This window comes from Quercus robur, chromosome 4, assembly GCF_932294415.1.
Source record: "Quercus robur chromosome 4, dhQueRobu3.1, whole genome shotgun sequence".
In the NCBI taxonomy this organism is placed as follows: Eukaryota; Viridiplantae; Streptophyta; class Magnoliopsida; order Fagales; family Fagaceae; genus Quercus; species Quercus robur.
In genome coordinates, this window is record NC_065537.1 from 64,368,747 (window position 1) to 64,439,927 (window position 71,181).

Sequence of the window (71,181 nt, forward strand, 5' to 3'; positions counted from 1 at the left end):
AATAATAAATCTATTTAAGTTCATGATTTTACCGCTTATAAATCTCTACTACTTAACAAAATTGTGATAAAATTTGTGACACCAATCCTACTCAAATCGAAAATGGAATAATTTTGGCAACCTCACAGTTTGTACGCACTATACAGTGGACCCCACCAATCCCAACGGTGCACTGCACACCGCCTGCACTATATCTATTCTCTCCCCCTGTTCAAAACTTTTGACTCTTGTTCTAAAACTTTTAAAACCATCCAGAAACCGTTCGGCAAATTCAAAAAAATATCTCTCTTTTCTATTTTTAATTTTTTTTTTATTCCTTTTAAACCCTCTGTTAGCGTTAGCTTCTATTCCAAGTCAAAATATTATCATATATTTTTCTTTTGTTGCTTGCTGCTTCTTGCTTTTGCTTCTTCTTCTTCTTCTTCTTGTCTTTCTTAGTTTGAACTAGTACGAGTCTAGGGTTTCGATATTTTCGGAGAGACTGTGAGAAATTTACGAGCTTTTTGTGTTCTCTAGTTTGGATTTTTGTTTTTCTTGCTGTGAAAAAAGAAAAAAAAGAGTTGAAAGGATATGGCGACGATGGAGAGTTTGATCGGATTGGTGAACCGGATTCAGAGAGCGTGTACTGTGCTTGGTGACTATGGCGGTGGAGACAACGCTTTCTCTTCTCTCTGGGAAGCTCTTCCCACCGTCGCCGTCGTCGGTGGCCAGGTCCCCCCCCCCCTCCTCTTTTCTCACCTTTTCTTTAACTTTTTAGAGAGAGAAAGATAGAGAGAGTTTTGACGCAGAGAAAGTTTAGGAGTCAGGAGTGATTTTCTAGAGAGAGAAGATGAGTTCATAAGAAAAAAAAAGTGAAAATTTTCATTTCCGAGAGAGGGAGAGAGAGAGAGATTTCAAGTTCATTAGTAAGGAAAAGTTGAAATTTTGAGCTGAGTTTTTGGTCTGATTGGTTTTTGTTTTTGTTTGAAATGAGTGCAGAGTTCTGGAAAATCATCGGTGTTGGAGAGTATTGTAGGGCGTGACTTTCTTCCTAGAGGATCAGGTTAGTGCCTTGTGCTTCGAAAAAAAGCAAAAAGCTTTATTCGTTGATTTTCTTTGTTGTTATTATGCTAATGGTGATGAATTTGTGGTATTTGGACTTGCTTTGATCGTTGCAGGGATCGTGACGAGGCGGCCTTTGGTGTTGCAGCTTCACAAGACGGATGATGGAACGCAGGAATATGCCGAGTTCCTTCACATCCCGAGGAGGAAGTTCTCTGATTTTGGTGTGTGATATTTTATTCCTCTTTTAGTGAATTGCTTGTTTTGTTATGTGTGTGTATTTTAAGCTTTGTGAAATAAGCCGTAGTTGCTCGAAATAAGCTACAAATGGTTCTGTTTTGACTCTTAATGAAATAACAATCGGTTTCAGTTTTCATGGGCCATAACTATGTTAAATATTATGTGTGAGATAATGTAAGAATTTGGATGAGACATAGTAGGTAGTCAGTATTACTGTATTAGTGCCTATATGAAAAATAAGCATTCGGTCTTCATTAGTAAATTTGGAAATTTTGATGATAGCTAGCTGTTATCAATGAAGTTTTATGAGATTCAACTAATTATTTTTGCCTATAATAACTAATACATCTCTAGCTGCTATTTGAAGCTTTTAAAGCATAATTGTCATGTCCTGTTTATGGGTATGCAGGGTTACCCTGCCTGCTATCAAAAGCCTCTATCTAAAGCTCTACCATTTATTAGAGAATTAGATAGAATGAGCACTTTTTTTTTTCAATGGGTTTACACTGACCTGTTTGTTGTGAAAGGAATTGTAGTCTGGGCTAGGCTTTCCTGCTCTAGAAATTATGGTCTAGCTGTTATGTTTGCCTTTGTTAATATGCGGGCACTTAATGCTGAAGCTCTCAAGTGACTCCAAATCAAGGAAAGTTATTTTCTTTAAAAATAGAGAGAGAGAAAATAGTGGTCCAACACAGGTTTCCAAGGGTATTTTTATAGAGGAAATCTATCTTTTGGGTAAGGTTTTGTGGGATTCAGCTCCAATTTTTAGGGTAATATGTTTAATGAAACTGGTTTGGTATTTTACTTAGGAGAATGTTAACCAGCACTGCTTGGTGCTGGTTAAGTGCAGAAAAGACAAAAAAAATTTGTCAGAAAAAGTAAAAAAAATCTGAAATAGTACATACAAAACTGAAAAAAATGACATAAATTGAAAAAAAAAACAAAAACTGTGTCAGAAAAAAGTGTGCTTAACAGGCACCGCACGGTGCCCGTTAACACAACCTTTTTACTTATAGATAATCAATGGTTATGTGGTAGACTAGGTACTCTGTTTTAAGATTTTAGAAAGATGCTCAGTCCCAATTTGGTTACCTTTCATAAGCCATGTTTGGAGGCAAAGGGTAATCTAGTCTATTCTAGCAGTTATAATTTATATCTGGTTGTGTCTTTTAATCCTTGAGATTGAAAAGACCTTAGAAAATGGGATGGATAAGTAATTCATCAAAAAAGGAAGAAAAGAAAAGAAAAGGATGGAGAAGTTATCACAATGTTGGGCTTCCATCATAGCTTCCTTAACGACCTTATCCCCTTTTTTTTGGATATATTTGGTCCCATAATTTGTGACCAGACTAGATAACCTTTTCTGTTTGTAGTTTTTCAGGCTTTGTTTAATGCTTAGTTTAATATTTTAAAACATGCCAATATGCTCTAGCTTAAATGGCATTTCCTTCACCCATAAAAATGGGTGGAGGATGAGGTCATGGGTTTAAAACCCATTAGGTGCTTGTAAATTACCAATAAAAAAACTTCAATAGTTTAAAAAAGCACATTATTTTGTAAGGATTTCTGGAATTATTTTCAACTTGATTGCCTATTCAAATTTACTTTTGCCTTCTGTGGGGAGTGGCACGAGTTTAGAATTCTCCTCCTTGACTTGTATCAACATTCTTCAATGTATAAAGATTTCTTTTACATTGTTTATTGCCTTCTGTATCTAAGAGAAAAATGATGTTGGAGCTGATATTTTGCCTTCTGAGTTTTTTGTACAGCCCTGGTTCGCAAGGAGATACAGGATGAGACTGATAGAATGACTGGGAAGACAAAAATGATTTCTCCTGTTCCTATCCATCTCAGTATCTACTCTCCAAATGGTGCGTAAGCTTTATTACTTTTGTGTCAAATCTCTTTAGACACTTGTTATTTTGGGATTTTTTTTTAAAGTCCTTGGAGTTTTTGTTGCAGTTATTGCTCCATTCAGAATGCATATATGATTTTCATTTGTCATTTGTGGCAAGTTATGCTATGTTGTATTAATCTCCAGTGGACATACTTTCCACAGAATATGTTTGGCTTCATCTGGAAAAGCCATACTTTTTGCAATATAATCTTAATTTGTTTTGAATGCATGACATTTTATGATGCTTGTGTAATACCATTTCTTTGCAATTTTAAGCACAGAATTTTTTTTCTTCAATATTAGTTAATTGCGTTGACATAATTCTAAACTGAAAAGAAGTGATAGTTTGACTGAAAAAATTAAATGTTAACTTCTCCCTCTAATAATCCAAAAAGCTGATGCAAAATGCACTAATGCGTATAAATTTGATCTTTTGCATGAAAAACAACTAGTCTCTGCAATAGTTGCTTGAGAAGAAAACATTGAATGCATGTTTTTGTCACTTGAGTATGGCTGTTTAGCAGTAGTTTGAATTGTGAAATCTCACTATTTAGCTTCTCTTTGCAGATTAGATATCCTTTTAAAAAAATCATTTAATGGTTTCTTTCTTATTGGATCCCATGTGCATGGTGCATTTATTAAAGGAAAGGAAGAAAAAAATAATAATATAAGAAGGGAAAGAAAGATAGACAACAAATTGGTTTCATTTGCTCTTGATGTCTCATACTGGGTAACGTTGCATGGCATGAAGTTTGAATAAATAGTTGATATTATTCTATTCCCCATTTTGTAATATATATTTTTTTACACTAATTCTTGTTTTCCTTCATTTGGCAGTTGTCAACTTAACCCTGATTGATCTACCGGGTTTAACAAAAGTTGCTGTTGGTATGTTCTGTATCTGATAAAACTTCTGGATTATATGTTGATTATTTTCCATTCATTAACTAAGATATTTGTTCCTTTTTTTCCTCTTTCCAGAGGGACAACCTGAAAGTATTGTTGAAGATATTGAAAATATGGTCCGAACTTATGTTGAGAAGGTAATGGGACTTTTTCTCCTCAAAAGGGGTACATCAATGTGTAATGTGTGGTAGACCCTTTCATTTTGGTGATCTATGGTTTTCCACTGCAACAGTTTACTCTTTTAATTCTTTTAAGAAGCCTAGCTGCTTAGGTGGTAACATTTCCCCCATTTTCGCTCCAATTTAGCAAAGTCAATTTTATTAGATATGGTGCTTCATATATCGTGGTCTAATTTTTCCATAACATCATGAACAATGGAACTTTATGGGAATCAGTGATAGTAATTATTGAGATATTAATGAATTCCATAGGACACTTGGCATATTTTGCTGATTTCTTAGGCACATCTTAAGGGACACTTAGAGTGCCATATGGATAGGCTCATTTGAAAACATGATTGTTATAGGCAAAATACAGATTACGCACTTTAAATTTGACTTGTTTTGAATTCAATCCTCTATGTTTCATTGTTTTTCTCCATTCCTACCCTTTAACTTTAATCTGTTTTCAGTCAATCAGCTGTAGCTCAACTAGCACCTCCTCCCCTTTATAAGTGCTAGTCCTTTTGTCCAGTTCCAATCACTTGTTGGTTTTAGTATTTTTTTCCAAAATGATGTTGTTTTGGTAGACTTAATGGTGAAGATTCGCAAGAAGTTGATGGAAGGACTATGTTGGAAACAAATGGAAGTTAAAGGACTGAAAAAAAAAAAAATCTTGAAGGACTATATTGAAACTAGGTCAATGGGTGTAATTCATAATCTAGCCTTAATAATATTTATGATTATCACATGTTCTGGATTGTTGTTACGTAGGATTTGATTTATCAGAATGAGCAGTTCTTGATCTGTCAACATTATTTATATATCACGAAGCTATCACACCCCAGATTTGTGATCTTATACTACAAGCTGTTTACATTTTTATGCTTAAAAGAACTGTATAGATACGGGTGAGGGGATAATAATGAATAAAAAATTCTTGGATTGTCTTGCCTATAATTGTTGCATGATGTACAATAAAACTAATTATTTCTTCTTTGGATCCTTGTTCTGCAATTTGTTTTGTTTTGTTTTGATTTTGCTTTGCTTGGTGGACTGGTATTGCGCTTAAAAAAAATCAACTAAAGATTTTATGGGTCACTTAATAATCTTTAGATTTTTTAATAATTTCCCTCTTCTCTTTCTCTCTCCCCCACTAGGCAAGCCTTTCTGTCCTCAATTAGAGTCCAATGCCATCTATTTTTGTCTCCAATTAATTTTCGGTCCTCTGCTTTTTGCAGCCTAATTGTGTCATACTCGCAATATCTCCAGCCAATCAAGATATTGCGACATCAGATGCTATCAAACTTGCTAGGGAAGTGGATCCCTCTGGTATGTTTATGCACTTTTTGCAGAACTCTTGACTTGTCGCTTTGTTTAGCCTTCCCTTATGAATCGTGTTTGTAAATTGCACAGGTGAAAGGACATTTGGTGTGTTGACGAAGTTGGATTTGATGGACAAAGGAACTAATGCATTGGATGTAAGATCTCTCTCTCTCTCTCACACAGTCTCTCTGTGTCTCTGTTAGTGTGAATAACCCCACCTTTATAAATGGATTTTGTTGATCATGTTAGCTTAGCTTTTAATTATTAGCTAATTTATCTGCATTTAAGTCTCCAAGTGATTGGGATTAACATTTCATTGGGTTGAATTGTATTCAGAGTAGAACAGTGTTTTCGTGTACACTTTTTTTCCCCTTTTATTGAAATGTTCCTTAAAACTTTGCTATAATGGTTTATTTTTGCTGGATGTCCTGTGCATTTTCTTGATTCAAAATTTCTTTGAAAAATATAAATGTCTTAAAATGTTTATTTTCTTTTTGTCTTACATACTTTATATGCTCTCAGGTTATTGAAGGAAGATCGTATCGCTTGCAACAGCCCTGGGTTGGAATTGTTAACCGTTCCCAGGCTGACATCAATAAAAATGTTGACATGATAGTTGCAAGGCGCAAGGAGCGGGAGTACTTTGCAACCAGTCCTGAATATGGGCACTTAGCCAGTAAAATGGGTTCAGAGTATCTTGCAAAACTTCTCTCCAAGGTTTTTTCTTGTGCATCTCTTTTGCAAATTAAGATGATGTTTGTATAGGATATCAAACTGATGTTGTGATCTTGATTATAGCACTTGGAGTCTGTAATTAGGGCTCGGATTCCAAGTATAACATCTTTGATTAACAAAAGCATCGAGGAACTTGAGTCGGAGATGGATCATCTTGGTAGACCTATTGCCACTGATGCTGGGGTGAGTGGCTTGAAGCTGTTGTAATTTTTTTGTAAAGAAGATGCTATTTGTGCTTCCCTTAACTGAGGTATGATGTTGTAGGCTCAATTGTACACTATCTTGGAACTTTGCCGTGCATTTGACCGGATTTTCAAGGAGCATTTGGAGGGAGGGTAAAACATCTTTCAACTTCTCTTCCAATTTCCAGCTTCAGCTAGATCTGCCACTGTTTTAATTGTGATTGCAATGCTTATAATAATACTGCGTGTCTTTGGAACTTTTTTTCCCTTTTTAAAATTAGGCGGCCTGGAGGTGATCGAATTTATGGAGTCTTTGACAACCAGCTTCCCGCTGCTTTAAGGAAGCTTCCATTTGATAGGCATCTTTCTCTGCAGAATGTAAAGAAAGTGGTTTCAGAAGCAGATGGTTATCAGCCACACTTGATTGCCCCTGAGCAAGGTTACCGGCGCCTAATTGAGGGATCACTTAACTATTTTAGAGGTCCCGCTGAAGCTTCTGTGGATGCTGTAAGTTGTCATGTTTTTCGTACATTCTGTTTGTCAAATTTCTTCTGGAATGCATTTCCAAGATTGCAGTAAGTTGTCAGAATCTAATTGGTAAAGGTTTCACCTTTGACTGATCTAGCTCTTGTATTGTAGGTTCACTTTGTTTTGAAAGAACTGGTGAGGAAATCAATCGCAGAAACTCAGGTGAATTTTTAGTGAAAATTAGTGATTTGTATTTCCTTTAATTCAGTACTGATGTTCTTTCAATGAGAAATAGGATTTATTTTGATGTTTGTGACCATATAGGAGTTGAAGCGCTTTCCAACTCTGCAAGCTGAAATAGCTGCTGCTGGTGGTGAGGCCCTTGAAAGGTTCCGTGTAGAAAGTAAGAAGACAGTTGTTCGATTGGTGGACATGGAATCTTCATATTTGACTGTGGATTTCTTTAGAAGACTTCCCCAAGAGGTGGAGAAAGCAGGAAACCCTCCTGGGCCAGCCGGCACACCTATAGACCGGTACTCAGAGGGGCACTTTAGGAGGATAGGCTCAAATGTGTCCTCTTATGTGGGCATGGTTTCCGAGACACTTAAGAACACAATTCCTAAAGCTGTGGTTTATTGTCAAGTTAGGGAGGCCAAGCAATCATTGCTAAATCACTTCTACATACAAATTGGGAAGAGAGAGGTACCTTCTCTTTCTATTCCTTTATATTAACGCCCTGTTAGACGTATTGATTAAACTTGATGATACAAATAACATGCCTTTATTTCAGGCTAAGCAGCTTGCACAATTGTTGGATGAAGACCCTGCATTGATGGAGAGGAGGCAACAGTGTGCAAAAAGGCTTGAATTATACAAATCAGCCAGGGACGAGATCGATTCTGTATCGTGGGCCCGTTGAGGTTGATTGATGCTTGGAGTTGCATTGTATTATATGGTAATTGATATAGAGATCAGATTCTTGCTGAATTGTCCTAGATTTTTGGATAGCTCAAATTATTTCTCTCAATCTTTATTCTTTTAATTTGATCTGCAATTTTTTTATAGTACTGAGTACTGTTGTATTGCAAACTCGATCCTCCTTTGGTTTTAGCACTAATATGTTTATGTTTTGTAAATATCAGACTGAAATAGTTCAGCTTCTCTTCCATTTCCTCTTTTCTTTTTCTTTTTTTTTTTCCCTCAATTTCCTTTTCATCGTTTAATTTTAGCCGAATGGATGGACGAACCAACCTTTGCTTTCTATGCCATTATGATTAGTCTTGTAGATTTATTGGTATTTCCTACATACCAATCACAAAGCAAAACAAATCATATTTCTTCTATAGCTTTCTTCATTATTCTAATTTGTTTTTCATATTCGGAAATGAATTCTAATCCGAGTATGAGGATTATTTCTCTCCCTCTTGCCAATTAGACCCAGCTGAATCAACCTTAAACATTGCCAGCATTGCTCTGGTTATTCAATAAACATGGCTACTAATACCTCAACATGGTTTTAAAAATTGGTACGGACACAACTGATAAAGAGCTTGATTATTGATTTTTTAGTCCAACTCGGGTCGGATCGGTGCTTGAACTAATGATGTTATAATTAATATAATTAAAATATTTAAATAATTTTTTATGTGAATTTGGCTTTTTCATAACTTATATTATGAAAATATATAAAATATAATAATTTTTTTAGCATATTCCTTTTTTTTTTTTTTTTTTCCTCTAGTTAGTAATTATTTGACAAATTATAATTTGCTAAGTTTGTAAATAATAGTTTAATAGTTTAACTTTAACTATTTATTTATTTATTAAAAAAAAAAACCCTAAAACCCAAATGTTATGATGACAAGACAAGTCATTGACTTACCAACACAACTTTTCTATTTCCCAGCCAAATAGGTTTATATTGGTTTACTTCTTTTTTACCCCTAAAATCTAGCACCACACATTATCATTACTATTATTATATCAGTAAGTACTTTTAAGTTTTAAGTCTTATCATATTCAAAGTTTCAACTTTCCAAAGTTCAAACTCTTTTCATTGTTCATTTTTCAGTTTTCTGCACAGGACATGGTGATTCTCTCACAGACTCACTATCTCAAGTCTCCAATCTTTCTCAAGACAAGTTCTTTTTCATCATTTTAAATTTGCACTAAAATGATATTGAGGAAAATCTTATTTTTGTTGGTGAAAAAAAAATGAAAGAGATACTTATGTTGGATGAAATATATGAGAAATCGATGCTTTGAGCCGTTGACTAGAATTAGATGTTGAAGAAGAACTTGTCTTGAGAAAGATTGGAGACTTGAGAGAGAGAGAGAGAGAGAGAGAGTCATTGTGTCCTATGCCATGAGGAGGAAAGAAAACTGAAAAATGAAAAGAGTTTGAACTTTGAAAGGTTGAAACTTTGAATATGATAAGACTTAAAACTTAAAAGTATTGGGTGATATAATAGTAGTAAAACCCAAATTTTATGATGACAAGACAAGTCATTGACTTACCAACACAACTTTTCTATTTCCCAGCCAAACACGTTTACATCAGTTTACTTCTTCTTTTTTACCCCTAAAATCTAGCACCACACGTTATCATTTACTACCATCATATCAGTAAGTACTTTTTAGTTTTAAGTCTTATCATATTCAAAGTTTCAACCTTTCAAAGTTTAAACTCTTTTCATTGTTCAATTTTCAATTTTCTGCACAGGACATGGTGATTCTCTCACAGACTCACTATCTCAAGTCTCCAATCTTTCTCAAGACAAGTTTTTTTTCATCATTTTAAATTTGCACTAAAATGATATTAAGGAAAATCTTATTTTTGTTGGTGAAAATAAAATGAAAGAGATACTTATGTTGGATGAAATGTATGAGAAATCTATGCTTTGAGCTGTTGACTAGAATTAGATGTTGAAGAAGAACTTGTCTTGAGAAAGATTGGAGACTTGAGAGAGAGAGAGAGAGAGAGAGTCATCGTGTCCTATGCCATGAGGAGGAAAGAAAACTGAAAAATGAAAATAGTTTGAACTTTGAAATGTTGAAACTTTGAATATGATAAGACTTAAAACTTAAAAGTACTGGGTGATATAATGGTAATAAGTGGTAATGTGTGGTGCTAGATTTTGGGGGTAAAAAAATAAAGAAGTAAACCAATGTAAACATGTGTGGTTGGGAAGTGGGGAAGTTAGGTTGGTAAGTCAATGACTTGTCTTGTCATCATGACATTTGGGTTTAAGGTTTTTTTTTTTTTAATTATTTTTTTAATAGTTAAAGTTAAACTATTAAACTATTATTTATAAAAATAAAATTACAAACTTAGCAAAGTATATTTTGTCAAAGATTTACAAACTAGAAAAAAAAAAAGAAATGAATATGCTAAAAAAATATATTTATATTTTATATATTTTCATAATACAAGTTATGAAAAATCAAAATTCACATAAAAATTATTTAGATATTTAAATTAAATTAATTATAACATCATTGGTTCGATTATCGATTTGACCCGATTGGACCAAAAAACCGGTAACTTGCCATCGCGCCAAGTTTAGATAGAGAGAACTTACCATCACACCATGGAAGAACCTCTTTGTACAAAGGATAATAAAAATTACAATGGATTAATTTCATTGGGATGTCTAAAATGCCTCAATGAATGAATATAAACTGAACTTACTCCAAATCTGCCAACAATGGCACTTGTTTCAAAATATACAAGTTTTTCTCCCGGATTACTTAGATGCATGCATTTTCAAGTTGTTACTGTTGTTAGTTCTTCTTTGTTCTCCAACTTTTCCAATGCTGCCCACAACTTTGGATCATTGAAATTGTTAATAACAAAGGAGGCTCCAGCATCTGTCAATGATTTTTCGGGGTTCCTTAAACCCATGCCCACTACAGGCATCCCAGCTGCTACCCCGGCTTTCACTCCAGAAACAGAGTCCTTCCAAAACAAAAACAAAACCCAAAACACAAAAAAATAAGTCTCATCTATCAAGGTCTACATAGGTAATGCAGGAGTTCATGCAAAGCACACAATTCCGGGAGCCAAACCTCAAACACGAAAGTGTGCTTAGGAGACACTTCAAGCACTTGGAGAGCCCGCAAGTAGGGGTCAGGAAATGGTTTTTGCCGTTCACAGTCATTTGCAAGGACAACAACTTCAAAGAAATCCGAGAGCCCCAAGGCTGAGATTAAGAGCTCTGCATTTGATCTTGGTGCATTTGTCACTGCAGCGCGTTTAAGCTCGCGTTCTTCTATCCATTTACACAACTTGTTCAGGCCCTTAACAGGTTCTAGCTGCTCAGATGCCAACCTATATGTTTTCTCTAAATTAATCATGTTCAAGATGGTTTCACCGTTTCATTATATAATCTGAGATTGGCAGAGATGGTCCTTATAAAAAAAACATTTTTTACACATTGTAAAAATGTTACTGTATAATTCTATTTGAGTAACAAATGGAAAGTAGAAATGCCAAACTAGATCAATAAACAAAAGATTTTATAAACACAACCCATCAAAGAACTCATGCACTTTTCAATTATCATCTAAACTTTGGACCATGTCCTACTGATTAAGAAAGGAGGTAAATGATAAGGTTTTGGACAAGTACACTTCTTCATTTTATAATGATGAGCAAGATATAGAATTTACAAGACGCAAAACCAAATACAGGTTACAACCCGGCTCAAGGGCTGTAATCACACAGCACAGGCGAACAAACACAAAGATCTGAACTTAGTATAGCACACAACACTACTTCAGAACACAAAAGGAAATCAAATCAGGCTTAACAATTTCTAGACATCTTACTAACAACAGATACAGGAATGCCCCAATTGTAAAATAACACTCTATTCAATACTGGACCCCTTCCTCTCATGACAGTTGTACAACTCAAATAATCATTCCAACAAACCATTATAGCTGTCAACTTGGGAGGATGTGCAAAAGAATTTTCAGGAATTGAATTCTATCCAGCTTTTTTTGGCTATCTATTTTACTCTTTTCTATGTGCAAAGATCCCCCTCCAACCTATAAGGAGTATTGAGACTCATCTAGTGTATGGTTGTATTAAGTTACCTCCGAAAAAAGGCTTCCTTATCGTCCATAAATTTTCTTGCTCTTTGGAGATCCCAATTAGGAAAGAGGACACCACAGAGCTCTTCATTATGCTTGCCACTGATGTTCTTAATAAAGAATTCCTCAGTAATGGGGACTCCTCCATTGAAACCTATCTGTGGAACACTTGCTATGTCAGTTGATGTAACAAGACAAAGATACAACATACATGAAAATTTTAAACAGTACCTCTTGAAGCATTTCACGGAAGGCATTATAATGGGTAGGGTCTGAATCACACAGTGTACCATCGATATCAAATAGAATTGCTTGCAGAGGAGTGAGAAAAGCAAGAGAACTTTCGCTTCTATCACATGATGTAGCAAAACAATTAACACTACTAATACACTAACAAAGGAAAGAATAGAAAGTAAATCTGGATTCGTTTTGCCTAGATTGACATGCAAATAAATTGTCCAGATAAAGAAGTACATGAACATAAGAAAGGCACTTTAAGCTACAATATTTATTTCATAAATATTGAAAATATATGAAAGCAAGGGAATTTTGGTTACATACATGAGAATGAGTCAAGCTAACAACAAATTAAGAGTCAGTGAATTTGCTAGTATGCTACAAAACTTACTCAATTTGAACAACAACCTCCATTGAGGTACAAGCACAGCAGAGAGTGTATGACATATTGACATGTGTAACATTGTCAAAGTACAAGAAATAATTTACAATGTACTACTTAGGAAAGAAAATTGCATTACATGAAAACAAATGTCTAATAACATTTGTAATAAACAATGGTAGTTCTACTCTTTTTCTTTTTGTCATTGGATAGTTACAAGAAATAGTTTTTACTTCTTGGAAACGACTTAACATATAACTTAAACATTATATACTTCTCAGTAAGATACAAAATGATCCATATAGCATTGTTATGCATATTACTCAAATTATGAAATTTGAAACTAGAATATGTAATGGTCACCAAACCAATCAATGAAATAAACAAATAATAGCTTGGAGGAAGCAAAGAATAAAACAAAAAGAGCTTCAAATGGATGAAAAGAAAAGAAAAATCATGAGAATATACCTGCTCGTTGGGTAAGAATTGGATGAGGTGGTACTGGATATTCGAGGCAGCTGAGAGATAGTAGGCAAGTCACAGCGGTTGGGTATGTAAAAAGTTGTAGTTTTGTGCAGATGGGTGTGGCTTAAATGGTCAGAGAAGAGGAGATGGTGATGATGAGGAAGGTGAAGTGAAGAGAGAGATAGCATAAGCATAGTGTTGAATCTGGCAGTGGGAGTTGGAAAGGTTCAAAGAGAATATGCCAATCTTTGCTCTTTCTTTCTGTCACACACACACACACACGCACAACACTCACACGCACAACTTGCAAATACGAAGAACTACTAAAACTGAAGGGAGTGGTTCTTACTGCTTAACATAACATAACATGCCTATGTTTTGTGGGGTTGTCTTTGCACAACTAACTTAACTTCTTACTTGTCGTGTCTTGTAGGCTTTAGTTGGTTTCACTTTGTGTATTTTGGTAAATATATAAAAGTTTGGATATGTATGGATTTTACACCCTATATTTTTAGAATTTAGAGTGTAATTTAAACATCCCAAACTTTAGAAAATAAATTCAAATTCTAAAATTTCAAAGTGTAAAATCTAAATATTTCAAAATTTTAGAGGTGTAATTTACAATTTAGTCTAAAATTTATCATATATAAATATTTTATGCTTTTTTTTTTTTGGGAGGGGGAAGGGAATTTCTCTACTTACATTTTTTTTGGGTAAAATGCAAAATTTACCTTCAAAGTTTTTTCAGATTTCATTTCAGTCCTCTAACTTTACTTTTGTTTATTTCGGGTTTTTTCATCAACTTTTGTTATATGTTGTGGTTAATTTTTCAATTTTATAAATTTTTCTTCAAAATTTTTAAATTAAAAAAATCAATTAATGATTAAAAAATATTTTTCATATATTTTTTAAAAATTTTAACAAAAATTAACTGAAAAACCTTAATTAAATAAATCTGAAACTTAGAGGACTGAAATATATGAAAACAAAATTAGAGAATTGAAATGAAACCGGAAGAAAATTAGGGTACGAGTTTAGTTTAGTTTAGTTTTTTTTTAATATATTTTTTTTCTACTAAGCGCGCACACCCCCAAAAAAAAAAAAAAAAAAAAACAATCAATCAATCAATCTTCCCATTAAACGATCTCTCCCCTCTCTCTTTTAAAAATTAACGCTTGCAACCGTCATTGTTAAACCTCAACCTCACATACTTTGTACTAAAACCCCAGACTCTCAGTCAGTCAGTATAGCTAAAACCCAGAAACGATTTGCATCTTCTTTCTCTGCAAAATCAATAAGATTTTTATTAAAGAAGAAATAGAAGATGAGTAAGGCCTACACTCTCTTCCAGCTATGCCATTCTCCTTCCACCAATTTTCTTTTCGGCTCCTCCAAATCCCATAGAGGTTCTCTCTCTCTCTCTCGCTCTCTGAAATCACTGTTTTTTTTTTTTTTTTAAATGCTTTAAAAACATTCCTGATTATTTGATGTGGGTTTATCTTAAAAACCCATTTTTTTATTATATTTCAAAGTCTTTGATTTTTTTTTAATTTTACATTGAAATACTAATGCAGGTTTGTATATGATACCTGGTTGGAAAGTTTATCCAACTCTCCACTTTTGTAAAAACGTGCAAACTACTACCTATGAAGTTGTCAATGCAAGTTATGTGCCCACTGCACAAACTAAAGAAGAAAAGGAAATAAAGGTATGGATAAGATACAAGGATAGATAAAACCAATTATTGTTTATCTTTTTTTTTTCTTTTCTTTTTTTTACATACAAATGAACTTGCTAGTTTTATCTCACTTGGCATTTGTTACTGTGTTTTAATAACATGCTTCAAGTGTTACTTCTTTGTATGCAAATGTGCAAATAAGTGTCAAAGAAGGGGTTTTTCTTCTTGGTTAAAAAGTGTCTTGGAATGCAAATTATTAAGGACAAAACTTAAGTATAATACTTTAGGTGCAATACGTTTAATTTTCCAATCAAATTCAAACATATAACTGTGTTGATTTTAATTATCCTTGGAAAGGTAACACTGTTTGTGCTTTATTGGTCAATACATCCATGTGTTTGAATCTAATTGGGAAACATAATGTACACCACCTGAGAATCTGTACCCAAGTTTTGCCCATTTTTAATGGGAAGTTGTCTCACATGGAGTGGAAATGAAGAGGTGCCTTTCAGAAACAAAAAGTTTTTGACTTTAAGGGAGGGATGGATGATTTGACTCTAGTAGAGTCAGCTTGGAGGAATTGGAAGAAGGTTAACCTAAGGAGGTTAGTAAGCTTCTTTTTTTTTGTGGGGGGGGGGTGTATGTTCTTTCAAAAAATCGGGAAAGCTTTGGGCCTCATTAGTAAGCAGTGTGATCAAAGCTTTGGCGGGGTTGGGTAAGAAAACACATGGTGGAGTGGAGTTTTTGGAATGAAAAGTATGGTTAGTTATGAGAGAGTCCAGAAGATCTTTGGGGTGGGCCTTTAGAATCTTATGAAGGACTGGTTTGAATTTCAAATTTGCGGCACTTATGCAGTTAACAACTTCTGATTGTTGGCCTGCCAACTAAGAAATAACATTCATTCATGTAGATGTCTAGGTGGAGCCACCAACATTCTAGTGTATCCATATACCATTTGATCATATGAGATTATTATGTTAAGGGTTTCTAGAATATATGGAGCAAACTAATGTGGACTGGTTAACTGAATAATTTTACTTGTGTCCATAGGAGTAAGTGCTGTATAGAGTGTAATCAAAGCATTGGTGATTGCTTGGTGTATCTGAAAAATGATTAACTAAAGTAACGTTGAACCTTATGAAATTAAGAACAAATTTGTAATTAGTGAAGTGCCATGCCCTTTAGGTATTCTCGGTTTCTATTAACTTTTTGTTTGCTGAGTTTCCTTTTCGACTCAATGATCTCTCAGCTTTCTTTCTATGTTTTATTGTGTTTATCATTCTCTTTACTTAGCAAAAGAATTAATGGTGGTTGTGGTTCCAATGTTCTAATTTTAGGACAAGTCATCAGCACAACTTGATACAGTTGGTGCATTTCAAAAGCTGCCCATGGTGATGCCATCTGTTGATATACTTTATTCGGCACTGAAAAAGGCAAAAAGGGTTTCACCTACGAAGGGTACTTGTTGGGGGCAGTCTGTTTTTCTTCATCACTGACACATCTGATTGTACATGACATTGATAAATAGATGAAACTTGGTTCGTAAAACTTGCTGCTAACCTTGATTTTTAGTTTATTCATTTTGTAGGAATTCCCAATATTGCAAAGCGAGAGAGAAATAGAGGTGCAAAACAACTTGATGCACTGATGAAAGTTTGTTCTTAACTTTATATCTATCATATTATTCTATAGAACAAACTCATTTTCTATTTTCTGCTTCCTATATGGAATAACTGTTCAATTCTGACATCATAGCTTCCTGTTTTCATCTTTAGGAAATTGCAGTTCCCTTAAGGACGTATCTGGAGAATTTTCCAAAGAAGAAATACCTTCACCCGTATGAACGATCACTCATTGAATTGACTCTTGGTGATGGAAATTATGAAGAGGTAATTGTTATTAACTCATTGTCAACAGTTTATAAAAGCAACTTTGGGCAACTTTGGACCTTTGCAATGGGGTTTACCCACTGTAAACACCCATGGCTCTTCTGCCACTTTTGAAAGGATCAATGATGATGTTCCAGTAGTAGATTTATTAAAATAACCATATATATATGTGTGTGTGTGTGTGTATGTGCGTGCGTGCTGACTATAAATATAATCTAGTATAATAATAGTATTTTCCTTTTTTATTGAACAAGTAACATGGTGAGTGTAATTTCTTCTTGTTCTTGTTTTTTTTTAGGCTGTTTTCTTTTTATGTGGAATCCTGGTCAGCTTTCTGACTATTTTCAGTGCAGGAGGATTTAACTCTAAGACATTTGAGGCATTCACATTTGTCTATACCACCAGACATGTTGACTGTGTAAAATTCCTTTATATATTTGTTGATTGCATATTTACTCATGGTTTGATAGGTGTTGGGAAAGGTTAATTCCCTGAGGAAGAATGTGGTATCTGTTGGAAAGGAACATGCTTCTCTCTGTGCCAAGGTTGGAATCTTCAATCAAATCTAAGTGCTGTTGTGTCACTTGTGGAGTATCCTTATTTTTTTATGTGGTCAAATATGGGTATTGCTAATATAAGATTCAATCTTTGGCTTGCTTCAAGCCATGTTGAAACCTGTACTATTGGAAAAAAAGGTAATTTATTGACCTTCTAGGGTAACTTAGGGGATCCCATATTATGCTATAAATTGATTGTTGTCCTGCATGTTGTCCCTGATGATTACATAAGACATGCTCTGAATTGTAGGTTCATATATAATTTTAACTTCATATGCATTCACACGATCTTTCAGGGATAAAAAAAAAAGAATGCTATGATGGATCAGACCTCTAGCACAGTTGACAAATCTTTAACAAAAAAAAAAAAAAAATTGACAAATCTTGGGGTTTGATCACAAATGGCATAGTAATTGTCTAAAATAGATATTAGTTACTTATAGAAGATGGAGGTTATAACTTGGTTTTGATGAAGTTGAAAGGAATGACTGAACCACAAGGGGGAACTTAAGTTGCTTGTTGGGGTGGAAACAAGAGTTTTTTGCTTCTTTTCAGGAAATGTAGTGCAGTTTTAGTGAATATATGTATTTGCATACCCTCTTATTCTTAAATAAATTCAATACTTATAGAGAACTAATTGCTTTGTAATTATATTTCTATCATTTTTTTTTTTTTTTTTGATAAGTAAGAAAGATATATATTCAAGAAGCTACCTCATGAAAGATATATATTTCTATCATATAATTGTCACATGTATTATAATTTTTTAAATGTTTATTTTTTTGTTTACATGCATTTGGTGGGCCTTGAACCCACGATCTTGCCTTCCACCTTACTTTTTAGAAGGGAAGATGGTGCCATTTGAGCTAGCTCATCATCTACATGTGTTTTAAAATTTTTAAATAGGAACTTAATAAATTTAGCAGTCAATCTCAACAACAGATGACTAATACAGTGGGAAATTGTTTTTCTTTAAAATATGTAACAATAAACAACGTCCTCCATTTTTGTTTTTAAACAGTAGATTGTCTAGAGTTCCCAGATACCTTGTGCTTTTGTTAGTCTTACTTGTATCTTTACTTTGTTTTTGTTTCTTTGTTTGGCCATTTTCTTTGTATACTCCCCCGATGTACTAGGTTTGTGCCCCTTTATGTGCCGCTGAGTTGAATTTTTTTTATTTCTCAAACAATGTTACTGCATACAACCTTACTAGTGTCAACCATGGTTTTTTGTTTTTTGGACTTTATGCAGCTATTAAGGAGTTTTGTACAAGAACAATGGTTCTTATCCCTTTGATTTAGTGTAGATATTGACTGCAGCTTTTGCCTGGGCTGTTATGAATTTAACAATAGTGTTGCAGCAGATAGGACACAATAAGTATCTAAACAGCCTAAAAGGAAAGAAAAGCAAAAATGGCTTTACAAATACTAACTTAACTATTTCTTTCCTTGCCACTCTGTGCGAGAAAATTCAATTCTTTTATGCTCTCACAGAGGCAAGAACATTAAGTAATATTAATTTCCTAACTTCACTTCCATCAAGCTCAATCTATTATTATTGCTCAAACAATAATTTGAAGATGCCTGTCTATTTGTAAATTTCTTAGTACAAACTTTCCATTTTGTAATCATGGATATGGAATTTTTGTTCCTTCTGCATTTTTTCTGTTTGTTGCCCGTTAAACATGTTTGTGTCTTGTGCAGTCTTTAACGAAGCGAGAAGCAGAGGAAAGACTGAGTGAGGTGAGCTCTTGTCTCTATGCAGAATACATTTTCCGTTCACATCAATGAAATTATTTTGTTTACTTTGACTTTGACTGCAGGGTAGGAAGAAAATTGAAGAGATTTTCAGTCATGAAGGAAAAGCTGTTGATGCTTTGTTACATATTGCCAAGGTATTCTCCCTTCTGAAACAGGACTCTTAGATGAAGAGAAAAGCTTGAATATATCTTTAATTCTTCCAAATAATTTTTTTTTTCTTTTTTTGATAGGTAAGAAAGATTTAATTCTTCCAAATAATTATACAACTTTGATGCCCAAACCTCCCTTGTCAACATTTTTTGACATTATTTATAAGACACCAAATAATGAGAACACAAATGACTGTATCTCCTAGTGCACAAAGCTCTCTTGCCACTGAACAGTGGATTAAAGGACGATAATTCCTTTTTTCTTTCAACTATTCTTGAACATTCAATACCAATCAACAATTAACAACTTTCTCTACAAAGATTATCTATTGTCAAAATCTTTCCAAGGGAATTTCAGAAAAAGTGATTGGACCCTCATACTCCCCAATTAAATGATAGGACCTCAAATTTTCCAAGCTATACCAACCTCCAACATATTTCATCCTCACCTCAAAGGGAAGTTAGAATACAATAAGTCAAAGAAAGTACTTATCAAAAAAAAAAAGAAGTAGCCGTAATTTTTATTCCCAATCCTGAAAGGCATGAATTAACATGAATATGCATGTCTGACTAAAGGGACAGATGATCAGGGCTTTACAACATTTTGCCCTTTGTTAGTGTCATGACAATATTGCAAATATTTTATACAAGAGAAAGTATTACGGTGCCTGGAAAATAATAGTGGACATGAACATAACTTTATTTGGACAGAATTCCATTGTAAACTTACGTAAAAATAGATGGATATATATTAATTTTTTTTTTTTTTGGGAAATAAATCATTCATTAACAAATTCAATTTGATGCACAGTTCAGTCGAGGGAGGAATTTGAGGACATTTACTGCCTGCAATGAATGATATGTTCATTTTGTAGTTTTTTTTTTTTTTTTTCATTGATTTCTTGTTGCTTTTTGCCTTTTCCGGATGTCCACATTTTCAGTTTGCTTAGTTTCTTCTTACTTGTTCGCTACATTTCAGTATCAGTAATGCATTTTAAGAGCTTATCAGCTTGAAGTTTTTCAATTTCCCCCCCCCATAAGATAACCACTATGTATGTAAGTATCTATGTATTAAATTTTCCTGACTAATGAGTCATTAGTGAAGTTTTTTTCTTACAGTGTCTTGTTTTCAATTTTTTAATTGACAAGTTACACATGCTACGTGGTCTTGAACGTACGGCTTTACCCTCCATCCCATACTTGAGGGAGGAGAAAGTCCCATTTGAACTAGTGGTCATTGGCCTGATGGTGTCTTTTTCATAATGTATAACTTTTGTAGACTCTACGGGCAATGCCTGTCGTTGATCTGGAAACACCGACACTCTGTCTTGTTGGAGCTCCTAATGTGGGGAAGTCATCTTTGGTCCGGATACTCTCTACAGGGAAGCCAGAGGTTGTTGCAGAATTATTGATGGTTATATGTGCTCATTTATTGTTTTGGTTACACATCCTTAAAGTTAATGCTAATGCTTTAAATAAAGAGTGTTAACAAGCTAAGTTCAAGCATTCTTAGATCTTGCAATTAAAGCAATACTATAAACATAATGGCCAAAAGATTCACACTGGATTCTTATTATTGGTGCTCTAATTTTCATTTAAGAACTCTAGTACAAAGTTTTTAGTTTATATATTTTTAACTAGTTAATTAAGATTTTATACTACTTCACACACACACACACACACACACACACACACACAAAAAAAAAAAAAATTATACCGAAATATTATATTTTGCTGCTAACTGTCAACTTCAAGATTCACAATGGATTCTTATTATTGGTGCTCTAATTTTCATTTAAGAACTCTAGTACAAAGTTTTTAATTTATATATTTTTAACTAGTTAGTTAAGATTTTATACTACTACACAAAAATAAGATTTAATACCAAAATATCATATTTTGCTGCTAACTGTCAACTTCTTTATTTCCCCCCTCTTTCTTCCCTTCTTCTCTTTCAGATCTGCAACTATCCTTTCACGACAAGAGGAATACTAATGGGTCATATAGCTTTTAACTACCAGAATTTTCAGGTCATCATTCATCTAAGATGTGTAATGCTATTTTTATTCAAGATATATTCAATTTTAGTAACATCTTTAAAATCAACCACAGGTGACAGACACGCCTGGCCTACTGAAGAGATGTGATGGTAAGACACTTGTGCTTCCTTTTTTCTTTCCTCACAATGAATGTATAGTGTGCCTTTGTCACTGTTCTTGTCAGTCATAGTGATCAAATGTACAGTCATAGTGGAGGAGCATCTATTTTGTATGTAGAAAGAAAAATTAGTTGTTTTTCTGTATACATCTAATCGTTTCAAAAGCATGATGGCTTATTGGAAAATCTTCAAGGTTTGAAGGAGACTCAGATGACCATGTCTAGTCTTGAGTTATTAAGGGTCCTACGTTTAAGATAGTTAAAGTTTGATATTTATAAAAAAAAAAAGATAGGGTTTGATCAAATTGTTTAGCTTTGCTGCCAACTTGATTGATATATGAGTATAGTTTCTAATTGTTTGAGAGGAAGTGTAAGCAGAGTATACAGAAGGTAATTAATTTTGATGTATATCTTAATTTCTAGGTTATGATGACATTGGAAGTACTTTAAATTGCAAGTTGCTTCTTTTCATTTGCTAAAATAACAGTGTTGGATCAACTATTCAACTTTCAAGTAGCAACGACTTTTAAAACCATGTCTCATATTCTCATCTGTTTATTACTTTATTGACAATAAAAGAAAGTTGTGCTTCTATTTAAATTTTAGCACTTTTCCTCATGTGTGGGCTCAGGACTCCTCAATAAACAGGGCCCAAGTCGTTGATTTTTCACTTTTAAATGAAAAGTAGAGTGGAGATAGGGTTCAAACTTAGCACCACCTACTTTGATATCATGATGAACTACTATTAGTCCCAAAAGCTTAAGTCCATCATTTAACCATTATTCTAATAGAGTCCATTGTTTGACCAGTTTTCCAAGTGATCACTGGTTCTTCTATAGTGCATAGCTTTAGTGTGCTAGGTTTTTAGAAACTAGAGCCCCCTTTTTGAGGTTACTGATGCAGTTAAATAGTCTACATTGTTGAGGAGTTGGATGATGCTGAGATAACTGAAACGTGACCAAAGTCGGTGAATGTTTAGTTTCTTGTAGGAATGAAGTTGTTTCATTCTGTTCTGATGGCATTTGAATGATTATATCTAGTTGCAGGAACAGGTCAAATTTTGTGTATTTATTGAAATGCTGTAAATTTGAATATTTTCTAATATTATGATTTCTTCTTTCTTGCAATGATTCCATTTCCAGTGATGATATAAGCTTTTGAGGATTGTTTTGGTAAAGAAAACAGTATAAGGGAAGTGGATTGGACTGACTCCTACAGTCTTACTTTTTCGCACATAAACATCATAAGTTTGGGAAAAGAATTTAATTACAGTTCACTCAAAGACACAAACACAAAGTAGATTCTGCTTTGCTTTTGATTGTTTCAACTATACATTACCAAAAAATAAAAGTTAGGTTAAATGCTCTAAGGACAAATCCATGAACTGCCTTGGATTGCTTTCCTGAAACGTGATAATTTAGAGATAGTATTTTAGTGTCAGATAATATAGTTCTTCACATACAAAGGGGTGGTGTTTGGTTCCTTTGCTTGTATATTTTATAGCTGTAGTATGTTATGCCACTTTTTTTTCTTGCTTGGATCTGCAGAGGACAGGAATAATTTGGAAAAGTTGACACTTGCTGTCCTATCTCATTTGCCTACTGCAATATTATATGTTCATGACCTCTCTGGAGAGTGTGGGACCTCACCTTCTGATCAGGTATTATATAATATTTTGGTCCTATTGATTATAATCCTAAAGAACCCAATGTTATGTAATCTATATGGCAAGGTAAAGATGTATTGCAAAAATAGGCTGTTCTTTAAGTTGAGGGTTTTTTTTTTTTTTGATTAGTAAGATCTATTGATATCATAAAAGGGATGCCCTAGTACACAGGAAGCGTACAGGGGTCAAAGAAATCAAGTAAAAAAATTGCAAAAATCTAGAAAATCAAGAAAGGAAGAGTAAGATCAGTTTTGCAAAGCACACAGCCAATCTACTAAGGTTCTAAAGAAAAATAACTTGAGGTCAGGTCTGAAATGGATCTCTCATTATCTTCAAAGCACCTACGATTTCTTTCCCTCCAAAGACACGACATGAGACAATGGGGAACAATTATCCATATATGACCATTTTGATGATGACCAAACCACCTTTGCCAACAAGCTAGGAGCCCTACAACTGACTTTGGCATAACCTAACTTACTCCAAATAAGCCCAAAACCATAGGCCACAAGTCCACGGCAACCGGACAATGAAGGAAAAGATGGTCAATTGATTCACCATTACAATTGCGCATATAACACTAATCCAATATCCAAACATTCCCTTTTCTTAAATTATTAATCGTCAAACATTTTCCCCAATCTACAGTCCAAACAAAGAAAGCCACTCGAGAGGGGATCTTTTGCATCCATATGCTTTTTCAAGGAAAACATAAATTATTAGAGCCCATTAGCAGACAATAATAAGCATTAACCATCAACCCCTTAGTTCTCTATGGTTTCCAGCTCATTTTATCCTCCCCAATTCCCTTTACAGAAGTTCCATATATGGTATCAATGAAGCTCAGTTTATATTTATAATCTTGGGAAGAAAATATATAGATATATATAGATATAGATATAGTTTGAATGTTTTAAGCAATTATTGGGTAGGAGTGGCTGGATCAACAATTGTGGCCTGATAGTTGGATTTCAATTCTAACTCTTTTATTCATGCTACATGTGCAGACATTGAGAGGAAATTTTGAAGTTTCATTTGATAAAATACTGATCATTCCAAAGCTTAAGTTGTTAGGAAATGTTAAATTTAATCATTTAACCATAATTCTAATATTTTTCCTCACATACGGCCTAAGACTCCCCTATAATAAGAGAGTTATAACGTGGGATTTTTAATTTTTTAAATGGGAGGCAAAGTATAGACAGAGTTTGAATTCATGACCACTTGCTTTGATACCATAATAAATTACTCATTGTCTCAAAAGCTTAAGTTGTTAGGAAATGGTGAATTTGATTATTTAACCATAATTTTCACACGTCAATCTGTTACATTTTGAATCTTTATTTATTTTCCCCTTTTCTTTCTTTTGTCTTTTTGGGAGATGGGAGGGGAGGGGAGGTTTAAGAAAGAGAATTTCATTGTCATCTTTGTGAAAATTTTGTCTTTTAATGACATTTTTTTTGGATTCTTGATGATGGATTCTGTAGTTTGTCATATACAAAGAAATAAAGGAAAGGTTTGGCGGCCATCTGTGGCTTGATGTTGTGTCCAAATGTGATTTGCTGCATAAGTCCCCTGTGGTCTTCATCACGGATGATGATAATCCTGATCATGTTGAGCTGGCAAGATACCGGAAATTGGGACCTGATGGAGCTATCCATGTATCTATAATGAGTGAAGCAGGTCTCAACGAGGTAACGATTTTATGAAAATTTACCTATAAAAAAACATTTTTTTTGAAAATTTAGGCCCTAAAAATAGTCTTGATCTGATTTCTTATATTTGAATTTGAATTTATGAGCATTTTCATTTTGCAAAAAAGATCTCTTAATTGCCTTTAGTATTCTATAGTTAGTGCAGAAATGTAAATGTAACACCATTTGTTTCTTATATTTTGTTCTCCATTCATAGGTATCGTGAATTTTTGGGACTATCCACAAAGTAACCTGATTTTTATGTGTGCTAGTTTTTCTTAGTTTATGTGTGAATTTATAGAATCATTTACATAGTATAAGAAGATGTGGAGTGCTTTACATTGTAAATCATTGCTTAGTTTATGTATGCCACTTTTCATCTGCTTACTTTTGAAGATGTAGAACTTCGACTCAATTGCAAGCATTCTTCATTAGTTCTCTTAATGAGTGGTCTTTTGTATTGGGTCTTGCAAATAATAACTTTGTTCATTCCTTTATAGACTCGATCCATATGTAGATATTTTTCCAATTGTAATTCTTTAGGCTACTTCTTGACTATTTTCACAAGGTAGTCTCATCTCAATAAAGTTATTTTTACCTATAAAAGAAACAAAGAGGAAAGACTCTATGGTCAAGAGATACTAAAGGGCAAGAGCTCTTGATATCTTGGATCAATAATTCATAAAGATGGAAATATTGAAGATGATGTAAATCATAAGATAAGAGTGGAGTGGATAAAGTGGGGAAGCGTGTTAAAAGTTTGTGTGATCATAGAATATCTATTAAATTAAAGGGAAAATTTTATAGAACTATTATAAGACCAGTTATATTCAATGGTACTGAATGTTGGGTTGTTAGGAAGCAACATATTCATAAATTGAGTCAAGCTGAGATGAGAATGTTAAGATGGGTAAGTGAAAATACAAGAAAAGCTAGGATTCTAAAAGAGGAATTCCATTTAAAGATAGGGGTGGCCATACTGGTGAAAAAATGAGGGAGAGTCGCTTGAGGTGGTTTGGCCATGTTCGGAGGAGAACGATTAGTGCACTAGTAAAAATAATGAGTTGAAAGTAGAGATAGATAAAAATAACATTAGTACAAGGAATAAAAAAGAACATGTCAAAGTAACAAAAATATGACTTCACATCCAAAAGAATGGCAAAAAAGAATATTTGTAGCCAAACTTGATGAATTTGATGAGGATTTATAGTTGAGCCAGAAAATTTTGGGATTGAGGCTTGGTTAATATTGATGTTGTAGTATCTACATAATAACTCTAGAACATTCTTGTTCTAATTTTAACTGTAACCCATGTATCTTGAAACTTCACTTTTGTGTACTTCTTGACAGGTTCTTTTTCAACATTTGGATTCCAATTTTTCCTGGTGACTTTCAATTTAGAACCTTTTTTTTTTCTCTGCAGTTGAAGGTTAGAGTGCATGAGCTGCTGACTTCGCAGATGGCCAGGATCAAAAGTGAAAAAAGCAACCAAGAAAATCTAGTTATTAGTTGAGATTGATATTCTGAGAATAACTTCAACAACCCCAGAAAGGAGTTCAAAGCACACTTTTTAAAATTTGACTATTGCCATGGACAACAAATTGGCCGGATTTCTAATGAGCTGAGGATCAGAGCGTCCAGGTTCTTGCCTCTATAAACACTGCATCTTCAGATTTTTCTCAGTTCACATGTGATGAGATGTTGCTCATGCTGCACTGTTAATGTGGGGAGGTGGATTTAAATGTCTTATATTGTAACGTGATAACTTATGCCTATCCTTTGGTAATTGCTATATTTTCATGTTTTCAAGTGTATATAAGTGAACCGATTATTTGCATATTGTTTTAAAAAAAAAAATTGGAAGTCCTTTAATTGTTCAAAATCTCTAGTGAATTGTATAGTACAGGACAATTTAAAATGAGCTTCCAGATGGTATCAATGTATGTATCATTCACAATTAGGCAAATTCATTAATTTATTGTTGCCACTTTCTTAATTGTTATTGAAACTAACATGAAAGGAATCAATATTAAAAATGTTTTTTTTTTGTTTTGTTCAAATTATGATAACGGTCCAAAATAAATAAATAAAATTTCCCATTCACCAGACCCGAAAAAATATTTAATCATTTATGCTTGAAATGTGGCATGCATTAATTATTTTTTGAGATTTCCTTAAATCTGATGTCATTTGTCCTCCTTAACCTTTTACACCACTCTTATTTATTTATTTATTTATTTTTGTCTTCGATCTTTCATTTATCATTAATTCTCTCTTAGTCTTCTTACAAGAAATTATCTGCAATCGGTTGGCGGCCATTGCTCCATAAAAAGCTCAATCTTGACCTCATCTTGACAATGATGGTGACTAGTCGAGGAGGATCAGATCTAGATAAGGTCAAGGTTGAGCTTTTGGGCTCAATGCCGGCATCGAGCTCCTAGGCTAGATCCCAATGTTAGGTCGAGCTCCAACTCCTCGGCACACCATTAATCAAATGTTCATCACCCAAAGAGGTCAGGTTGAGTGTTGATTTGTGGTCTTTGATGTTTGTTTTGCTTGTTTGGGATTCATTGGGTTAGAGCATCCACAACAGTGGAACCATAATTTTAGCTATTTGGCTCCATCAAAACCTATTTTATCTATTTTACCTACTAATTTTACAAAACACATAACATCAGTGATTTTATTTTAGCTTTCAACACAATAAACTAATATAAACATAATAAAATAATATATCCACTTTAATAAATAACAACAATCACCACCGGTCAACCACCACTTTAAACAGCCCACCACCACTACAACTACCCAGAACCAACTCCTCCACTACCACAACCACCAAAATCAGCCCACAACTACCCAAGAAAATCAACCCACAACCACAAAAATAAAACCCACGGCAACATCACAACACAACTATAGGGACACGATTATTCACGATCCAAGAATAACATTGGGCTCGTATGTAAAGGGCCCGAACAATATAATTTGTAGAGTGTGGGATTGAAAGGCTTGACCTTGGTCACTGGACAGCGGTCTAATTATGGTTTTTATGGAAGCTCATACGAAGGTGGGCCTGGCGTGAATGACAAAACCTTTCTTCAGTGGCGACCTATGGGGTTTTTGTCCTCGGACCCCGTCCGAGGAGCTTAGTGTTCTTTTCATTCTCCATTTTTTAGGGCTTCTCCCTCTGTGGGCTCCCCTTTCCCCTTGGTTCTTCTTCCCTTTTATACTAGTAGTTACTTCCCTTTCAATGTCCACGTGTAGGTTTTACTTTCTGGGATGGAGACTTGTCCTATCAGCCCATACCTAAAATGGTTAGGAGTAGACGTAAAAGTTGAATAGCATGGTGAAGAGCATGGGCCTGTCAGATGTAGAGTTCTTTATTACAGTATTGGCAGCTTTTTCACATGTCTTGTCCCTGCATTAAACTCGTCCTTCTTCTTTAGGTGTCTTGTGGAATGCTGAGCGTGAGATCGTCCTCGGCCACATTCTTGGGCCTTTTTGGAGCTTTCATTATGCGTCCTCAGCAATAGGTCTCCTCGGCCTGGGCCTTGGGCCCTAATATAAAGTAGGCCGGGACCACAAATTCCCCGGCCCCACAACAACCAAACCACAACCACCATCATAGTAGCCTCAAGCTCAACCAAAAAACTAGCGAACAATTGAAAAAAAAAAAAAAACTCATCCTCAAGATATTCAGGATACCCAAGCCAAGAGCACACAAATACACACAATCAAAAATCTTAAAACCCAGATATGCAATTCAAAGAGACCCACACAGCAACCACACACCACGACCCCAGCAACCCACCCACGAACCCAGCATCTGAAAGGAGGTGAGGGAAGAAGAGCACCAACCATTTCGGCACTGAGATCCTCACTGAAACCACCCATGAACTATTTCGGCACCGAACCCAACCACGAACCCAACCCTTGCTGAGCTTAGTCTCACTGTTTCGGCACCGAGATCCTCATTGAAATCATCAACACTGTCAATCTTTAATCTCTCCATGCTGGAAGAGAGGGGAAAAAAAGAAAAAAGAAAGGGAGAAGAGCTAAAAAGGAAAAATGAATGAAATGTGTTCGGGCTACAGTGCTACAAGAGGAAGAAGATGAGAGTAAATATTATTTAATTGAAAAGATAAATAAAATATTAATATTTTGGTATAGCTTTGAGCTACAATGCACAACCAAATGCACAACCAAAGATGGCTATGCACTGTAGTTCAAGAGCTAAAAATTTTAGATATGCCTCCACTAATGCAACCCCAATTTTTAAGTTTGTGGTGCTAAAAATAGCAATTTAGCTTTTTAGCACCACTACTACTATTGATCTTATGCCACATAAGGTTATTGAGTTGTTGGAGTCTTGGCTCGGTAAGTTTGGACGACATTGCAATATAGACTTTTGGAGGTTTGTGCTACATTACTTGATGTGATGTATTTGGTATGAAAGGAATGCTATAAGTTTTGAGGGATGTGAACGGTCTATGCTAGAGATTAAGGAGGTGTTTGGTAGGAGTATTTAAATAATAGTTTTCATTATTTAAACAACACAACACATATTTTCACAATACTCTTTCACTTGTATGTATTTCTATAACACTTAAATAACGTTACTAGAACAACATTACCAAACAGGTCCTTTTTTTTTGGTGCATACTCTTCTTGAATGGAGTGTGGCTCTGTCTCATTTTTTTCTCCCTTCCTATTTTACTTGATCGTTGTAATTTTGGTTCTTGACTTTTGCCCTCACAGTACATTTCCAATGTACTTAGGTTGGCTATTTTATTATAATATTTTACATTACCTATCAAAAAAGGTTGAGTGTCGAGTTGAGCCTCAATTTGAGTCTAACCGACTCATAACCACTCAATTTGCAAATTTCCCTAGCCAAATCTTCCTTTTTTGTGCAGTAGATAACCAGGTTTTATATTGGGGAGAGGAATTCAACTTGTGCCTATGTTTCCTACATGAGTTAAGCATTCAATCTAGTGCTTATTGTGCACCGGACAGGACACTGAGCTGACGTGGCCATTTAAGTGTCCATGTCTCTTCTAGTGCACAAGAGCATTGGATGTAAATTACGTCTGATTTGTTCCCAAGATCAATAGTACCCTAATTTTCTAGATTACTTTTCTTAACTTCCCCACCCATCCACCCCCCTTTGTGCTAAATTTAGAATAGATGGAAAGACGATTTGAATGTAGGTTCTCCTTTAATGAGAAGGAGTGGGTAAACAATTCCTACTGATTGATTTACCTGGGCTCTCCTTTGTTTCTATCTAATCATAAAACTATTGAGTTCAAATAATTGGAGGAAGCTAAATTGAGTGGGTGGAGGAGAAATGGTCTTTCTTGGGCAAGTAGGAGCACCCTTATCAAGTTAGTTGCTCAAGACTCACCTCCTTATGGTATGTCATTTTTCCACATTCCAATCAAGTCTGCTCAAAGCATGACATTATGTGGATTCAGGTGGAATACAAGGCAAGTTTGTGGCCCTTAAAGCTTGGGACAAAATTTGTCCTCCTAAGGCTTCGTTTGGGAGTTCATAAGGGAATGAAATGAAATGATCATAAAAGAAAGGAATGAAATGGAATGTATTTAAGTAATGGAAAAGAATAGAAAAGAAATGAATGAAATGGAATTAAGTAAATTTGTTTAGATGTTTTAAAATAAAGGAATGGAAAAGAATGAAACAAAATGGAAAGTAATAAGTAGCCTTGTTTGGGAGTAACAAAGAGAGAAATGAATGCAATCATTTTATGGCAATATTACTATTAGAATTCTATTTTAAAATCAATGGCTAAATATATAGGAGTAATTTGGGAGTTTTAGTATAAAATTCAATAAATTTAATTGCATTCCCTTCAATTCCTCCCAATTTTGGGAGGAATGAAAATTTGAGGTTATAATGAATAAAAAGGAATCAGTATTTCCTCTATCCATTCTATTCTCTCCCATTTAAACTCCTAAACAAGGTAATAAACTTTACATTCCCCACATTAAAGCTTCAAAACAAGGGAATGAAAGAATATTCTAAAATTATTCTTTTCATTCATTTCCCTTCCATTCATTTCCCTCCTCCCAAATGAGGGCTAAATGTTAGTTTTTTAGGCCATGGTTCATTGATTTTAATCAAATTATCCCAATTAAATTAATTAATTAATTAATCAATTATTCTCTTGCATTAATATTTGATTAATCAATGCACATAACCAATATTGCAATATAAATTGCCATGCTATAAAGGATACAACAATATGGTTATGAAAGGCAAAACCTTAACAGGAAAAATCTTTGGAGGTTTAACGCTTACGTATAATGGAAGAATTCACTAATGGCATTGAAGTTTTAAAAATAGAATTACCCAATCCTAATTCACTACCTCAACTTATAGTTGTGACCCAACAAAACTTCAACTCAATTGAACTCTTCCACAATGTATTTCTTCACACGAACACTCTATTCTGTGACTTCAAGTAACAACTTGAAGGTTTTCATAATGGAAACTTGACTGTGTTGTTAGTTACTGGCTTACAGCAACTTCCAAATGATCACCAATCTTCATATCTTCAATTTGTTGGTGACAGAGACTCTCACTTGGCACAAACCCTTACACACACATCAAAAACATCAATTTCACATCTAATCTCAAGTTAGGTCAAGCGCCTTTTATTCATTTTGGACATGGATTAAAAATTTCACGTCAATGTTGTCAACACATGAAACTTGAGACTTAAAAGACTCGAGTTTATTCACTGAACTTGAGTGTTAAAGACTTGAGATGCTAGTTTACAAAAATGTTTAGGAAACATGTTAAATGACAAAAAAAAAAAAAAAAAACCCTTTTATATGTTTTGGACATGTAGGGCACAATTTCCAAGTTCTTAGTCAAACTGGGCCTAAATTTGGAGTTCAGTACCCTAAGGCTTGATCGGTTGTGTGGTGACGAGCCTGCAGTTAAGCTTCAGTGAAACTTGATCAATTGAATTTAGTCAAGCTAGAAAGGTAGCATCTTTCTGGAGCAGTTCTTGATGCAATTTTGCAGTCTTTGTCTCAATTTTCAATTACAACTCTAAGACACCAAAAACTTAATAAATTTACTCAATTACAAGAGCCCATCGTGGTCAACTCTAAGACACCAAGAGTCACATAAATTTCAGACTAAATGACTTATATGAGCTGGTGCATGCACAATTCAAAAGAAAGGGTTTACTCTTATTGATACTCTTATATGAGTGGATTGATTGGGATTAAAATTGGACAATGTTATGTTATAGTTTACCAACCCTAAACCTTGAAATTACATTACTATAACATTAAGTGTGTGTTTGGATACAGCTTATTTTGCTGAAAATTGAAAATTGAAAACAATAAAAAAATAATTTTTTTTACTGTTTGTTACTGTTCAGCACTGTTCATTAGCCTAAAATTACTATTCATGACCAATAAACAGTGCATAACGCGCTGGACTTAAAAAAAAAACCGCCCAAAACGTGGACACAACCGCACTACCCAAACGAAAATCAACTTAGGGTCTTGGGTTTAATGAAGAGGTTTAAGGATCTCAACTTAGCAATGCTTGCAAAGCTGGTCTCAAATAAAGATTGTATGTGTTTGCAGGGTGTTTGAAAGGGAAATATGGAAAAAACCTTGATTTGGTTGAAGGTAAGAATTTGAAAAGTACTTCTTGGATTTTGTGGGAAATTTGTGATTTTATCAATTTTAGTGAAAAATTAAAAGAAAAAAGTGAAAATTAACACAAAGATTTTATATGATTTGGTAGTGTGACTATACCAAAGGGGAGAGCGGCAAAATTATTCACTATTTGGAAATAAAGGGAGTTAGTATATTTAGGTGTAGGCTAATTTTGTGAAAAATTTCTTAGTATCGTCTGGTTTCATTTTTGAAATGTAACATTGGGTAAAATCAATCTATAATATCTTATAAAAGTTGGATCCTCAAACTGGGGGATACATACAATGGTAACACGTGTCCTTTTGACACTGCATAAAATAATGATACATATGAAAGATAACGCCATGTGGCAGGCAATTATCGGTACATGTCAATTTCTCTTTGCCATGTGCCAACAATAATTTCCACCATTGTAATAAATATCCATTACAAGCTCCTTTGAATACTCCAAATTGTCCTTAAATACATATTGTAAATTCCATTTACAAATATTTTTTTTATAAGTAACCAAAAGGCTTTTTTTTTGGAAGGGTGGTTAAGAAATCTAAAAGGTAAGTTAATTTGAATGTTGAAACTCTCTAAAAAAAAAAGTATAAACAAAAAAAATAAATAAATAAATAAACAAAAACATAGATCTTTATCATTTTTATTTGAGTCTTAGGAACCATTTTTATTTAAGTGGGTATAACTATTACACATCATTTAGGGGGGATTCTAGATTTTTTATTTTATTTTTTATTTTTTAATACTAAGTATTTTTAACATACATACACGAGGAGAGAGGAGATGGTTTTTAAAGAAACTTACAGTGGTATATATCCAAAATGACTTAACTTTTGGATACACAGTATAGACTTTAAATCTCTTAATCTCTCACTCATTTTCCAATGTGGGATTAACTTACTAAATTTAAATATACTATACTTACGATTCTAATAATGACTCTTTTTCGTCAAGCTAATACATCAATCAGTTTTTGGTGTAGGTCGAGATTAAACTCCAAATCTCTTATTCAACAATCAGAGATTACCAATTGAACTAACTGAAACTCACCCAGGTAAACAATTTTAATTAAAAAAAAAAAACTAAAAAAGCCACCTCTGAAAATAAAATAAAAACTTTTGAAATGGTGAACTAAAAAAATTCCCCAACTTTTCTTGGTGTTTTTTTATGGCAACTAAACACTAACCAGCATGAAACAACATCATCATCAACAACGAAGATTAGATTTGGGCAGACTTAAGGTCGAGGTGGTCCTCTTCCTCTCTTTATCTCTATGCTCAAAAGCCTAATAGAAGATTAAAATAAAGAAGATAATGACGTCATAACAAATCTCATTCCCTATCCTCTCTCCAGTGAGTCTGTTTGAATCAATCTTAATTAATTCCTTGGCACCCAACAGCTAATCTAAGCTGTCTAAATACAATGAAATCGGACGCTTAATCAATTGCCCATTCTCCAGTCATTTCCAACAATAAAAGAAATCCCCAATCCTCTTATCTTTGTTGTTGTTGTTGTTTTATGCTTGGTATGGGTGTCTTGGTTTGTGTTTTTTTGCCAAGAAACACCAAGTTCGAGAATTTTTTTAATTTACCTTTTATTTTCTGAGGGGATTTTTTTTTTTATATTAAATTTTTTGACGTGATTTTTTAATAGCAATTAAATTTCTTTTCTTTTTTAGCCACATGTGCAACGTAGGCACATTGTTTCCCACGTAGGCATTTTTTGTTATTGGGTTAATGTTAAAAACTAAATTGATTATACATTGAAAATAACAAAACCAAATTAACTGTTCTCAAAATGTCAGAATTAAACTAACTGCAACCCTAAAATACAATGACCAAAATAGTATTTTCACATTTTTTTTATTGTTATAATAATTAAGAGAAGTGTTATGTCTTATGTACACAATATTTTCACAACACTTTCACAACAAATCTTAAGTAATAAGTTGTTATTGGTTCTAATTTGCATCCACCACTTAAATTATTTTTTATCCATTAAAAGTAAAAACAATTGGTAACAACTTGCCACTTTAAAATTTATTGTGAAAATCTTGTGTACATTGCATTTGGGATTAGACAGCCTTTCTATTTGTTTTCTTTTTCTTTTTCTTTTTTTCCTCTCTATTAGGCTGTTTTCCTTATGATCTATTATAACTTTTTTTTCCACACAATTTTGAGCAGAGTGGAGCAGAATGTGAAAACTTTGCATCCATTTGGCGCTAAAAGCATTCACATAAGCTCATCGAGCAAATATATATATATATATATATTTTGTCTTTTTTAGCATAAAACATACTTTTTTTTATTTTTTTTATTTTTTATCTTACATACTCACTTTTCAAAAAATCTCACATCAAATTATCTATTTTACACTATATTTCATTTAAATGTCATTTTTTTCTTTTTTAATTTTTGTATTTCTTCACACATAATAATTACCATTCACTCTCTTCCTTCATCCTTGGGACATGTAAAGAAAGAAAAAAAATTAAATGTAAAATAAATAATGACATGTAAATTTACATGGTTACTATAGCAACTATGTATTTTTACATAACTTTGCATGGCATATTGTTTGGAAATTTTGGGCTTAATTGGCTAAATGTGGTACTTTTTCTTTTATACAACGTACCATTAATGCTAGTGATCTTACAACAAAATAGGACAGAATGTGAAAATTTTGAATTTAACTTTCAATTTAAACTTGGATTTTGAAGAATAAAGACAGTAATTTCAAAATATTTTAGTGCCAATAACTCAAGCTCCTGGGGTAGATCTCGATTTGGTGCAACACCGTCCCTAATAACTTGCCTATGTTTCCTATGCGAGTTAAGCCCTCAATCCAGCGCTCATGTGTATTGGACAGGACACTAGGTTGATATGTGGCCATTATAAGACACTGTTGTGCCCATGTACCACTAGTGCACAAGAGCATTGGAGGTAAGCCAAGTCTTTACGCAATTGATTTGTTCTCACTATTAATATATTTGAACCTAGCTTTTCCAGGTCAATTAAGAGTTTTTCCCTCCTTAAATTTACAATTAATGGGAAGGAGATTTGAACATAAGTTCTCCTTTAAGGAGATCAGCCATTGAATCACGAGTCTCTTGGAAATTTATTTGCTTCCGCTAATAGAGTATTTATCAGCCTTTAAAACCTGTTTCAACCCAATAAAAGCCTCTTCAATAGTCCCTCATAAACTTAAAGAAACCACAGAAATGGGCTGTTGCAAGAAGCTTACTAAAAGAAATTAAAAATTACTTCCCAATATTTCTCCTATTCGTTGAATTTGATAACTGTAGATCCTAGTTATCAATAAGTTCTGTGAGGAAGTAAACGAGAAGTTAGAAAAACATCATAGGTAAGATCAGGTAATCCTAAACATAATGGGAAAACAGCATTGTGGAGACTTTACTAGTTTAGAAAAAAAAGACTATGAAAGCCCATCTTAAGGGTATATCTGAAAAATGAAAATAGCTCACTTAGAATTGGCATGTGGTCCAAATCAGGAGTCATATCCTAACACTTTTACAAGTTAAACAAATATATAACTTACTTAATTGATGCTGATGATCTGTTGTTTTGTTGGATTAAAAGAGCAGAAATTGAAGCTTTAATGGCATGTTAAGATAACTTTTGCAGTTGGTCTGGGCAGAAATTCAGTAAAGAGGTAGTCTTTTTTTTGGGTGTGCATGTCTAAAAATGTGAGCAATAGCACTGAGATAACTGAGGAGTGGGTAACAGTTCCTACTGATTTAAAATACCTGGGCTCTCCTTTGTTTCAATCTAATCACAAAACTGTTAAGTTTAAATAATTAGAGGAAAAGATGGAAGCTAAATTGAGTGGGTGGACGAGAAACAGTCTTATTGGGCAGGCAGGAGCACCTTTATCAAGTCATTTGCACAAGACTCACCTCCTTTCTTCTATGTTATTTTTCAGCATTCCCAATCAAGGCAGTTCGTGGCCCTTAAAGCTTGGGACAAAATATGCCAACCTAAATGTTAGATTTTAGACCTCAGTTGATTGATTCTTTCATGGCCAATTTCATTGGTTTTTTATATTTATGTTTGTTAGGGAAAACCACACCAACCACAGTTGAGGTATAAGAAACTGGCACTCTCTTAAGGTATATTTACTTTGAGTAGTTCTAGGACCACAAATTATTCCACAACTTTTTTGCCACAACTCTAACGTGACAGATTATGAGTGGTTAACTATCACTTACATATGAACCCACTATTTTTTCTTTATCAATCACACTTTGCCACGTCACAGTTGTGGCAAGAAGTTGTAAAAAATTATGTGGTCCTAGACTTTTCCATTTACTCTTGGCTTATTGATAAAATAATCATTTTGTCCATACAAACTTTGACTAAGGATTCTAAGGTATGATTGGCCACCTATTTTAAATGGTTTCAGCCATAATTATTGTTTTTAATGGTCATAAGGTCCTCTAACCGAAATTAAGTAAAATCATGTCTCGAACTAGAATACAAATAAGGAGATATCGTTACATGTGAGAAAGAAAATAAGCACCCCACAACGTCTATCAAAAGAGGGTACCTAATTCTCACTATCCTGTGTAGTGTAGTTCAATGTTTTCTTTTCTTTCTTTTTTGAATAAGTAAGAAAAGCGTTTATGTGAATTAAAGTAATTACATAGCATTCTTTGTACACAAGCAGTGTACTCAAACAACTACAAGAGCATAACCTAAAAGAATAAGCTTAACTAACCAGTTCAATCATGCAAGGTGCGCAGCAAGATAGGTGTTGTTAAATGTAAAAGAAATAAAAGCATTCAATGGGCTGTAATCGGTTTGATTCGGTTGGTTTTTTTTATATCTAGCCAACCGAAACCGAAATTTTCGGTTTGCAAAGTTCTTAACCAAAACTGACTGAAACAGTTGGAACTCAATCGGTTTCGGTTTCGGTCAGTTTTTTGATCGGTGTTCGGTTTTTGCGGCTTGAGTTTGGGCCTTGGGTTTTTTTTTTTTTTTTTTTTTTTTAAATGCAGTATTCAGTATGTTGTTACTACAAAATAGTGATTCAGCCAAGCACATGGGTTATCAATTTTTTCAAAACCCTAACTTTATTTGCATATAAAACTTGAAAAAAAATAAACATCTTGATCTTGATTCACTATTGTCAAAGCCCTAACTTTATTGATTCAGATTCAGTATTGGTGAAAATGGGAATTTAACCATAATTTTCCAACTATATAGTTAGTAGTCCTGGTTCCCAAACTATATTATTTACTAGCATCTCGAGTCTATAAGACATGATTTTGGCATATAAATCGAGTCTCAAAGACTCGATTTTCATGGTATAATCATGTCCAATGTGGCATATTTTTCCACGTGGTGACCACATGGAAATCGAGTCTTAGAAACTCGATTTATAACCCTTATAAACATCAGAGAAAAACCTAGAAAAAAAAAAAAAAAAAAAAAAAAAAAAAAAAAAGAACCCAGGTCGCGAATTGTGCGCGACCCAGGCTAGGCAGCACGCGACCTGGGCCGCGTGCGACCGACCCAGGCAGCGTGCGACCCAGATTGCCTCTCCTATCTGATCTGAGTCTCGCCTCTCCTATCTGATATGAGTCTCTAGATTCTTTCTCCCTTTGATCTGATTGTTGTGTTTCTAGATTTCTTAAAATTTTTTTTTTGTGTATTTCGACTTGTACAAGAGACTTGAGACTTAAAATTTTTTTGGTTTATAAATCGAGCCTTAGAGACTCGATTTCCAGGTAGGAAAAAAATGCCACATCAGACCATGGAAATCGAGTCTTTGAGACTAAATTTATAGGCTAAAATCGAGTCTTTTAGACTCGAGATACTAGTAAATAATATAGTTTGGGAACCGAGCTACTAACTATATAGTTGGAAAATTATGGTTAGTTACCCATTTTCGCCTTCAGTATTAAACAAAACCCAAAACACAAAACAAAGAGAGGGTATCGAGATTTTCAAAAGAGACTCATCGTGAGTCTTGAGATGAGAAGCTGATGATCAAGCAGATTTGGAGCTCCTCTATGGCTTCGCAAAGACGGTCCTTGGCTTCCCGGAGGCGGCGCTCGGCGTCAACATTGTCTTGGAGTGGCAGCGATGGTGGAGACCTTGCTGCTGTTGCCATTTTCGTCGCACAGTCACAGCGAGAAGAGAGGGTGGTGTGGGGAGGGTGGCGTGTGGAGGAGGCGGCAGAGGCAAATTTGGCGTGAGAGGGAGTGTGGAGTGGAGGCTATCTAAATGTGAGAGTGGAAAGTGTGAGAGTGAAAAGTGTGGGGTATGTAGGGTAGGGTTTCTAACTTTTGTTTTTATAGTCTAATTAGTTTAATTAGATATTTACTTAGTTTAATTATAGTTAATTAATCTAATGGGTTTTAAAATGCTATGTTTAAAAAGATAAAATGAAAACGTAGAAAAGCCATTAAGCTAGGGCCGGATTAATTTGATGACTGATCTGTTTGATCATATAAACCAAAAAAGGAGGCCCAACGTATATATAAACCAAGGGAGGCCCAACACAAAGCATATATAATAACAGAGGTCAGAGGCCCAAAGCTTAAATATTTACAAACTTTATATTATATATTTAATATAATAATACAATATAATAATATATTTCGGTTCAGTTTGGTCGGTTTGGTGCATTCAAATTTGCCATTGAAAACCAAACCGAAATTTTTGGTTTTTTATATAATAAAACCAAATAAAACCGAAAATTTTGCAGCATTTCAGTTGATTTGAAGCGGTTTTTTCGGTTCCTCAATTTTTTGCACACCCCTAGCATTCAGTTTGGTTTTAGGAACGTGTGTCCCATGATACCATGCATGCATCAAGAGTAATATGGATGGATCTGGGATAATATTAGTGGTTTTGTTTTGATTGGGGGTGGGATGGAATAAAAAAATGTGTTTTTGTTTTTAGCTGTTTGAAAATATTGAGTCATCAAAGAGTTAGGGTTAGAATGTACCTAGAATTCCAATGTAACTTAAAGTATGTACACATTTTATTTCTCTGCTCATCATCTAGATCTCACAATACTGTATTACTCCTTTACGTTGTTTTGTGGCAAAGATTTGACTACATATCAACTTATTTTCCAATAAAAAACTAGACAAAGTTTTGTGTTTGGTGTGTATCAACACATCGGTAGAGTTCCACATTTATGTACACAACACACCAACATCACTCTGTTTCTGGTGCTCTAGCATGTGCTAGCAACATTCCGAGTGGATGGGTGTCATGCACACCGAGACGCAAACATGGGGGACATATGTGGAATGGTATTCTCTATAAGTTTTTTGGCATTATCGTAGCATTTGTCTTGAGCATATACACGAGCCACGCTGTGAGGAATTCCTTACCTAATCCAATCCATTGTTCAACTTCATAGTTTTGGATTAGCATTGCAGAAAATGTGTTGTTTGCTCAAGGAATTGTGATGGATTATGATAAGGATATGGGCCAGGCCAGGTGTGATATAAAAGCAGATTTAATGAAAGCATATGACTTGGTTGGTAATTTAGTCTATAGTGTTTTGTTGCTGTTAAGGCTCCACCAATGTTTGTGCCGTGGGTCTAGACATGCCTTACTACCCCTACATTCCAGTGGGTTGTTAATGGTAGCCTAGCTGGCTATTTTTGACAAAATGAAAAAGATGGGATTAAGACAGAAGGATCATTTGTCTGCCTATATAAATTGGCAATGGAAGTATTTTCTAGATTGACACAATATGCTATAAATGATGCTAAGTCCTTCAAGTATCCTCCTAAATGTGCAAGTTTTCATCTCATTCATCCAGATTTCGCAGATGACCTATTGTTTTGCTCTGCTGATCTAGGCACTATTAACGTTATCAGGAAGGTATTACAATTTATAAGACTTGGACTTATTAGGACTTCTTGCTAATCCAAGAAAGAGTGAAATATTTGACGCAAGGGTTCCCCAAGCTATTTAAAATCAGATTCTTAGCTAATGAGGTACCTGGCTGTTCCCTTAATCCCAAGTAAGTTGTTTGCTGAAACCACTGCTAAATTAAATCACATCTAGATAATTCTTGGACTTTAAAGAACCTGTCCTTTGCTAGAAGGCTATTATCCTCAATCTTATGAAGCATTTGAGTCTACTTGACAAGCCTTTTTGTCCTCCCCAAGAAGGTTATCACTATGATAGAGCAAAAACTTAATTGTTATTGTGGAATGGTGTAAGGGCTAAGGTGAACGGAATTAGGCCTTGAAAAGATAGAGGATTGGAAAGAGGCAGTCATTGTAAAGCATACGTGGAACCTCTTTGTCCAAGCTGATTCCATTATGGTAGCTTGGGGTTAGGGAGAAACTGTAGAAAGGAAAGAGTGTCTGGAGTGTAAAAGTTCCACAAAGTAGCACATGGGGATAAAGAAAATTTCTTAAGCTAAGAATTAAAGCAAGATCTTTCTTAAGGTTTGCAGTGGGAGATGGGAGTAGAATTTCTTGGTGGTTGGATTTAAAGGGAATTAACCCAAAATTCCCAACTTGTGAGAAACAAAAAAAATAGAGAAAACACACGTCAAAGAAAAACAATCACATGCACAAAACAATATTTATGTGGTTCGGCAATTTGCCTACGTCTATGGAGTTGCAGAGATTTCACTATTATCAGGAAAAATACAAAGTGCAGCTACAGTGTTTCACACACTCTCAAGACGACAACAACAACAACAAAACCCTAATCACCAAAAACGGTTTCTATATCCTGCGCACAAGATTCACAATGGGCTACAAAACGGGCCTCCGGCTTGGGCCTATCGGCCCAAGCCTCCGCTCTATGAACTAAGCCTCAGAAAATCTCCCATTAAAAACCACGCAACATTATTTTGGGTCGGGTCAGGTCGTCAACCGGATCAAACATAACTAGACTCCACAAAGTCCAACAGGATTGGCAAAATCCTAATGGAGTTCTTTACTCCAGATATGGATATAAGGCAGTCTATGATACTGCTAATAATATTGAAGCTACGTTGTCGTGTCTTGGAAGATAAAAACTGGACATGGTGGCCAATAAGATATGAGGATCTAGTAGCTATACAGAGTAAACTATCTTTGGTAAATTGAGAGTAAGGCTGCCAACCATAATCTCTCCTAGAACCCGCAAAAAGCGGGAGCTTTGTGCACTGAGTATGACATTTTTTTATATTTTTTATAAAGCATTTTCTTTTTTTCTTTTTTTTATAAAAAAAGTCAACGAGTATGAGATATTTCTATATGACCAAAATTATTGGCCTTCTTCTACGTGGGAACCATAGACAATTTCCTAAGTTGGATAAAGGTAGAGTCAGCCTTGTCCTAACACTTTCACCAGTTAACATTAACAAAAGCTTTAAAAAAAAAATTCAAAATGTCATCCACCATGGGATCTCTGATCCCATTTTTCATAGCAAGAATCACCCCCGAATTTGAATTGACACCACCATACATTTCATGACAGTTTATTGAAACAGCCAGTAGAATAAAATCACAATAATCTATGCTATTCAATAATTTTTTTTTTTAATGATTCAATATTACAACGGGAGAGGGGATTTGAACCCTAGATGTTTCCAGTGAAAACACCCGGAGGTGCTAACCAGTTGAGTTACAAGTCAAGTCTCATGGCAATCTATTCTATTCAATAACATTATGTAATGTAGGTGCAGGACAGTCATACCTTAATGCGGATTGTCAATTTACATTATTAAACATGAGATAATTAATTTTATTGATGCCAATATCGGATATGGACTCAATGGGCTGCTCATCACCATCCACTGAAGGAACAGAGCTCAATGGTTCTCTACTGAATTCATCTGGAGATGTGACAAGCACAAGATTAACACAGTGTTCAAAGATACACACACACAGTTTCCAATCTTCCTAAACTTCAAAAAGATCTTAAAATGCATCATAATGGAGGCCAGTTTAAGGCTTACCAAAAATTATGTTTAAGGAAGTTGGGGAAGGAGTCGACATGAAGTTAAGGCCAATGTAAAATCCCAATGCTAATACTACAGTCACCATAAAATAAGCTGGCACTGTCAATGCCCAATGCCTGAAACAGATAAGGTTGATCTCACAACTTAAAAAGTGCAAATAATTTAACCTACCAATCCATTTTAGAGAGAATTATGGAAATAATTATATAGTTACGTCCAACCCATGAGGGGAGAAGTTTAGAGGTTTCCTTGGTTGTTTTAGAATCCAACATTGATTATAAAAATAATAAAGAGGTATGTTAATTCAATTAAGAGTGTAGTCCTACATTGATAAAAAAGAAGTATGGAGGTGTATCAGTTACTATAAGTAGAATTGGGGCGTTGCTTTGTGGATTTGTGAGAATTAAAAGACAAAACTTAGTCTAATATGTTAGTGCGAGAACACCGTTGAGTATTACATTTGTGAGACTTTGTGTGGTTGTAATCCTTATTATTAATATATTATATGCAGTGTCTTGGTGTTGTGTTTTACATTAACTTAAAAACTTTTAATTCATACATTTGGTAGATGTTCTTGTTTTAAACACAAACTTGTCAATATTTCAGATTTAGACTGCTCGTTTTTTTTTTTTTTTTTTTTTTTTTTTTTTTTTTTTTTTTTTTTTTTTTTTTTTTTTTTTTTCAGAAGTTCCTTTTTTACTTTCTGTTAAATATTAGCATAGAGATGTGTTATATCATGTTGTGTATGCTAGAGTAGATGCGGAAAAGGAAGTATAGAGGAGGAACACTGAGAACACGAGGGTTACGTGGTTCAGCCTTACGGCCTACATCCACGGAGGAATCCCTTAAGGGCTACATCTTTATTATATGAGAGTGTAGTACAATAACTTCCTGTGTTACAATGAACCCTAACATGAGTATATATAGGCGACTAAACCCTAAACTACTAGTACAAGCAGGACTGGGCTTGGACCTATTACATTGGGCTAATATGTCTAATATATATCTCTAACACCCTCCTTCAAACTCAAGGCGGAAGCTCGATGAAGGCTTGAGGTTGGATAAGCATGAGAAGATCACATGGAGATGCCTTGTAGAATGCCTTTGAAGAAACCACAATGAAGAATGTGCCAATTGTCCAATTTCGGAGCTTCAAATGAAGAAACAGAGGCCAAAATCGGAATCTACGCGAAAAACTGAGCAAGATAGGCCATTTTGGAAATTTTGACTTTTGGTCAAAAGTCAAAGTCAACTGGTCCAGGTCAAAGTCAACAGTCAAAGTGCTCATGGGTCAGATCCGGGTGGTCCGGGTCGGGTCGGTCCGGGTCAACGGTCAGCTAGGTGACGTGGTGCTGACGAGACGACACTGCTGACGTGGCTGATGACATGTCGCTGACGTGGACTAGGGCTGACGTGGACGTGCTTGCGTGGCTGCTGACGTGGATTAGGGCTGACGTGTCTGATGAAGTCATCAGGTGACAGCAGCTTCAATTTCGGGGCGTGGCTGTTAATCGGCGCGTGTTCTATTTCACCGGCGCGTGTCTGGAACTTCCGAAGGCGCGTGGAGGCGCATGCAAGGGAGATTGATGCTCGGACTTCGGTGGTTTGGCAGATCGGTGAGCTACGAGGCCGTCATGGCGGCGCGTGTAACCATCGGAGAATCTGACCCTGTGAAATCGGCGGCGGCGCGTGGAGAAGTCGCTAGAAACTGCGCTAGCGCGTGGTGGCGCGTGCAGCATCGTATGACCACCAGATTCTCAGGCCAAGTAGATCGGTGGATGAGAAGGCCGTCTTGGCGGCGCGTGTGACCCAGATCTAGCCTGGGAGTCGAGAATCTGCGGCGGCGCGTGGGAATTTTCCGGAGGCTTCTGCTGCGCGTGGAGGCGCGTGGCAAGGCTTTGGGTGACCGGATTTCTGGGTTTTGGTCGCGAGAGATCTTGGAACACGTCTGTGGTTGGTTTCGTCAGGCAAGGCTTGGATTTGCGCAGATCTGATAAGTTAAGTCACGGTTTGCTTGAGTTTGTGGATCTTGGACACAGCAGTGAGCCGTGGCGGCTGCGAGATGCTGTGGAATCTAGATCCAGCTGTCAAGCATGTGTGACTTATGATAGTGGTGTGCATGTGAGAATCTTCTTTGTTGCTAGAAATGTTTGTTTGATGCCAAGAACGGAGTTTGGCTCTGATACCATGTTAAATATTAGCAACGCGATGTGATATACCATGTTGTGTATGCTAGAGTGGATGCGGAAGATAAAGCATAGAAGAGGAACACTGAGAACACGAGGGTTACGTGGTTCAGCCTTGACGGCCTACATCCACGGAGGAATCCCTTAAGGACTACATCTTTATTGTATGAGAGTGTAGTACAATAATCTCCTATGTTACAATGAACCCTAACATGAGTATATATAGGCGACTAAACCCTAGACTACTAGTACAAGCAGGAATGGGCTTGGGCCTATTACATTGGGCTAATATGTCTAATATATATCTCTAACACTTTCTACGCCTACCCAGTAGTTCTTTAATATAAGACTTCACCCTCCACCTTTCTTTTACAAGGGCAGGAAATGTCATTTGACCCAAAGCTCATTGGCTTTCAGAAGTTTAAAAAAAAAATTAGGTCCAAATTCAACAAATGTCACCAGATTTAAAAAAATTTACAATTGGAAATGTTAAGGCATAGAAGAATTCTGAACTGATCAAATTTAAAAGTATAACGTAGAAACCAATTTTAAATACCTGCTGGGATAGTAGGAAATTCCAATGGAATGTAGCCAATCCTCTGGAACATATGCCCATACCAAGAAAATAACTGCTTACAGCAATAGAGGTGTATGAGAAATTAACAGATCCCTAGTGACGCAAGCAAATCATAAAAATTTGGTTAAAATCTCTTATCACACGCCCTTGCCATTAGGGTTGGGGGGGGGGGGGGAAGCACTTATATTGCCAAACAACAGGTAGCCCAGCATATCATATATATAACAGCTATTGGCAAAAAATCTATAGAATAAGGTTGATGTCACTGCACTTACTGCTTCTAGATATACAAAATCATTCACCAATGTAAATATTCTTCACTTGACTTCCTAAACCTTTTTGATTTAACTTATAAGAAAGTATCAAAATCGAAGATCTTAGAACTAAAGCCAGATGAATAAACTTGAATGAACAATTGCGCCACAGTATGCTGTTGTCATAATCAATTATATATATACGCATAGAAAGTGCAGCAGTCACAGCATGCCAGAGATATAAAGATACATCTCTATGTCAGCATGACAAAGAAAGACCCACCATTGTTTAGAGTAAGGCTCAGTTATCCAGACAACAGAATAAGGTAAAGATGAATTCAAAGATAACATCATATATATTGATTGAAACATTTTGACTTTTTTTCAGGCAAATTCCAGAAACATTTCAGTGTGAAATGTATTTTTTTTTTTTAAAAGGCATTCACTATTCCCTACAAATTAATCAAAATCAATAACCTCAATTAAGAGTTTCAAGACCCAAAGGAAATAGATAACTAAGCAACTTCGGCTAAATCATGTCTAAAATGAAGTAAAAGCATAACCAATGAATTGGACCTGCAGCGATGACAGTTGTTATGGAACCAACAAACCCATAGACTTCTGATGGCTTGGGACCATGCTCTCCAGACACTCCAAACCCAGAAGTCCTCTCATCTGCATCCAAAAAGGAGACAGTTGCCCTTCTCTTCTTTGACAGACTGAGAATTCTTCTGGGACTACTGACAGAATAAGGATCTTCCATGGCTTGCCCTTTTCAAAATCTAGCATTCAAGCACACTCAAGGTGAAGTTATTGAATGCCAAATTCCCCACTGGAAGCCAAGATTCATAGCTGCAGTGAAACCCAGAATAAACACCAAAAGACATAAGACAACTGTAAATCCCTTTTAAACAATATGCTATCATCACCCACGAAGAATTAGACCATATAGAAATCTAAATTCAAAGTAACAGGATATTAAATACCATGGTGCCAATGGATTCGAAAGCTATTTTTCTCATACAAGCACTCACAAAATTATCTGCAAAGTCATGAAAGTAAAAGGTCAGACTTAGAGCAAAAAACTCCTACTTTTGCTGAGTCTAGGAGAGATGATTGGTAGGAAGCCTTAAATCCAATTTCCTATTTTTTTTAGAGGCAATTGCCACACTTGAACCATGACCTGTCACTTTTGGTGGAAAGCACTTGCCATTGCACTAAGTCCCGACCTTAGAGGTTGGGAAAGTAATAAAGATTAAGGAACCACATCAAAAGAGAGAGAATGACAGAGCCAAATTTAACATCACAAACAGATAAGAATACACATAATAAATATTATCCACAAACACATATGTACAGTACATATATATCAAAGAATCACTAAGACTTTAAAAGGCTTTCTGATTGCAGGTTTCTAAGGATACATATTATTGTCAACAGAAAAGGAAACATGAAGCTAAGACCAAAACCATTTAACACTATAACCTTTTTAGATGATTGGTGGCACAATATATTGTTAGGATTGTAAATTGTATTGCTGATGTAAGCTAGTAGATTGTATTGTATTGCTGATGCAAGCTAGAAATCTGTTTCTGGTGGTTAGTGCAGCTAGCTGCCAGCTGTAGGTGGTTATGACAGTTGGTTGTCAGTTTGAGTAGGGTTGATTGAGGAATGTATAAAAAGGGGCATTACTGTTGTATTGAGTTAGGCAATAAGAATGAACTCATTTTAGCTTCTCTCTATCTCTCTAATTCTCTAAATCTTTTCGAATTCTCTCTTCTTCTTTGGAGGCCCAGCTGACCTCGAATCCAGCTACAACTCTCTTTGATCTTAACATATACATTCACTCAATTTCTCAAAAAGCATAAAAAACATAAGAGTAAATAAAACAAGGAAATCATTCTGTCATTAATAACCATGGAGAGTGGAAACTTCCCAAATGTACACTTTTCATTCTGTTTTATTTTCTAAATTATTGGCAAGTTATGCATGCACTCGGTGAGTTTTTTAAACAATTACAATGGGAGGAATAACCGTATCGGTGCAAGAACTCAGTGGCAGCACTTCCTATCTTTATTTCCACCTTTCTAACAATGCAATGGAAGAAAACTGTAACTATCTATGTCTATGAACATAAAACAAGAGGATTTACATATTAGTTATGTGACCAAAATTGAAACATGTTAGTTACATGGTCACTATTGGAACTCAAGTCTTCCAATGTGAAGAGCTCGAGTTCCACTAGGAACTTAGAAAACAAAAAAAATCATCTCATAATTTTCTCTATGGAACAAGGGTCTCTAAGTTCCAAATGTGGTCACATAAATAATAATAAGTTTGCAAAATTAGCTTAACGGGCGAAAAAAAAAAAAAGAAGCTGAAACCATTTAATGACAATAAACCCCTATTTAGGTGGTGTGCTCATTGGTTTGAACGTGATGTAATCCAGCGGTCACATATTCAATTCACTACACTATCGGTTCATATGGTTTTTTTTTAAATGTCTTATAAAAGTTTCTCAAAAAAAGAAATGTCTTATGAAAAGGGAGTGGAATAGTTACCCTTCCTTGTTTACTTTTTTTTGGTAATGGGCAAGCCTAAATGGCTTGAATAGTTGAATTAGCTGAGAGAACATTTACACAATCAATTTGGGTGCATATCAAAGGCTGCATTAATTACAATTGGCGAAAAACACATTTTGGTCCCTACATTTTCAGCCGATTCCCGTTTTAGTCCCTAAGTTTTTTTTTTTACCGCTTTTAGTCCCTATCCTGAAAAACGCTTCCGTTTTGGTCCCTGCCGTTACTCATTTAACAGAAATATCCTACGTGGCAAACGGTCCAACAGTAAATGCTGACGTGTCTATTAAAATAATATTAAAAAATATATATTTGCATTTTTAAAAATGCCATGTCAGCAATTTAATTTTTGAAAAAAGCCACATCAGATAAAAATAATATAAAAATTTCTAACCTAATGAATTTTTTAAAAAAAAAAGAAATTAGTTAAATTATTTTTTTTTCCTTTTTTTTGGAAGAAAATGAAGAACGTGTTCTTCATTTTTCTTCCCCAGCTAAGCTTGTCCAGAAAATAAAAAATAAAAAATTTACTTTTCTTTTCTTGCATTTTCTTAGCCAATGTAATTAAGGAATCAAATTTTAACAATCATTTCTGGTGTTCTTTTTTCAGTCAAGTTATCAAAATAGCAAAAGAGTAAGCACAAATAGAACACAGAGCATTTCCATATCAGATCTGATGCAAAACCCAAAACATAAACTAGATCTAGAACTGTTCACGGACAACGACAAGACATCTACACCGTCCGCTACTGCATCATCGAACGCTGCAAGAATCGCAGACCCAACACAACCGGCGGATGAGCATACCGTATACATAGCGATTCGTGAACTTGGGGACCCACCCTTTGCGGTTCCATCTGCTAGACCGTAGTAGGATGCACTGGCTACGGTGCTACCTGCTGCAGTTGATGCCACGGACCCTCTTGTTAAGAGGCTTTACCAGATGCAGGCCAATGGTACCCTCTTGTTCCCTGCTATTAACGTCAACGACTCCGTCACCAAGAGCAAGGAAATAACTAAAAACATTGTCTTTTGACATTTTCGTTTAGATCTGTGTTTGTCTTTTTTAGATAAGATTTTGATTTGATTTAAGTTCTAGATCTAATTTATGTTTTGGGTTTTGCATCAGATCTGATATGGAAATGCTCTGTGTTCTATTTGTGCTTACTCTTTTGCTATTTTGATAACTTAACTGAAAAGAGAACACCAGAAATGATTGTTAAAATTTGAATCTTTGCTCTATTTTTATTTGGTCTCCAAGAATGGTGTAGTCTAAAAATAAATTTGTAATGCGATACAAATGAAGAAAATGTAATACATTAGATTCCTTAATTACATTGGCTAAGAAAATGCAAGAAAAGAAAAGTAAATTTTTTATTTTTTATTTTCTGGGCAAGCTTAGCTGGGGAAGAAAAATGAAGAACACGTTCTTCATGTTCTTCCAAAAAAAAGGAAAAAAAATTAATTAGGTTAGAAATTTTTATATTATTTTTATCTGATGTGGCTTTTTTCAAAAATTAAATTGCTGACATGGCATTTTTAAAAATGTAAATATATTTTTTTTAATATTATTTTAATAGACACGTCAGTATTTACTGTTGGACCGTTTGCCACGTAGGATATTTCTGTTAAATGAGTAACGGCAGAGAACAAAACGGAAGCGTTTTTTCAGGATAAAGACTAAAAGCGGTAAAAAAAAAACTTAGGGACTAAAACGGGAATCGGCTGAAAATGTAGGGACCAAAATATGTTTTTCGCCATTACAATTTACTAAATCATGGTCTGTGATTGAAACAGAGAAAGCAATTGGAGAGGGAGAGAGAGAGAAAGTACCTTGAATAAAAACTTTTCTGTAGACTGGCCTGCTTTTTTTAGTTATTTTGAGTTTTGACCAGAACTTTGCGGCTGTTAAAGATGAAACGAAACGACTGAAGATTGGGCTGGATGTCGTTTTGGATCCTAAGGTTGGGAGGGACTGCTAAGTCTGTTAAGACAAGAGAAGTCGACCCAACAAACTTCAAAACTTGACTTAAAAATAGAAATCGAACTGATTGTCGGTGCGTTTAGTTGGGGTGAAAAAAAAAACATGATCGGCTCATAACACTTTCCACTTGTTTCAGTTGTTTGGTAGTAAATAAAACTCAGCGGAAGGAAAGACAGGTGGGAATTCCCTTAACTTTTTTTTTTTTTTTTTTTCTTTTAGAATTAAAATTATCCTTTTATACTAAACATGTAACTTAACGGTGAGTAAAAAATGCATAAAAATAATGTATAAAAATTATTTAAATTTAAATTTTTGTAGTTTAAAATAATGAATAAAAAATGAGTTTATAGATCGAATGATAAATAACAACCAATTAACATGAAAATTGGTATAAATATTAAGAACATATAGAATATGTAATTTAATAGTTAAAATTTTAAAATAAAAATTCTATAAAAAGTTATTAGATGGTATAACATTGCTTACACAATGTGTAACTTAAACCATGGACGGAGCTGTTATTGGACTAGGAGGGCAATGGCCCCCTTAATTTTTTTTTTTTTAAATTACTATATTAATGGATACTAATTTTAGCAATTTTGTTCAATAAAATTACACTTTGCCTTCCTTAATAATGCCATCAATTCTTTTGAGAGTAATGTTATAACCACAAATGTTTTTACAACGTTTATACAAACTATTGAGGTAGCAAATTCTTATTAATTCGTACACTTACATCACTTTTTATTTATCAATAACCACTCACTATATTAGCAATTTATAATAAAAAATTGTAATTTTAGCTTTTTTCACCTTTTAAAGGACATAAAATTAATAGATTAAATCTAAAACAAAATATACAAGCCCAAAAAAATTAGCCCAACAACAAAAATTACCAATAATAAAACTAAAAAAATTAAGCACAATCAATCTATTTTACTCAAAACAAACAACTTGACTGTTTAAATTTTTTTTTTTTTAAATTCTTTGTAGTAAAGGAGTAGACTCCAAGTCCGAAACCACCGCACATAGCTAGAAGTAGAATTGCCTCCCGTAACTCTAAGTCCTGACTCTATCCCTAACTTAAACCTAATTATATATATATTATATTATATTATATTATTCTTCCGGATGCAAGAGACCATCTGGAAGTCAAAAATTCCACCTGAGCCGCGTTTGGTGGTTGAAGAAAACTCTCCCTCATTATGTCACGTTCGTCCCACCATTCACTCTCTCTATCAGTTAAATTAATTGTCCAAACACTTTTTTTTTTTTTTTTTTTATCAACTCCAAACACTTTATATATATAGCAGATATTACTCACTTCAATTTCTACAAACAATTCCTTAAATTACCATCTAAATTCCTTTCAAAACACTGAAAATAGGAACTAGAATAAGGAAACAAAACAGTTTTATAGCTCATGAACTTGTTCATGAACAAATTTTGTTGCTTAGGCTTGGCTTGTTCATTAAACAAGCCTAAAATTAAGGTTCAAATTTGGCTTATTTATAAACAAATAAACATAAACCAGCTTTTTATCGAGTTAAACTCAAGTTGTTCATGAATGGCTTTATTCATTTACAGCCCTACATAACTTTTCACCATTCACTCTATCTGTATCAGTTAAATTAATTGTCCAAACACTTTTTTTTTATCAACTCCAAACACTATATATATATATATATATATATATAGAGAGAGAGAGAGAGAGAGAGAGAGAGAGAGAGAGAGAGAGAGCAGATATTACTCACTTTAATTTCCACAAACAATTCCTTTAATTACCATCTAAATTCCTTTCAAAACACTGAAAATAGGAACTAGAATAAGGAAACAAAACAGTTTTCTAGCCACTACATGCAATGGGAGAGAATACGAACCAGCACGTATACCCCAAGGCAGATGAAGAATTAGCCACACCCACTTTTGATTCCAAAGAGTTCATCCGCCGAAAGAACAGGATCAAGTTAGCCATAAATATTGCTGCTTTTGTTGTGTTTCGAATCATAGTCAGCTTGGTGTTTCATTCATTGTGATGGGTGCGTTTTAGGACCCCTAAGGTCACGCTGGGTATGACTATGGTCAGGTTCTATAACGTGAACACTATCACCACCCAAACATCTCCTGCCTTTGACATGAACTTCACAACCCAAGTTAGAGTGAAGATCACAAACTTTGGTCCCTATGAATATAATAGTGTTGGGCTTTGTGAAGCCTAGTTTTGTTTGATCCGGTTCGACGACCCGACCCGAATAATATTGCGTGGTTTTTAATGGGAGATTTACTGAGGCTTAGTCCATGGAGCGGAGGTTTGGGCCCTCGGGAAATTTTTTTTTTTGGCCTGTTTAGCCCATTGTGGAACCGCCTTTTGTAATTAGGGGTTTTTAGTGTGGTGTTGTTGCCGTGTTTTTATATATAGGGAGAAAATATTGTAGCTGCAAGTTGTACTCTGTATTCTTCCCTGATAATAATAATATTCCTGCAACTTTGTGGATGTAAGCAAATTACCGAACAACGTAAATACTGTCTTGTGCGTATGATTGTTTTTTCTTTGACGTGTATTTTCTCTATTTTTTGTTTCTCACAGGTTGGGTGTTTGGTTAAATTCCGTACAGATAGCACCAATGCCACGTTCATGTTCCAAGGTGTAACAGTGGGGCAAGTCACTATTCCTAATGGTAAAGCTGCCTGGGCTACGTTCAACCAAAAAAGTTAGTGTCACTGTTTACGTGAATTCAAATGCACTGCCAAGCAATACCAATCTTGGAAGTGAGTTGAGTGCTGGGTTTTTTACCCTGAATAGCCATGCCGAGTTTAGTGGGAAACTTGTATTGATGTTTGTGATGAAGAAGAAGTCCACCGAAATAAACTGCACCATGACCATTAATTATCTTTCAACAAAGGAGGTGCAAGCTATGAGTTGCTAGTGAACATAAACCTCTATATTTAGTGTTTATTTAGCTCCTTTTGTTTTTTTATTTGTTTTTTGTGTGGCAAGATTTGTTTAATTTTTTTTTCGTTGCTCTTTTATCCCTTATTATATATTGGAAGCAATATACATTTTATTGGCCAAGATTTGATTAACATGTGCAAATTTCTGTTTTTATTATTAATCCTTGAATATTGTAATGAACAGTTATAGGGGACGTGATTTGAATAAGCCTCTTGTATTTAGGGATACAACATTTTTCACAATTTATTGAAGTGGTACATTGTGAGTGCGTTGGAAAATTAAAATGGTGTCGGTGATGAACCTATGTAAAAGTGATAATTCACCAATCACACCATTTCTGACTCTTAAAAGTTGTGAAAAAATTATGTTACAGCAAAGTCATATTGTAATAGAAAAAAAAATTGCATTAAAAAAAAATGCAATTGGACTAAAAGAATTAGACAATCACAATTGCCAAGTGGACAACTAGTTGAATCATCACCGGGGACCAATTCAACTACACAAGCAACTAATTAAAATAAGGGTTTGACTTAACTCTAAAACTTTTTTAACTGAAATTTCCTTTTATTTTAATGAAAAACTACTACATCATCCATCAACTAAATAAAATGTGTAGATTAAAATTTAACTATCACTTACCATTATATATTTAAAACAAAATAACATGTCTAATTAGAAAAGTATCGGAGGTAAAGCAAAATCTTAAAATTAATAAAAAGCAGTAGAATCAGCTTGAAAGAGAGATGGTGTGGATTTTGAGCCAATTGATTAGAAAATTCGGAGAAAAGTTGATGCCCATCTTAATGCTCCATATAATAAGTGTGAGAAGCTATAAAAGTAGTGAAATTGCATTATTCTTCATTGGATTAAAGAAGAAGCTGATTCTTCCTCACTTTCACTGACATTGAAGTTTAGGAGGAAACTTGCTAGGCAAGTAGCATTTAAATTTTATTTCTATTTGTCTTTCTTTGATATATATATTTTAATTAATATTGTTTTAGAACATTTCATGAGGGCTAGCCTTGTTGAAGTAAATTGTTCTTGACAATGACAAGTAGAATAAAGTGAATATAGCTACGAACCTCGAGATCTCTTCCAATTTTATATGAAACCACGTAAAAACTAAAATAATAGTTTTAAAACCACATATTATTCTATAACTTTTTTACAACAACTTTAACGTGATAGATTGTGAGTAGTTAACTGTCATTTACACATGGACTTACTATTTTTTCTTTACCGATTACATTCTGCTACATCACAGTTGTGGCAAAAAATTCTGAAAAATTATGTGGTCTTAAATTTTTCCAAACTAAAAATTAGGAACAAAACTTAGAAAATAAAGTGAATAAAGCTGAACGTATAATAATATCCTTGTAGTAAAACAAGTACGTGGTTAGTTATAGGAAATGACGTAAACCTAAAGTATTAGAGGAAAGCAATAAAGTTTAAAAGGTTAGACCTTTATCTAACTTTATATGATTATAGGTTAGAACTTTATCAATATGATTAACTTTGGTTCCTAGTCTATAAAAACAAGTGGTATATTCTTTCTCACACCCTATTTCATGAACCTAATGACTTAACCTTTTTGCAATGTTTGGGATGGCTTTAATCTAAGTGGCTTTGATCTACGAATGGTTTTTTACAAATACCTTTTCATGAAATGTGTGTATTAAGAGAGAGAGAGAGAGAGAGAGAGAGAGAGATATGTTAGATTTACCAAATAAAGAATTGGAGCTGCATGGCTCTTCCGAAGAGTCATACAGCATGCAACGTGTAAAACTTTGAATAGCACAAGATGCATGGAACCATGGGTACTCTAGGTTTTTCACTTTCTTACATCCTTCAACATATTCTTCAAGGCAAATAGAAAATGTTCTTTTTATATTATCAAGTTTGAAAGGATGAGTGTGAGTTAAACAAATTTAAAGTCCGTGCTTTGTATTCAAGAGTTAGATATTTTTGGATATACACCACTATAAGTTTCTTCAAAAAAAAAAACTTTCTCTCTTCTTCCCATGTATGTGTGTGTTAAAAATACTTAGTATTCTAAAAAAAAAAGTTTGAAAGAATGAGAAAACGAGATCATAAGTGAAGAGAGATGAAAAGAGTTAGAGGTCAGATCAGCTTGCACTTCAATGAGCATAAGGATAGCCAAATCCATCATCACTAGCATAAGATTTTTCATTAATTTCATAGTCATTGATTTTCTACCACTTTTTGAGATTTTCTTGTTTTGAATTAAATATAGAAAAATGGTTAAGATTGAAACCCTTATACCTCCTTATATACAATTGAATGCTTAGAAACATTTTTTTTATTATAAAATAATGAATATATTAATTAATTTATTCTTAAAATATTTTTTTTCAAATAAGCAATATTAAAAAAGTTTGACTTCTAGAATTTTGAGCATTTTAAGTTGGTTAGCTTCTAGTTTAAGTAATACCGTTTGGTTTGGTCACAAGTTTCATAATAATTTTTTTTTCCAATTAATATCCTATTTTAAGATTTATTTAAAATTTATGTCAATCATACATAATTTGTCCTAAAATTAACAAGTAACTGAACTAGTTGACGTGAGTTTAAATTAATGAGAACAACTAACTATAACCTACACAATACAACATTTTCCTAGAAATATTTTATTTAAGGGAAAATTATATATTTGGTTCCTAAGTTTTGCACTATATTTTTTTTTTTTTTTTTTTGAGAATCCACTATATTTCATTTTGATTCCTAACTTTTCAATTGTGTTTATTTGGTCCCTAACTTTTCAATATCATATAATTTAGTTTTTGTCATTATCTCTTGAATAGAAATTACTAAATTGACAAACGGTTAAAATAAAAAATTAGTTAAACTAATTTTTTATTTTAGCCGTGGCCACGTCAACAATTTTCCATTAAAGAGATAATAATGGGAACTAAATTGACACAACATTGAAATGTTATGGACCAAATTGACACAATTAAAATGTTAAGGACCAAATAGATAATTTACCCTTTATTTAAATACTTAAAAATTGTGACTTTCCATAGAGTTAGATTATAAGTTAAAGTGCTTTTTTTTCTTCTTCTTCAAATGTGTCCCATGGTAAGTGTTACAAGCCTCCAAACAGTTAGTGTATGTTTGGATACCACTTATTTTGCTGAAAACTGAAAACTTATTGCTGAAAACACTATAGCAAAATGATTTTTAAACTATGAATAGTGCCGTGGGATCCATGGCTGATCTGCTTATGCTCGTTTTTTGAAGTTTGGCTGGGTTGTAAACAGTGCCGTGGGACCCAACCAAAAAACGCAAAACGCCTAATAATCCTTAAGCAAACACATGCTTAATATATAAATATTGGTTATTTTTTTTAGCAAAATTATTCTAAAATTGCAAGGGAAAGGTCAAGTTTATTTAGGTGCACAATAGGATTTAAAGAATATATATCATGAAAACTAGGCCAAATGGCAACAGGAAAAACAAAAGCAATGGACAAGTGAAGTACTCTTATGTTGATTTAATGTTTCACTTGAGCGGAGACTCTTCTTGTTATGGAATTGGCCAACCTGAAATGTTAATAAAATTCTCATTGGGTAATTTCACAAAAAAAAACATCATAAAAATTACTTTGATACATATGAAAGGAGGAAGTACAATTCTTCGTACTTCAGGAGTATCTAAGAACTAAAACCCCAAAAATAAAACTAGACTCATAACCTATTATTCGGAACTCAATAACAATTTTTTAAAATACTTATCTTTTTCTAAAAGCAAGAACAAACACATTAAACACATTAAATGCATGGAGAAGAAAATATGTATAGAAACAAAAGTTATAAAATCCCAGTAGCTTACATAATCTTGAGTAAGAGTTCACAAAGAACATAGTACACAAACTACTACTCTCCTTATCAATAAACATGCGCGCGCTCGCACACACATGTAGTTTACTCCTCCTAAATTTGAGCTAAGTATAAAACCACTCTCCATTCTGCCACGAAATGACAAAGGATAAATGTAATTATGTAAAAAAAAGGAATGGCAGGAGAAGGTGAGACACACTCTTAAACTTACATGGAGAAGGTGAACCTAAGGTGCCTAAAAAGTGAGACTTATGATGAAGCACATAGTGCAATATGCTTTTGACCATGTCATTTATAAGACAACAAGTAACTCACTGCATGAAATCAAGAAAGAAAGCTTGAGGATGATGTAAGTGAGTGTGAACTAAATGCTTCAATGGTGCTTTGAGGGGCACCTTTCCTTTGGAGAAAAAATTCGAGTTGTACGTAGAATCAGCTTGAAAGAGTGACGTTGTGGATTTTGAGCCAGTTGATTAGAAAATTTAGAGAAAAGTTAATGCCCATCTTGATGCTCCACAAAATAAGTGTGAGAAGTCATAAAATTAGTGAAATCGCATTGGTATTCATTGGATTAAAGAAGAAGCAGCTTATTCTTCCTCACTTTCACTGACATCCCATGTGATGTTTAATGCCATGTCCTTTTAGGAGGAAACTTGAAATTTGTTACTCAAGATTACCCTGAACTTCTCCTCTTCATTTACTCCCCTTCTTCCTCGGCGTTGCGGCCCTGACTTAAACCTATATAGGATCTAAATTTTAAAGGCAACCTTAATTTTTCTTAGTTAGGATCATCAAAGGTGAGTTCATATAATTGAAAATATCCAACAAGTTCAGAAAACTTATATAAGTTTTTGGCTCTTCAATTGTAGAGATCATAGATCTAAACCTATAGGAAGAGAGACCTCAAAAATTTCCTAGTTGCCCTATACTTAAGAATAGGCTCACCCAAGGTAATGCTAGAGTTGACAATGTCCCACAGTATAGCATAAAACTCTGAAAAGTTTTAAATGTCCTCCGTCTTAAAGTTATAAATAGTGATAGTGCCTCAAAGGTTAACTCTAAGTCTCTTAACATTTCTCATAATTGTTTCAATCTAATGCAACTAGCTAGCTAGAGATGTGCCTAATAAATTGGCCAGATGTGATTGCATAAGATATTGCATCCACTGTGGTTTTTTTTTTTTTTTTTTTTTTTTTTTTTTGAATCACACTGGTTAGACGTGTGTTCCTCGATTGAAGTTAAGAACACACTAATACTCACTTTCTAATATGCAAAGCTAGACCCACCAAACAAGATTACACAGGTGATCGATCCATCCTCCTTTTTGTCAATCCAGGATCATGCCCAAAAGATCAATCTGGCTAACTAATTAAAACTAGTATGAATGCTAGGTTGTAACACCAAAATAGTTGATTTAGACTAATAGACTTTTATACCAATTTACTAGGAGGAAGGTTTTTGCTTGAATTATAGGGTCTAGTCATGTGTGCTGAAGCTTAAATCAAAATCCAAATAAATAACTTAAATGTCATACATCAACAATTGCACACAAGTCGTGTAACTTTTTGAGTAATGATGTGTCCATAACATTTTCACAATAAATTTTAGATAATAAGTTGTTATTAGCAGGTAAAAAAGTTATGTCAATGGTAGATCTAGATTAAAATCAACAACAACCTACTACTTAAGATTATTGTAAATTTGTAATAAAAATGTTTTGAACATAGTATTATTTTAACTTTTTTTAATGTGAAGAACACAAAAATAAGAAAAAACATGGACCTAGTCTAGCTAGAGCAATGCACTGGAATAACAAGTTTACAAAAAGTACCAATTAAGTTATTGACTTAGGATGCATTTCTATATAAACCATTGGAAAACAGTATTTTGAGTTTAAATGAGTGTTTATAAAAAAAACTATGAGAAATTGTTGTTGCAAAATAGAGTTTTGAGTTTTAAAAACACTCTTTTAAGCTCCGAAAATGCCTAACTAAATGGACCCTTACTATATACCTATGAATCTCTAATATTTGTTGGCTATCCATGCCTTGTAACTTCAAAGCAACACATGCCTTATCTTCAAGCTTTTTCTTCACACTCGCATTCTTTGATTGTGAAATTTCTTTACGGATTAGAGAATAATGATTCTCAAACTTTCATGGAAGAAATGAGTAAAAGTTTTTTAAGTGATGTATCTATGGCGTAAACTGTAAACATGCTTTCTTGATCAAACCTTCATAAGTATAAAAAAGCATAGTTTTCAGAACTAGACTAGACCGGGAGGTTGGACCGTGAAAACTGGGAACCGAGATGAAAACCGATTTTTTAAGCATAAAGAACCAGATTTTTTGTTAATTCCGTGAACCACTAAAACCGGGGTTGGACTGCATGAACTAGTGAGAACCGTGTGGTCCAACCCCTTAGCAATTTGAAAAAAAAAAAAAAAAAAAAAAAAAAAAAAAAAAAAAACAACTTAACACAATTTTATTCTACTTAATTAAATTATCCATCTCTTACAAGGAATAAAAAAAAATTATAATTAAAATCCTTCAAAGATATTCAACTTTACTTCAAAAATTAATTATAAATTTTAATGTTTTCATGGTTATTATTTTATTTTATTAACTTTCTTATTTAATTATTAAATATATGCTTGAAAATCATTAAATTTCCCTCACATATATAGATATATTGTCAATTTTGCTAGTTTTATAAATTTTATATCTATATTTAGGCTTTAATTAATTATTAAATTAATTATGACATTATCACGGTTCGACCCCGGTTCGACCTCGGTTCGATCTCAAAAATCTTGAACATCTCCCTTTTACGGTTCAATGAACGGTCCGGGTCTAAAAACCTTGTAAAAAAGGATACTCAAGAAAACCTAGAACTCTCACAAGGATGATCACTCAATGAGTTAAGAGAGAGAGAGAGAGAGAGAGAGAGAGAGGACAAGCGGCTTTGAATAGATTTTAATCTCTATGAATACCTTAAGCCTTTTGAGTTTTGAGCAATTAGTACTTTTGTGTACTCTTATGCAAGAGGGACGTCCTTATATAGGCAAAAATGGATGTCTTTAGAATCAAGAGAAAGACAAGGATTTATAACCCTAGCTAGCAAATAATTTTTTTGTGAAAACTAACCAGTTCTATTGAATCCCTAATTTCTTCGTAAAACAGGCATCTTGATCAATTTATTTTTAGAGGAGTTTTTAACCGGAAGGAAAAGTTTGTAAGAAGATCGATCAAGGAAAAAAAAGGTGGGATTAATTTTGACTCACAAAGCTCATAGGAATATCATCAAATGAGAAGAATGAAGAATCACAATTTTGAAGGTTTTTCAAAACCGATTATTGAGAATTTTAAAACGTTGTTTTATGAAAGATGTGAGGCAAACAGACTAAAACTAAAAGCATTCCCATCAGGTGTTTTATAAATATGTCATTTTGACACATCAAAAAACCTACTTTATTATTTTAACACACCATTTTACAATTCACCGCTCATCACATCTTCTATTTTTCAATTCTATACATTAAAATAATATATAAAAATATTTAAAAAAAAAACCAACAATATAAAAAAAATACAAAATAAAAACCCATCACCATACACAAACACAAGCACAAAATTGTAACAAATCCACCACCATATATAGGCACAGCCTGCCATCACCACCCAATACTACATAAATAAAAATAAAAAAATCCCCAAAATCAACACAAAACTCTCCAAAAAAAAAAATTGAAGAGATGAATCAACTCCATTTATACAACCCAAATCACATTGAATCAACCCAACTCCACCACCACCCATAATCACATGGAATCCACAACTAAAAAAAAAAAAAAAAACCCGCCAAAACTTACATGCGATCTCCACCAATCGACCTCATTGGTGAGGCCGAACTCCACTACGATGGCCGATCTCAATGGCAATGGTCTAGGTGGAGAGAGAGAGAGAGAGAGAGAGAGAGAGAGAGGAAAAAAGAAAAAAGAAAAAGAAAAAGCGAGAGACATAGAGGTGCAGAGAAAGTGACAGAAAAAAGAAAAAAGAGAAAAAAAGAAAAAGAAAAAAAAAGGAGAAGTGAAGATTCTGGAGAAGAAAGAAGAAGAAAAAAGGAAGAGAGAGTGATAGAAGATGAAAGGAGAGGAGGAGAAAGAAGAAAAAATGAAGAGAGAGAAGAAAGAAAGTCATAAAGGAAGAGAGAGAAATTGAATAAAAAATGATTTTTTTTTAGCATTTTTGTCTGTACCATTTCAAAGATGGAACGGTACTATTCATGTGTACCAAATATTATAGTATTTAGAATATTTCATGAGATGAGTTTTTTGGTGTTTGGTGTGCCAAATGCCAATGACAAATATTTGGTATTTGGCACACCTGATGAGAATGCTCTAAGTACCAGACTCCATAGTGTGGTTTTAGGACTTTATGCCGCTTACCTATTAAACTAGCCTTGAGTGCCAACTTTTACAACTCAATAAAACCATAGAATTCACAACGAGTTCAAATTTTCTATCCCACTTTTTCTACTCCACTCTATACTTTACCAATAAAAACTTGTCACATGTTCAACTAATTAATTAAATACTACCAACACATGCTCATTACTCTAGAAAAGCTCTGCAATGAAAGAAAATTCATTTCAAATTGAAAAGGTTCATAGTAAACTCAAAGATAGTTGCAAAAGGAAAGACTTGCAGATAAAGTGTTATGAGAAAAACTGTGACTATTCAACAAAAAGAAGAGATCATTTCAAGAAGTATCTTTTGAAAAGGAGACATCATGCAGGACCAAAGAAATAAAAATTCAGGTAGAAAAAATGGAAGTTTCTTAGAAGAAAGCAATTTAAAGGAAAGACTTCAAAAGTCTGTTTTGTGTGCAAAAAACCAGGCCATTTTGCAAAAGTCTGTTTAGGTGAACATGTGACAAGTTTTTATCAAGGGAGTCAATACCGTACCGGAGGCTGTACCGGTTTGGCCAGCAGTACGATATATTTCGGATACCGGTCAATACCGGTGTACCGTTTTGGGTTTACCGCTATTTTTATATTTATAAATATATATATATATATATATGTGTGTGTGTGTGTGTGTGTGTATTATAATAAATATAAAAGTTTACCATAAAACATTTCCTCAATTCAGAACTAATTATTCATGGTTTTAGACTTTAGTATCAATTAAAAAAAAACACAATATAAAGAATAGAAAGCTTAAAAGTTACCATTGCATACTAAGAAAACAAATAATATTAATAAGTTAATGCAAATAAGTTACCATTCTGCCCTAACAAAAATTCAAAAATTACAAAACTTAAAAAAAAAAAAAAAAAAAAAAAAAAATTTGTACTAGCCGGTATTGCCCGAAATTGACCGGTACATGGCCGATATGGCCGGTATTTTTTTCGATATGAAACAGGGGGGTTATATGTACCGGCCGGTACGGTATATTCCAGCGGTACCGGTCGGTACGGTACGGAATTGACTCCCTTGGTTTTTATTAGCAAAGTATAGAGTGAAGGATAGAAGATTTGGACTCATTCATAACAACCTTAAATCCACTACATCTAGAATCCATGGGGATTTAATCCCCATTGTGATAGAAAAAAAAAACTCAAATTTTAATAATAAATGCCTTGAGATGGTCACACAAACATTTCATTATTATATCAAGACTCCCTTAACTTGAAAAGAAAATCAAGATAAATTAAGAAGATAAAATCATGTTTTCCCTAAAATGTCATAAAAATCAATTAATAGAACAATCAAACAAGAGACAAATCGATAAAATCCACCCAAAAAAAAAAAAAAAAACAACTCCCACATGACATCATTTTTAGGTTCGAGATGTCCCCATTAACATAGCTTTTAAGACTCAGAATATATAATAGCATAAAATCTGGTAATACATTTTTCATCAATAATATTCTTACATAATTCAAAACAGTACAATTTAAAATAAGAGACATTCCATATAGCAATCAACCTCGCGATTCCTCCAATTTTATCTGAAACCATAACATACTAAAAATTAGAAACAAAAATTAGAAAATAAAGTAGTGAATAAAGCTGAACATAGAATAAAACAAGTAGGTGGTTAGTTATAGAAAAATGATGTCTAATGTATTAGAGAAAAGCAATAAAGTTTAAAGGGTTAATTAGATCTTTATCTAACTTCATATGATTATAGGTTAGAACTTTATCAATAGGGTTAACTTTGGTTCCTAGTCTAAAAAACCAAGAGGTAAATTCTTTCTCACACCCTATTTCATGAGGCTAATTATAGCAATGTTTGGGATAGCTTTAATCTAAGTGGCTTTAATCCAAGAAAATGTATTATTTGCTTACAAGTACCTTTTCATGAATTGTGTGTATTGTTGGAGAGAGAGAGAGAGAGAGAGATGTTAGATTTACCGAATGGAGAATTGGCGTTGGGTTTAGATAGTGTATATAAATGAAATCTCATCCCTTTTTGAAATCTTGTTCGTACCATTGAAGTAAACCATCTCCAAAAAGAATTATATTCTTATGCTCTTTAAATTGTTTGCTACAAATTGATTCAGCATTTGAAGCCTTCTGATATATTGGGTCTTCCAGAAAGTCATACTGCATGCAACGTGTAAAACTTTGAATAACACAAGATGCATGGATCATCAGGAACTCTTCCTTTTTCACTTTCTTACATCCTTCAACATATTCTTCAAGGCAAGTGCTAAATCTTCTTTCCATATTATCGAATTTAAAAGGATGAGAAAACGAGATTGGAAGTGAAGAAAGATGAAAAGAGATAGAGGTCAAATCTATCATTAACAACATAAGATTTTTCATTGATTTCATAGTCATCAATTTTCTACAACTTTTGAGATTTTCCATTGTTTGGAAATTAAATATAGAAATATGGTTAAAATCTAGAAAGCACAGACGCGGTTGGGAGGGTGCCACACCCGAGTCCGACACGGTTGCCCGTGCGTCGGTGTCGGTCTGAGTTTTTGTTTTTTTTTTTTTTTTTTTCTCAAATTCACGCCGAATCGACTTCAATTCACGCCGAACCGAGCTGATTCGGCCAGAATCGGGACGTATCGACCATATTGGGTCGTATCGGCCGGCGACCGATACGGCCGAAACATGCCGGAAACAGCCGAAACAGGCTAAAATCAGTCTTGAATCTAACCAGAAAATCCAAAATTCTCACCTCATAGGCATAGTAATGTGTTTCTTGCCTTCTTCTTTCTTTGTTTTGTGAATCAAAGCATAGTAATGTGTTTTTTAAAAATATTTTAATAGTAAAAATATATAGAAAATATAAATAAAAATATTTTTAATAATTTTTTATTCGCCGAGTCCCGCCGCACCCGCACCCTACTTTTTCAAAAATTACCGAGTCCCGCACCCGCACCCGCACCCGAGTCCTGAAACGCACCCGTGCTACATAGTTTAAAATTGAAACCCTTAGACCTCCTTATATACAATTGAATGCTTAGAAGCTTTTTTTTTTTTAATACAAGAATTAGTTTATAAATTAATTTATTCTTAAAATATTTTTGGTCAAATATGCATTATTAAAAAAATTTAATTTTTATAATTTTGAGCTTTTTTTAAGTTGGTTGGCATCCAGTTTAAGTAGTACCTTTTGGTTTTGTCACAAGTTTCATAATATTTTTTCTGTTAACATGTGATTTTTTTTTTTTTTTTGATAATTTGATAGTTGGGTGGGAGAATTTGAATCTTAAATATTTTTTTAATTGGAAATACTAAAATGTGTCAATTAAATTACAAGGCTATTGGCAATAAAATGTGATTTTTACAAAAAATAAAGTATTCTCATAATACTGCATGCATTTCTTTCAAACGAACATGTGAGATAGTATGATTCAATAGCTAAAATATATTTGTTCAATATATGCACTTATTTTAAAAGTTTTAAAATAACTTATTAGTTCAAAAAATATGATAAACAAGTCATAGATAAAAACCTATGAATAGTAACTTCAATATATAACTATATATATTGAAGTTACTATTCATAGGTTTTTATCTATGGAGAAGAAAACATATAGGAAAAAATGGTTTATTGAATATTATGATGTGATATTTAATTTTGAATAAAGTTAGTAGAATAAAAAAATTTAGTCCTCATAGCAAAAAAAAAAATTATATATATGGTATTAACTCTACACTAAAGGATTTTTTTTTTTTTTTTTAAATTACTGTGAGTTATTTTAAAAGGTTTACTTTTGATGGATATAGATTATAACTTAATTTAGTGACTTTTTTTTCATAAAATAATGTCCTTTAATTTGGTTATTGTTATGAGCTTCCAAAATAGTTTATGACGTAATAAGTAGATAAATTTTAGCAAAAATCATCTACAGAATCATATCCAATATCTATGATCAACAACAAATTTATTTTGCAATTAACATCCTATTTTAAGATTTATTTAAAATTTATGTCAATCATACAAAATTTGTCCTAAAAGTAACAAATAACTGAACTAGTTGACGTGAGTTTAAAATAATGAGAACAAATAACTATAAACTATATTATACAACATTTCACTAGAATTTTTTTTTTTTTTTTTTTATAACATAGAAAAGTTTTATTTAAATACTTAAAAATTGTGACTTTTCATAGAGTTCGATAGATTATAAATTAAAGTGATTTTTTTCTTCAAAAAAAACGTCCCATGGTAAGTGTAGTTACATGCCTCCAAACAGTTAATATGTAAATATTGAGTATTTCTTTTAGCAAAAGTATTATAAACTTGCAAGGCAAAAGTCAGGTTTATTTAGGTGCACAAAAGGATTTAAAGAATATCATGAAAACTAGGCCAAATGGTAACAGGAAAAACAAAACCTTACATTAATCTTTCTCGAGCAGGCCTCGAGCAACGGACAAGTGAAGTCTCATGTTGATTTAATGTTTCGCTTGAGCAAGACTCTTTTTGTCATCGAATTGGTCAACCTAAAATCTAAACAAAATTCTCATTTGGTAATTTCGCGACAAAACATCCTAATGCAAACTCAAGTAATAATATATAAGCTCAAGTACCCACAAATAAAAGCAAGAACAAACACATTAAATGCATAGAGAAGAAAACATGTATAGAAACACAGGTTATAAAATCCAGTAGCTTACATAATCTTGAGTAGAAGTTCACAAAGAACATGGTACATAAACTACTACTCTCATTATCAGAAAACAAACGCGTGCACACACACATATGGTTTACTTCCCCCTAATTTTGAGCTATCTAAGGATAAAACCACTCCTCATTCTGCCACAAAATGACAAAGGGTAAATTTAATTATGTAACAAGGCATGGCAGGAGAAGGTGAGACACTCTAAAACTTCAATGCAGGAGGCCAAACAAGGGAGCGTGAACCTAAGGTGCCTAAAAAGTGAGAGAGTATTTGATGAAGCACATTCCAAGCAAGTGTAACATGCTTAATTATGAGTTATGACCATGTCATTTTATAAGACAACAAGTAACTTACTGCGTGAAATCAAGAAATAAAGCTTGAGGATGATGTAAGTGAGCATGAACTAAATGCTTCAATGAATCAATGGTGATTTGAGAAGTCATTTTGTGGCAATGTTGTGATAGAGAGTTAGTGAGCAAACTCAAGACCTTAATTTTGTGATGGGATAAGGCAGAATATGTGACCATATAAAGTGAAGCATGTGATGAATACGTCTAATTACCTCAAACTCTCGTATACTCTAGCATCTAAAGAGTTACTTAATACATACTCCCCTTAACTACAAGAAAACTCACGTACAATCGGCCCCCGCGGGCGGGGGCGGGGGCGGGGGCGGGGGGGTGGGGTGGGGTGGGGGCTGGTGGCCCCTTGACTTTTTAAAATCCTCCCTCCCTCCCTCTTGTGTTTTTGGAAAAAATATAATTTTAATTTTGGACATGAAATTTAAATATTGCCCCCCTAGATTTTTACTAAAAACGTGTAATACAATTCAGTGGCAGCTCTAGAAATTTGTTTTAGGATGGTCATTAAGAAACTTTAATTAATAAAAATAAAACTTGAATATATTGACATAAAAAAAAGCTCAAATACATAAAGTTTTAAAATTTCCTATGAGTTTTTCATATTTTGAAATTGTTGTATGATAGCTTTATTATTAATGTTATTAACTATATTTTTTTCAATATACACAACAAACTAATTATTAAACTACTGATCTTCCATTCAATTGCCAACATCTTCCTATTAAAAAAAAACCAACATCTAGCCTAAATAAGTAACAATATAAACAAAATGCATCATTATTTTTTATGATATATATATTCCTACCAATATTTTGTATTTTTTAAACTAATCAAGATTTAATCAATGCACTGCTTCACTAATTTCCTTTTTAGGGAAATCATGGCTAAAACCTCTTTGTAAATATGCTCTTTTAATTTTTCCTTGATCATTAGGATAAAAAGATGAGACCTTTTCTCATAGCCATAGCGTAGGATTTGAAAGAAGATTATTCAAATAAATACGAATTTGCTTAGAAGATGAATTTTGCAATAAAAGTGATTTCTTTATAAGAATTTTGTCCATAGTGTAAACAAAAGAATAAAGGGTAAACTAGAAGTTCATTTAACATATTCAACTTAGGCATTAAATCATTACATTCATGTTCGATAAATCCAATAAATTTAGTGCATATGCTTATGTACAAGATGTATAACATAAATCCAATAAATTAAGCTAAAGACAAAAGCAAGCATTAACCAACTAGCTATTGAAAAATATGCGATTTTAAAAAAAAAATAGCAATTTTAAAATATATCTTTTGAAAAAAAAAATTAAAATATCACAATTAAACATTAGATTTAGGCTTTTAGGCTAATTTGTTTGTTTGGATAATTTTTGAAAAATGCTACGTCCATAACATTTTCACAACAAATTCAAGGTAGCAATTGTCACTGGTTCTAATTTACATATCACTGAAATTTTTTTTTTTTTGTCGACTGATAACAATTTGCCACTTAAAATTTGTTGTAAAGGTGTTGTGGAAATATTGTAAACATAGCATTTCTCGCAAATTTTTTATTCAATTTTCAATTGACCAAAATTTTGGAGAGGTCAAATTTTATTTTTAACGGGCATAAATTTTTATTTAAAATGTTCACGTTTATTTTTAGGGTGGTCAAGTTTTTTTTCTAGGGTGGTTAACAACACACGTTAATTTAAAATTCTTTGTTTTTTAAAGGTATAAAAATTATTTTTTCCAACTTTAGGGTGGTCCTGTGACCACCCTAAAGTATACATAGCGCCGCCCCTTTTGCAATTATATAGTTGACTAATGCACTTTTGATCCCTCTAATTATTTTTAATTATGTTTTATTTTTATTAAATTAACTTGTATATTTTTATTTTTAGATATGTCAAGACTTACTCTCTTCCCTCCCCCCACCCCCCAAAAAAAAGACTTACTTGATGCTATTATTATTTTTAAGTAAGAAAATATCATGTGTTAAGTCAAAATTACAAACATTCTTCATGTAGAAGCAATAAATAAATATAATATATTTATAAAAAAAATATAATAAATATATACACACAATATTTTTGTTATTCTTTGGATATATATATATATATATATATATTGACCCCTGAAAAAATTTGCAGACTCCACTACTTTTTTTTTTTTTTTGGTTGAAAAGACTCCACTACTATACAATATGTTTATGGTAATGAATATTACCCCAAAAAAAATAAAAAATAAAAAATTTCACGTTGCTACAATGCACATGTAAATATACAAGTTAGAAAGCTTCTCTAGAGGCATTAGACTCACCCATTCTATAGTTGTTGAGTTTTGACTGTGTTTGATTGGGGGATAATAGGGAGAATGGAAAACAAAAGGAGGAACATAGGGTGGAAAAGAGTGCTTTCCACTGTTTGGTAAAAGAAGGAAAATGCTGAGGATGGAAAACCTGGGAGAAAATTTTCTCTCCCGGGCCCACAATTTACATCCTCCCAAATCGGGAGGAAAATTGTGGAGAGAAAAGTGCTCTCACTGTGGAATTACACAAATGCCCTCTCCTACCTACCCTCTTCACAAACACAAGGGCTATTCTGGAATCAAGTAAAAAAAAAAAAAAAAAACAGAGAGCGAGAGCTAGAGAAAAAAAAGAGAGAATGAGAGCACTAGCTGGAACGTTCTTGAATGAGGGAGGAAAAGAAGGGAGATAAAGAGATAAGGACAAACGTGTATGAAGAAAAAAAAAAAAAAAAAAAAAACCCAGAGAGCGGGAGCTGGAGAAAAAAAAAAAAAAAAAAGAGAATGAGAGCACTTCTTGAATAAGGGAGAAAAAGAAAGAAAAGAAGGGGGAGATAAAGAGATAAGGACAAAAATGTATGGAGGAAAAAAAATAAAACAAAACACCGTTTGGATGAAATGAAATTAGAGAAAGGAGAAATAATATAAAGAATAAAAAATTCTAATTGAGAAATGTTACTACAATATTTTCAGAATAAATTTTAAGTAACAGATTGTTGTGAAAGTATTGCGAAAAATCTTGTAGACGTAACATTTCTCATTGAAAAATATAATTGTTGGTAAATTTTATATTATTTAATGAGTATAAATAAATCTATTTCTTACCTATTATGTAATAAGGGTATAATAGTCAATTTATATAAATTACAGTTTCTATCCTCCCACTTTTCTTTTCAACCAAACAAAAAAGTTTTCCACCTTCCCACTTTTCCATCCCTCCAACCAAACACACACGAGGGAAAACTAAAATTTTCCATCATTTCACAATTTTTCATCATTTCACTTTTTCACTAAACCAACCAAACGGACCCTTGGGGTCGACGTGATGGCCTTGCACTTGCAAGAACCCTCAACATCTGCAAGCAACTCATTGAAATTGATGCACAATCTGTTGTTAACATTATTACATCCCACTATAAATTGCTAGATGCAACATCCATGTGGTGCTTTAAATTATTGACTACAGGTCCATTATCCAACACTTTGAGAAAGCTCACATCAGTCACACCCACTGCAAAGGGAATCATTGCTTGAATCTTTGGCCAAGGAAGGGAACTCTTCTATTGCATTCTTAAACCTTTTGTATTGCATTCTTAAACAACCCCCCCCCCCCCCACAAAAAAAAAAAACTTTGCACAAGCTTATAGCTTTATTTATCCTAAATGTTGTACTACTTAATTATCTTTAATTTAGGGTCTATTTGAATATCGTTTATTACTGAAAATTGAAAACTTATTGTTGAAAACATTGTAGCAAAATAATTTTTAAAAGTGTAAATAGTACCGTGGGACTCAATTTTAAAGTTACATTTATCAGATTCCGTACTTGCAGGTCCGAGAATAGTGCACGGGACCTAGAGAAATGCATACATAGACACAAAAAAATTAGTACGCAAATGCACACTTTTAATTCCTCTTTCACCAAAAAGAAAGAAAAAATATTCCCCTTTTATTTTCTCTCCCCTTTGTTGGCTAACACTCTCTTGCTTGGGTTTAACCTTTTTTTTTTTTTTTTTTTTAACCTTTTGTTGCTAATGTGTTTATAAAATAATATTTTATCAATATGATGGAATGCAAAATAAAAAATGAGATGTACAGTATGTTGCAAAAGTGATTATGTAAAATAGACAAAGTGACTCTTTGATAATATTGTTTTTGACATTTCCGAATGGAAATGCTCTCAAAGATTAAATCATTCATAAGTTAAAATTTTAGGGACCATTTGACCAAAATTTAATCTTTCTCTTCTATACAATTTTAACAAGTATACATTAAACAACACACATTAATTTAAAATTCTTTGTTTTTTAAAGGTATAAAAATTATTTTTTCCAAGTTCAGGGTGGTCCTGTGACCACCCTAAAGTATACATAGCACCACCCCTGATGCAATTATATAGTTGACTAATGCACTTTTGTTCCCCCTAATTATTTTTAATTATGTTTTATTTTTATTAAATTAACTTGTATATTTTTATTTTTAGATATGTCAAGACTTATTCTCTTCCCTCCCCCCCACCCCAAAAAAAAAAAAAAAAAGACTCTTGATGCTATTAGTATTTTTAAGTAAGAAAATATCATGTGTTAAGTCAAAATTACAAACATTCTTCATGTAGAAGCAATAAATAAATATAATACATATATACACACACAATATTTGTGTTATTCTTTGGATATATATATATATATATATATATATATATATATTGACCCTTGAAAAAATTTCCAGACTCCATTACCTTTTTTTTTTTTTTTGGTTGAAAAGACTCCACTACTGTACAATATGTTCATGGTAATGAATATTACCCAAAAAAAAAAAAAAAAAAAAATTCGCGTTGCTACAATGCACATGTAAATATACAAGTTAGAAAGCTTCTCTAGAAGCATTAGACTCACCCATTCTATAGTTGTTGAGTTTGAACTGTGT

The 71,181-nt window shown here is 33.6% G+C and overlaps 4 protein-coding genes and 1 pseudogene across 10 annotated transcripts; 3 read left to right on the top strand and 2 right to left on the bottom strand.

The window, feature by feature from the left end:
• Positions 1 to 265: 265 nt before the first annotated feature.
• On the top strand, positions 266 to 8,089 carry LOC126723347 (phragmoplastin DRP1E). Its single transcript, XM_050426700.1, has 15 exons — positions 266 to 711; positions 979 to 1,042; positions 1,158 to 1,265; positions 3,051 to 3,152; positions 4,016 to 4,066; positions 4,160 to 4,221; positions 5,484 to 5,574; positions 5,659 to 5,723; positions 6,091 to 6,285; positions 6,367 to 6,486; positions 6,568 to 6,638; positions 6,767 to 6,992; positions 7,125 to 7,175; positions 7,278 to 7,655; positions 7,744 to 8,089. The coding sequence occupies exons 1-15, from the start codon at positions 571 to 573 to the stop codon at positions 7,870 to 7,872; spliced, it is 1,854 nt and encodes a 617-aa protein (XP_050282657.1). The 5' UTR covers positions 266 to 570; the 3' UTR covers positions 7,873 to 8,089.
• Positions 8,090 to 10,544: 2,455 nt separating this feature from the next.
• Positions 10,545 to 13,443, bottom strand: LOC126723348 (haloacid dehalogenase-like hydrolase domain-containing protein Sgpp). Of its 2 annotated transcripts, none has more exons than XM_050426702.1 (5): positions 13,138 to 13,443; positions 12,282 to 12,396; positions 12,054 to 12,208; positions 11,022 to 11,283; positions 10,545 to 10,911 (listed from the first exon to the last, which is right to left on the bottom strand). In XM_050426702.1, exons 1-5 carry the CDS (start codon positions 13,326 to 13,328, stop codon positions 10,720 to 10,722), a joined length of 915 nt encoding a protein of 304 aa, XP_050282659.1. In that variant the 5' UTR covers positions 13,329 to 13,443; the 3' UTR covers positions 10,545 to 10,719. The 2 variants fall into 2 exon arrangements, with proteins under 2 accessions (XP_050282659.1, XP_050282658.1); XM_050426701.1 differs by having other exon boundaries at positions 12,282 to 12,399; positions 13,138 to 13,441.
• An 830-nt stretch (positions 13,444 to 14,273) lies between these two features.
• Positions 14,274 to 26,521, top strand: LOC126723349 (nucleolar GTP-binding protein 1). 3 transcript variants are annotated; one of them, XM_050426703.1, is made up of 14 exons: positions 14,281 to 14,540; positions 14,709 to 14,842; positions 16,150 to 16,270; positions 16,401 to 16,465; positions 16,588 to 16,701; positions 17,172 to 17,246; positions 18,962 to 19,000; positions 19,081 to 19,152; positions 20,447 to 20,560; positions 21,126 to 21,197; positions 21,280 to 21,316; positions 22,872 to 22,984; positions 24,478 to 24,684; positions 26,108 to 26,521. In XM_050426703.1, exons 1-14 carry the CDS (start codon positions 14,459 to 14,461, stop codon positions 26,195 to 26,197), a joined length of 1,335 nt encoding a protein of 444 aa, XP_050282660.1. In that variant the 5' UTR covers positions 14,281 to 14,458; the 3' UTR covers positions 26,198 to 26,521. The 3 variants fall into 3 exon arrangements, with proteins under 3 accessions (XP_050282662.1, XP_050282661.1, XP_050282660.1); XM_050426705.1 differs by lacking the exon at positions 24,478 to 24,684 and having other exon boundaries at positions 14,274 to 14,540; XM_050426704.1 differs by lacking the exon at positions 20,447 to 20,560 and having other exon boundaries at positions 14,278 to 14,540.
• Positions 26,522 to 41,874: 15,353 nt separating this feature from the next.
• On the bottom strand, positions 41,875 to 50,008 carry LOC126723351 (phosphatidylinositol N-acetylglucosaminyltransferase subunit P-like). Of its 4 annotated transcripts, none has more exons than XM_050426707.1 (6): positions 49,771 to 50,007; positions 46,345 to 46,400; positions 45,935 to 46,210; positions 45,084 to 45,156; positions 42,339 to 42,457; positions 41,875 to 42,215 (listed from the first exon to the last, which is right to left on the bottom strand). In XM_050426707.1, the coding sequence occupies exons 3-6, from the start codon at positions 46,119 to 46,121 to the stop codon at positions 42,091 to 42,093; spliced, it is 504 nt and encodes a 167-aa protein (XP_050282664.1). In that variant the 5' UTR covers positions 46,122 to 46,210; positions 46,345 to 46,400; positions 49,771 to 50,007; the 3' UTR covers positions 41,875 to 42,090. The 4 variants fall into 4 exon arrangements, with proteins under 4 accessions (XP_050282664.1, XP_050282665.1, XP_050282666.1 ...); XM_050426708.1 differs by lacking the exon at positions 49,771 to 50,007 and adding an exon at positions 47,920 to 47,979; XM_050426709.1 differs by lacking the exon at positions 46,345 to 46,400 and having other exon boundaries at positions 49,771 to 50,008.
• A 1,775-nt stretch (positions 50,009 to 51,783) lies between these two features.
• LOC126722389 (uncharacterized) lies at positions 51,784 to 52,848 on the top strand (annotated as a pseudogene).
• Positions 52,849 to 71,181: the final 18,333 nt, after the last annotated feature.

Bases quoted from the DNA above. Each gene is read 5' to 3' on its own strand.
- LOC126723351 (XM_050426709.1), bottom strand. From the start codon at position 46,121: ATGGAAGATCCTTATTCTGTCAGTAGTCCCAGAAGAATTCTCAGTCTG. The intron at 45,157-45,934 runs GTCCAATTCATT...TGCTGTAAGCAG, and splicing joins AACAACTGTCATCGCTGCAG to TTATTTTCTTGGTATGGGCA. The intron at 42,458-45,083 runs GTATTTAAAATT...TATCTGTTTCAG, and splicing joins ATTTCCTACTATCCCAGCAG to GCATTGGGCATTGACAGTGC.
- LOC126723348 (XM_050426701.1), bottom strand. From the start codon at position 13,328: ATGCTTATGCTATCTCTCTCTTCACTTCACCTTCCTCATCATCACCAT. The intron at 11,284-12,053 runs GTAACTTAATAC...GAAAACATATAG, and splicing joins AAGGAAGCCTTTTTTCGGAG to GTTGGCATCTGAGCAGCTAG. The intron at 10,912-11,021 runs GTTTGGCTCCCG...TTGTTTTGGAAG, and splicing joins AGCACACTTTCGTGTTTGAG to GACTCTGTTTCTGGAGTGAA.
- LOC126723347 (XM_050426700.1), top strand. From the start codon at position 571: ATGGCGACGATGGAGAGTTTGATCGGATTGGTGAACCGGATTCAGAGA. The intron at 7,176-7,277 runs GTGAATTTTTAG...GTGACCATATAG, and splicing joins AATCAATCGCAGAAACTCAG to GAGTTGAAGCGCTTTCCAAC. The intron at 7,656-7,743 runs GTACCTTCTCTT...CCTTTATTTCAG, and splicing joins TACAAATTGGGAAGAGAGAG to GCTAAGCAGCTTGCACAATT.
- LOC126723349 (XM_050426703.1), top strand. From the start codon at position 14,459: ATGAGTAAGGCCTACACTCTCTTCCAGCTATGCCATTCTCCTTCCACC. The intron at 14,541-14,708 runs GTTCTCTCTCTC...ATACTAATGCAG, and splicing joins CTCCTCCAAATCCCATAGAG to GTTTGTATATGATACCTGGT. The intron at 24,685-26,107 runs GTAACGATTTTA...TTTTCTCTGCAG, and splicing joins GTGAAGCAGGTCTCAACGAG to TTGAAGGTTAGAGTGCATGA.